The sequence below is a fragment of the Dreissena polymorpha genome, chromosome 2 (genome assembly GCF_020536995.1).
Source record: "Dreissena polymorpha isolate Duluth1 chromosome 2, UMN_Dpol_1.0, whole genome shotgun sequence".
Classification (NCBI taxonomy): domain Eukaryota; kingdom Metazoa; phylum Mollusca; class Bivalvia; order Myida; family Dreissenidae; genus Dreissena; species Dreissena polymorpha.
This window is the reverse complement of record NC_068356.1, coordinates 11,992,672-12,062,130: the sequence shown is the minus strand read 5'-3', so window position 1 is coordinate 12,062,130 and position 69,459 is coordinate 11,992,672. Positions and strand designations below refer to the sequence as shown.

General features: G+C 34.0%; 1 protein-coding gene across 2 annotated transcripts; it reads left to right on the top strand.

Annotated features, from left to right (window-relative positions):
* The first annotated feature begins 17,952 nt into the window (after positions 1 to 17,952).
* Positions 17,953 to 33,157, top strand: LOC127865876 (kyphoscoliosis peptidase-like). Of its 2 annotated transcripts, none has more exons than XM_052405906.1 (5): positions 17,953 to 18,102; positions 27,752 to 27,943; positions 28,055 to 28,170; positions 28,374 to 28,493; positions 31,746 to 33,157. In XM_052405906.1, the coding sequence occupies exons 2-5, from the start codon at positions 27,782 to 27,784 to the stop codon at positions 31,981 to 31,983; spliced, it is 636 nt and encodes a 211-aa protein (XP_052261866.1). In that variant the 5' UTR covers positions 17,953 to 18,102; positions 27,752 to 27,781; the 3' UTR covers positions 31,984 to 33,157. The 2 variants fall into 2 exon arrangements, with proteins under 2 accessions (XP_052261866.1, XP_052261865.1); XM_052405905.1 differs by lacking the exon at positions 31,746 to 33,157 and adding an exon at positions 28,585 to 30,914.
* The last annotated feature ends 36,302 nt before the right edge of the window (positions 33,158 to 69,459 follow it).

Here is a 69,459-nt window from a genome sequence, read left to right as displayed (position 1 = left end):
ACATGTCAATCTATTAATCGCTTTATGTCACTTTCGATGATGAAAAGAAGTAAGAGCATCTTTTTGTGACATACCGAAAGAGTCAATAGACTATGGTGCTATGGACTTTTTGTGCATAAGCTTAGTTATATCGGAATTGTAGACAACATATTATTTTGATTATCTGACTATCTCAACGCAGTGTGTTGTTATATCGGGTTGTGTTGCACATCAGATTCGTTATATTTTACTGCTTAATTTCCCCAAGGTTCCATAAAAGGACCCGTTCTCTTCCTTGCATATATAAACGACAAAATCGTGATATTCACTCTCCCGCAGAAATATTAAGATTGCTATGTTGCTTATATTCAGACTGCAAAGAACAATTTGACAGAATTTAGAAAAAAAGCGTGAGTCCTATGGTATATCTCTCTTTTGTGAGTTGGATGTGTTGCTGATATGGGGTAAACTACTAAAATTATAACTTCAACGTATAGGAGTGCCATAACTAGGAACAGTGTATAAGTGTATAAGTATAAGTACATTTGTATATACTTTAGATTCGTGAAAAGTTATAATACAAAACGTGTAACAGAATAATAAAGAAAGCGAAAAACAAAACAACTAGTCATTACTATATATATTACCTAACTGTTTGTTACTATATTACACAGGTTAAGCTTTATCTTATGAAACGTCGTTACTTTATTATTTATATTAGGTACATTCTTCTTCTACCATGTTGATTAATTTGTAACGTTTTACTTGAACAAATTATAGTCAGTTCAATAAAACTGCATTTAGATACTAGAATTAACCACTTTACATTACATTGTAAATCTAAAAGTGGTATTGCCAATACTGAACTGAGTAAATAAGTAGTTTATTATTGTATTATTAATGACAAATGACAGGCATAAATTCAGCCATGACAGCGTAGTTGTCACGCTGAGGTACGACGAGGCCGCTTTGCAGATGAAGACAAATACCAACAAAAGACCATATGTCAGATTAATGCCAGTTGCTAAATAATCAATTAAATGACGGCAACCTTTGGACCATTTCAGCATAAAACATTATATCATTATAGTAAGTCCCTTACATATACTCATGTTATTCATGGTGCCCATGAAAGCAAAGTTGGTTACCCCTTCAGTTGGCGGAAGCGTACTTTGAAAGTGCATGCTGCTTTTTATTATTATTATCGATTGCAAATATATACCGACACTTTGTTATGTTTGCAAAGTTTCAAAACAATTATGACCAATGCGTGCGCGTTGCATCTTTAAATTAAGCGGTATAAATGTTGCAAGTTGCTATTCAGTATAATATTGCAACTTCGTTTTGCCTTAATATAATACATCAAATATTAAAATACGATATATTTCGATGGTGAAGAAATACACTCATAATAAGGCATGTGAGGACACATACGATGTACATTCCCGTAGTATAATTTTTATCTACTTACACTAATGTGTGGTACTCCCGTAGTATTTTTTTATCTACTTACACTAATGTGTGGTTTGACAATGATAACAAACATTTCATGAGGTGAATATGCGAATAACAAGTTAACAAACACAATAGTTGAACTTTTGTTTGGAATTTAATTATTTAAAAACGTTAATTGCAAACTTTATTTCAAAGTCTAGCCTTGATGTCAATAGTATACTTGCAGTAATTGGTGAACTCATGTTCAACGTTATTTTAATTGAGAACTGTCAATGAAAACAAACTTAACCTTCTACTATTGCGTCGTTAGCACCCGTGAATACAAAAGATCGCCGCTATCTGTTGAGAACAAAAGAATGTTTCCCAGGCATATAAAATTAAACCCCGCTGTAGCAGCATGCACTATGAACGAGGTACGATGATACCAGTATGTGACCTACCTTAACACAAACTTTCAGCGCAATATTTTCATCCTATCTAAAGTTATTGAGTGCAACACTGACCTTGACCAAAGGGGACCAAAAGAAAACCTTATAAAAATAGTTGTTTCGCGCAAACACATTTATGGACCTTGTTTGATGACCTCAAATGAATTTCAACTTGCGTCTTACTTAACTGACTTTTCTCTAAGTAACACACGGGTATAAAATCACGTTTAAAGGCTAGTCAAAAGGTTATGGGTCATAGTAAGTGATTGCTTTAAAAACAACTGAAGCAATGTCTAGTTTTATTTTAATATCTGTAGTAGACATACAGATATAATGTTGCATGCAATTTCCGGACTTGTCTAAGAATGAAAGGGGAATAAATCTGCTAAATTACGGGTCAGAGTTATTAGCCTTTGTCAGAGCCCACAAATGATAACACAAAAGACATGCGTGAAGTTTCAAACTGTGATCAGACTTATAGAACTAGTAATTGATCTGACATAGTGACCCCAAACACATGTTAACTAATTAAAAACCTATAATTAAAACCTAAATCTAATCAAAGTACTGACAGTACTGGTGTGACGATGCTTTTGAACAGGATTGATATAAAAGCATCTATTTAAGTTTATCTACATCACCCCAATTGTGTATGTGGGTACGAACATTTTTGGTAGGAAAAAAATGGGTAGGAAAATTGTGGGTACAAAAATTACACCAAAACAAAATTGGGTACGGACAAAGATTTGGTTACGAAAAAAAAATTGGGTAGGAAAAAAATTGGGTACGAAAATATATTTGGGTACGAGCAAAAATTTGGGTACGAAAAAAATGGGTTCGAAAAAAATTGGGTACGAAAAATGTAGGGTACGAAAAAAAAATGGGGGTACGGGGAAGTAGTACCCATGGGAAACTTGATCCATTCAGCGAAACTGGGATGCGGGTTACACTCTCGATCAAATATAACAAGAAATATCTTTAAAAAGATATTTGACGTGTATTTTCTGTAACACTTGTCTTAAAAAAAAACGTTATGTTACAGTAAAACGTTTGTGGGTTATAACATAATGTTTCAGCATATAATTCAAAACTTGACATGCTCTTTAATTACACCATGCTCTTTAATTTCACATGTATATAATACCAAACTTTATATTTCGTTGTTTCCTTTCCTAAGTTAATGATGCTATGTGTACGGACGTGATTTCACATGCCCATGTGCATAAACATATATTTTTTCTCTTTTGATTATTATTTTTCTCTAATTCAATAAGCTTAGGTATGTTTGTTCGTTAAGTACGGCAATAATTTCATGATGATTCCCGAAAGTAGGTATGAGCACATAGTCGTAAGAGCACTTGAATACGTGAGTTCGCCCATGAACACATGGTAAGGTTAACTAAATCTCCGCGATATGACATAATATGTGTTTAAAACAGCAAACAATATCCAACAAACGAATGAATTATCAAACATAGTATGTGCACTGATGTGGCTCTGTAATTTCTGTTTGAAAAGTTTATAAAATATGCAAAATAAGAAAGCATGCATAAGAGCGAGTTTCATGGATGTCATATGGCTATTATACTATTTATATACCATAGTCGCTACAACGTTTACAAATGGCAGGTTCGAAATAATTCGTTTTCTTTACATTCATGATCGCGTTGAACGTTAATTATACACGTTTTAATTCGCAATTTATTTACTGAATCACGACAAATGTCAAATACAATACAGGAAATGCATAGTTGTTTCATTGATCTATAAACATATAATGGATTGAATATAACTGATTTAAAATTAACGTTTTCAAACTATTATTAAATCTTTTTCCCATAATATGCTGTCCTATTTATAGCTGAGCTTCATATACCTTTATCTATGATAATCAGCGAGGTATGCCGAGAAAAATCGAGCTATCTCAATCGGACTGGCTCGGTCTTTTACATAGGTCGCTATTGCGAAGAATTTTCATGGTATGATAACTTAGACGAGCTGCTTCGCAGCATCGTCAAAAACTATATTTTGATACAATCATTGTTTGCCATTGATCAAAAATCAAAGCAGACATTTTTCATCAATGCAGTGGGACCTGAAAACTTTTATTATTCAATATAAAACATACTATGTTAATATGTTCATGAGCAAGAACAAAAGTGATAGCATACAGCAGTAATGTCAAACATATTATACATGATATGCTAGTATATACAGTTTTTTTTTGCTTTGGTTGCCTGTGGTATATGTTGTTATTTTAAAATGTAATAATAAATACTTTAGATGAGTTGCTTAAAGTGGGGTAGAAGACAACTGGACTGGATTATGAAAGTTTATGTGTTTCAATTTTTGTTCACAAATATGAAGTGTATCGTTGTTGAGGGCTATTTCTTTTTCAACTTGGATCTTTAGTTTTAAATAATTTATAAAGCAGTTAAAGTAGATGTTTGTTTTTTGTATTTCATGCTGAATATGAAATATTTCATTAATATACTAATGTAGTTCACAGTATTATTTATTTCTTTTATTTTGGAGGTATTTACACCGAAACTAATATTTAAGAGGGACAGTTTAACTTTAAATTGTTGTTTCTCTAGAAATGTTGTCAATTGGTTCCATAGAGTTTGAATATGTTTACACTCCCAGAAAATGTGTTTTATTGTTTCAATGTGTTCGCTGCATATATCACATGAATTTGTGTTAGATAGGTTACACTTAAAAAGATATTTATTTGTAGCTATGATTCTATGGACGTATTTATATTGAAAATTTCTCAGTGTGCTATCAAAAGTTGCTTTATATGGCATGATTAATATGTGTTTCCAATTAAATTCTTGTTCTCGAAAGAGTTTTCTACAGGGGTTTTTAATTTGTAGTGTGTAGAATATTTTGTTCGTTTTGTTTTGTCTTGCAAGTATTTTTTCTACGAATGTTGTTTGAGTGCATGGTGTGTTATTTGTATTGGTTATAGATCTTATATGCATGTGTATGCTTTTGATTAGTGTGTAGTACATCAGGAAATTACTTGAAGGTATTCCGTATATGTAACATATTATCAAAAGAAAAGAAGTCCTTAATTATGTAGTCGTATAATTGGTCGACATATTTAATGCTTTGTTCAAACCAATGTTATAGAAAAACGTCTTATTGTTATAAGTTATGTCTTTATTGTTCCAAAAATTAGTTTTACTATTGGTTTGGGTTTCTAGATTATGAGTAACATTACTCCATGCTGATAGAACATAAGATAGAAATATGTTTTCGTTTGAAATTTCATATAAAATATTATTACTGATGTTACATTCAAAAAGTAAGGAATCACCATTTTTTTATAGAATTTTCTGGTAGAATAGTTTTCATTTACTCGTATTGGTACTATTTAGGTATCTTTTAACTAGGGATGGCAACGAATACCGATTTCGGTATTCGAATATTCGGTCACCCTTTCGAACGAATATTCGGATATTCGGTCAACATCTGTTGGGAAAAAAGTCAACTTTGTTTACCGTACCATTACTCCATGAATTCTACTTTCGTTTTTACCGGAAGCTCACCGGAAGTTCACCGGAAGTGACTAAATATTGACACAGCGTTGCCGTCGCTAATTCAAAGCTGATTTTGTTGATTCCTTTTTATTGTTAAAATTGAATGACAAAAACTGTTTTTAAACTATTAATATCGTACATCAACAATAGAACGAGAAACATAATATTACATGACGACACAATACTTACATGACAAAACAGTTAGATCTACATATAATTAAAGCTGAACTTAAACGAATTATGTACATAGCCACAACACACTTTGAACCTGTTTAACAGACTAAACAGTCAGTCTTTTAAAGTTGTCGCGTTTAAAAGACACTTGGATCGGCGACTTCTTATCAGATGATGTCGTGAAATACTTCCAAGCAGCGGAAGGCGTAGGTGGCATTTTGCTTGGACAGATATTTACTTTATGCGTGTAGCAATTATAATATTTTCAATTAAATGAGGGTGCAATACCAAAAACATTTCTTTAAGTATAATACCTGATTGAATATTGAGTAGTTAATTAATGTTTGGACCGTATGATACGCAAATACTCATTAGAGGTTGAGTAAATTATTTTCTAAAAGCTTTTTTGATTGGACAACGTGATTATAACCATACGATCTGTTTTGTTTTTCACATCAAGTCGGCTCTTTCTTTACTCATTTAATCTTTGATCATTTTAAAGCGGGTATATACGATTTTTTATATGTGTTTAATTGTAATATATTGAAACAATATGTTACAATAACACAACATAGGCAAAAAAAATTATACATTAAAGCCGAATTTCATAAAATGCAACAAAGACAAATAAGCGCCCCGAGCCGATAGTGACGTACATATTGTCCTACAATAACCGAAGCATTCGTCTTTGTATTAGGATCGGAGTTAGTGTTCGTGTGTCGTAGGAATAGATATCGTTGCAAGGATTCAAATAAACCGTTAAACTAAGTTTCGATTCAAATCGTACATGTATGGTATACATGCTGGCGAATTCGGCTGTACAGCCGTTTTCAATTTCAGAATTAAAAATCTGGCTTATTTCGCATTTTTCGACACATGATCTTCTTAACTTTTATTTTAATTTATATTGAACTATATATATATAATAAGTGTTTTACACAGTTTATATAAATTCATAAATATTTGACAAAATCGTATATACCCGCTTTAAATGTAATTCGAGTAATTAGATCAAGACGGGTCGGTGTTTTAATTGCCATACGGTCTTATTTGTTTTTTACACAAAGTTGGCTTTTCCTTTACTCATTTAATCTTTGATAATTTTAAATGTAATTCGAGTCATTGGATCAAGTGCAGGTCGGTGTTTTGATTGCCGACGCGATTTGCACCTATCATAATTTTAACACAAAGTGTCTGGCTTTGTTAGCGGGATTTATGACCGGTATACTGTCATCACCATAGCGACGCATTATCGCGCCAACCGGAATAAACATTATGACACGAGGAACAACTTTTTTGACAATGTTTGAGGCAAATTTTACGAATACAAAGTCTTTGAAATTACTCGATTTTTTATTTTTTCTTCCGAATATTCGATTCGGAAAACAGTATCCGAATATTCGGTCCAGGACCGAATATTCGGATATTCGGATATTCGTTGACATCCCTACTTTTAACCCAACTGCATTTGATTGCATTCAAGAAAGCCTCAATGTTCGTTAATTGGATACCACCATTTTTGAATTATCTGAGTTCGTTTGATTTTATCAGGTTTATCGTCCCGTATGAAATTAAATATTGTTGATTTTATAGCGTTAATAATATCGTTTTGTGGATTTGGGAGAACTGTTAGTACATAAATTAATTTAGGAAGTGCAAACGTTTTCAATTCTGTCAAATACTTTTTTTCTGATTAGTGTAAGTTAACGGTGTTGCCATGATTTTAAGCAGTTTTTAAAATTCTGTAATTTAGGCAGGATGTTCTTTAGGACCGTATCGTTTTCATTATTTGTAAATGTGATTCCTAACGTAGTGGCTTCATCTGATTTCCAATTACATTTCATTTCTTTTTAGCTCATCTATTTTTTGAAAAAAAAAATGAGCTATTGTCATCACCTTGGCGTCGGCGTCTGCATTCTAACTTGGTACACTTACTTACTATCATGAGGGGACTGGGCAGGCAAAGTTAGATAACTCTGGCGTGCATTTTGACAGAATTATGTGCCCCTTTTATACTAAAATTTTGGTTAAGTTTTGTGTTTAGGTCCATTTTATTCCATAAGTATCAAAGCTATTGCTTTCATACTTGCAACACTTACTAACTATCATAAGGGGACTGTGCAGGCAAAGTAATGTAACTCTGACTGGCATTTTGACAGAATTATGTGCCCTTTTTATACTTAGAAAACTGAAAATTTGGATAAGTTTTGTGTTTAGGTCCACTTTATTCCTACAGTATCAAAGCTATTGCTTTCATACTTGCAACACTTATTAACTATCATAAGGGGACTGTGTAGGCAAAGTTATGTAACTCTGACTGGCATTTGGACGGAATTATGGGCCCTTTTTTTCCTAAGAAATTGATTACCCCTAAAGTATCATAGATATTGCTTTCATACTTGGAACACTCGCAAACTATCATAAGGGTACAGTAAAAGGACAAGTTGCATAACTCTGGTTATTTTTTTTACGGAATTATGGCCTATTTTTGACTAAGTAACTTTGAATATATGGTTAAATTTTGTGTTTCGATCCACTTTACTTCTTAAGTATCAAGGCTATTGCTTTCAAACTTCAAATACTTTCATGCTATCATGAGGTTACTGTACCTGGCAAGTAGAATGTTACCTTGACCTTTGAATGACCTTGACTCTCAAGGTCAAATTATTAAATTTTGCTAAAATTGCCATAACTTTTTTATTTATGATTAGATTTGATTGATACTTTGACAAAACTACTCTTACCTGACATACCACAATAGACTCCACCCAAACCATCCCCCGTGCCCTTCACCCCCCCCCCGAACCCCCCCCCCTATTTTTTTTTTTTTTTTAAGGTCATCTCACAAATGACCACCACCACCCTCACACTTTACCCCACCCCCACCCACCCCACCCTCCCCCAATTTTTTTTTTAAACGGTTAAAAAACACAAATATTTATTTTTATTATTTTATGTTAGAAATACCGTCCAACCATCGCACCCAAGAATCCCCCCACCCCACTCCCCCCACCCGAATCCCCCCCCCTAATTATTTTTTTTAAGATCATCTCACAAATGACCACCACACCCTCACACTATACCCACCCCACCCCACCCCCCATTTTATTTTATTTTTGAAACGGTTAAAAACACAAATATTTATTTTTATTATTTTATGTTTGAAATACCGTCCAACCATCGTACCCAAGAACACACTATACACCCCTCTTCACTGCACCCCTCCCTCCTTTGTGATTGAAAATAAGAGTCCCTTCACCTTTAAAAAGAAAATAGATGAGCGGTCTGCACCCGCAAGGCGGTGCTCTTGTTTATAATAGACATTACTTTGTTTTAATTAACCTCCTCTTAGCACAGTACATTTACTTTTGTTTAGTTTAATACCCGATGTCATTCCGAAAAGGGTAAGTGACTCTATTAGGTTGTGGAAAGAGTCGTAATTGTCATTTAAAAAATAAGTTGCATCGTCAGCAAATAGGGACTGTTTGATTTCTTCGTCCGGTTCTAGCGATATGCCATTTATATGTTTATTTGATTTAATGTGATGTGATAGATACTCGACCTGAAAACTTAACACTTATTTTTTTGGCCTTAAAGCTGGTTATTTTTACTTGTTAACTCACAACAGTTTATCAGATAATGTTTAAACAATTTGATCATTGGCAAACAAAATATTAATGACAAGAAAATGCCATTAGCAAAAATGACACTCAGTATGAAAGCAATGTAAACTGCTTGTCAAAAAAACCACATACACTTTTTGATCGATGTAAAACGGAAAATTAATCCGACAGATACTTAATGTCAATGCTGTGTCATCTTTGGGAAAGCTGCGATTTGGAACGTCCACCTTTTAATATATATAGGTCTTGGTTCATCAATCTTGGGTGGTTTATACTTGTTAAATCTATTTTCATTTTGAAAACAGGAATATGTACTTGCCTATGTTTGCTTTTATATCATTATAAATTACGATGACTTTGAATTTGTATTTCTTTATTAAATATTCTTCAGATAGTTCAAGCTATATTACTCAAACGTGTGTTTGCCATGGAGTAATACCCTGGTGTGATGTTTGCATCCAAATATTTAAAATTTCGTCTAGAGAGTAATAAGATAAGGTCACTCAACATTCCATCTTGTTGAAATGAATGCTCATATCTCTTGTATACCCTTTGAATTGATGTCATGCAAAATAATTGAATGATGGAATATACAAAACTCAATCCTAAAAATATTTTCTTTTTTTTCTGAAAAAAATAATATCACGAGACGGATGGAAGAACAGACACGGTTGGACGGATAGTAAGACTGCTATATGCCCCTCCCCCACCCCCCATTAATGGAGGCAAAAACCCCTTTCATCTTCTTTCTTTTACTAATTAAAAAAAATCAAAAATTTGGTTTAAAAAAGGTTGGCCCCATTCCTGAACTTACGGATATTACAATATGAATACATCTGCATTGCTTATCACATTCAGCGTACACAATGATTGTAGAGCAGCGTGCCTTAAAGGACTTAGGTACATTTGAGAATATAATTGACCAGGCATTTGAAATACCAACAGTAATTATTCATTCTTGAACCTGTTTACAAAGTTCAGAAGACTTGTTTAACTACCACTAGGTAGAGCCTTTGTCAAGGGAGACAACTGTCACAAAAAGTGCGACTCACTTCAGGGCCTTGGAAGATACAGTACTTGGCAATTGCCAGCTGGTATATAATGTATATCTTTACAACCTGTTTATTTCTCTTAAATATTCTTAAATTAGTTCATTGACAGCTCTGTCTCACTCCTGCCAACATTTGGTTTACAATGTATACATTTTAAAATCAGCTTTATATTGATGGTAACGCTTGTATTTTAGGCAGCGTTTTTCATATTCTGGACATAATATACCCATTGTTTTGTGGCTTGGTATATACACCATTTAACATGTCCAGGCAAAGATATTGTCCACAAATAATGTGCATGTTAGCATTTCTTTTACGGAAAATCTCAAATTCGGTAACAACATTTTACAAACAAATCTGGCTGTATTCTTGGCTTCTTAAGCATATGTATCCACAGTATCATAAGAATGCAGTTCAATTGAATGAGTTTCATATCTTCAAAATTGCATACATATACGAATACATATGTTGTAAGGGGCATTTTTATGGCAAGTGATTTTAAAATTTACTGATTAGTGAATAATTTACAGTCTGGACAGATTAATAAGCGCGGTGTATTCATAAATTATTTTTTTGCCCAACACTGTAAACTTGATGTTTTGTAAAATAATTAATACTACTATGATTTAATTCTTGAATATCCTTTTGTTAAATTTATCTTCAATAAATAAAATTATAAAACAAGTCTTTATCTACAAAAAATATTCGTTTATGTTTTCTTCATTATATTATTGATTGCAAACAAGTGAGTGCGAATAATTCATACGAGCGTTATTGGGACTTTTAAGAGGTTCTTCGTCAATCGAAATGTAAACAAAGCTATTCAAGACATCAAAGATAAAACCAGTTCAATTTAATAAATTACGACTGAGTGTTTATATTAAGGCCACAATTTATATACCTAAGCAAAAGTCTCAAATATGATTATGATAAGTACCATGGAATGAAGAAAGTACGTATCGTAATCGATCTCTGTATGAACGATTTCAAATAAGTAGAAAAAATGACAGTTGCAACAATTTAAGTCCGTTATAAAATTATTTTTCTTAGTTCATTGATTCATAAACTGGTAGAGATTGTCAATGTATTATTTCAATAGTAATAAACCATGATTGTTTTGAAATGATAAATAATAATATAAACTGTTTCTGAATACATCGTTCCTCAATATGTTGACACGAAAATAAGTAAACACTTCATGTTTAATAGCCTCGAAAAATATGTTTTCTTAGGAGACCAAATAAGTAGTTCGTCGACTCCTTGCATATCGTACATTGTTGAAAGAAGAGTCATTTATAGGCAATACAGTCGTATCGTCATTTCGAGCTCGTAATATGTGAAATTTAATGAAAAATACCAACCAAATCCAATATGCAATTATGCAAAGATATCTGGGTGAACTGCTTTACAAATGCAGACACTCTTTTTACCAGCTGTTAACATATTTGCAGAAGAAAACGATATGACTTTCTTATATCAGAAAACAGATACCATTCATCAACATCTGATAAATTACATGTGTAATTATAAAAGAGTCGATAAAGAAAGACTTGCTCGCCAATATTAACTTGTTTTAAGGACTCACTACTGTGTTACGCATCTGTGTCGCCTATTTCATTTTCACAGAACCTGAAATCAGTTTGTACAAAAAAGCACTTCATGCCCCTTTTGTGAAAGATACTGAGTATTAATGCCATAATTCATACACAATGAATGCCAGAAAACATAAAGAAGATTATATCGATTTAAATCAGTCTATATAACCCCCCCCCCAAAAAAAAAAACAAAAAAAAAACACACACACACAAAACGCACACACACACACACACACACAAACATAAGGATCTTAATAATGCATATAAATTTAAAAAAAATATTTCAGCGTAGCATCATGGACTGTGGTACCATTAAATTAGAAGTTGCTATACAAGTATCTTAAAGTTGGCATAAACAACATGGACGTCACCAATAACATGCAAAACAGGCACAGATACGAAATTTACGAGAAAGCTGAATTTGACGGATTTATATTTATGAAAATAAAGATCTCGATGTTAGAGTACTTTTTTCATAACAACATATAAATCGACTTGCACATATGTATATGTAGACTAAATCGACGAGGGATTATACCAAAGACGACAATATTTCCCAGTAAATGATGATTAAATGAAAAAGTCTATTAAGTCATTCTTGCGTTTTAAACATATGTATAACTATATTAAATGCTCCCTAAATTTATTAAATCTATACATCGCTGTATACAACATAACAACATAACATAAGCAATATAATACACGCGTTGTTTTTTATATTAATAAAATCAGAATAAGAGCCGTATAAACATGAAAGCTTAGGACATTCCAGGAAAGAATTATGTTTAAATAACAAAGATCCCACATAAAAATAAATCTTTTATTTCAAACTTGTTAATACACAGCGTTAAATAGTAAGCTAACTTTTCTGCTTTCATATGATAAACATTCATGTGTTTTATGCATTTGCAATTATTGGCACGAATTGGAAAGTCAAGCATCTGTGCAGTCTGTTAAACAGTCCCTGACTTCGTTTCTTTATATAGAGGTTAAAAGGCTCGCGCTTGGTATGAGCTATCATGCGTCTTTAGAGACCAGACCAAAACTCTTACTTATTTTCCCCGTTCAATATAGTTTATTGTCCTCGGTGTATGGGAAACGGCAACACACTCCACACCGTGGAATGATTTTGAAGTGTTCTTATATTGCCGTGTAGAGACTACTGTGCTGCCCTTATGCTCCTCCTTTTTTTTAATATAGCCAAACAAAGGAAACTGTTAAGCCCACATTGCGAGCATATTATTGTAACTTATCAACATATATTTTTAGGAATTCAGTACATTTCAAAATATTTTTCCGAAGACATTTTGCTGTGATTAATTTTTCTAAGTTTTTTTTTCAAATTCCTTTTGAAAAACGCCCCTTAATTACCACGTGTTTTTTTTTTTGCTTCAACGCATCAACATGCTTTTGAGGAATTCGATAGAGTGCCTACCCAAGAGTATTTTTGTGCAAACTGTTGTATCAATCGAGCAAAATGAATACTGTCAAAGTTTTATTAACTGATAAGCTTGGGATCGCCATGGTATTATTAAAATCCTCTAAATGCTCCAATAAAAGCTATTTAATTAAAAAAATTCACGCCGGGTAACTGATGGCCGACGGCAGATAATAACTTGTGAAAGTTGATGCCCTCAATACGATAACTTCATGCTCATCTATTTCAAGCGAAATAGCGATCGATACTTCTTATATTATAATATATATATATATATGAATTCAAGGTACATGATTTGATATATGAGCACAATCTAATGTCAAATAACAAAATGCAATGCTGTGTGCTGTATTGATTTAAATCAATGATATTTTGCAATATTATTCGATCTAAAACATTTCAACCTAATACCTCTCAGCGAATTATGATCCCAGAGGCAGGATTTTAAAAATGTAGATTACCAATATATTATGTTTCCAATTATTACACATTTGGCCTATGCTTTCTGGGAAGAAGATTTTTTAAATTATTTATATAAAATAAATCATGTTCGCCCTAGGGCGTGACAATATTTTACTACAGATGGTATATTTGAACGAACGTCTTACATGACCAACACACGATGTTTCACAATAGCTCTAAAACCTTTGACAATTGCGGTTTCAGAGAAGAATATTCGTTATTAGCGTAGAAGTCTTTTTAAATCATTAGCCCACTGAGTCTGGTCAATGTTAACTCCAAGGACATGATTCAAAGAAACTGTGTGAAGGACATTTCTATCTGGTTCTTACGTGCCACCTTGTATTTGATAATATGTTCTAGCTATCTGCTATAAAATTACATATTACTCATGTGATCACAAAAGCCTGGCCAGTTAAGAACACAAGGGAATAATTTGTACAAACTTAGAACAGGTCCACTATAGGATTGACCACGCCAAATATTGAACCCCTGACCATTCTGGTTTCAGAGAAAAAAAAGTTATTTATATGATGCGCCATACACGTCTTTACAAGTCGATATAAGTCTTTATAAATCATGTAACCCCTGAAGCGTGGCAAATTTCGAACCCAATGGCATTAAAATAAATTTAGTAGATGACTGCTACGATTCCATGTTACACAACGATTATTCATTCCCTCACCCATCTGGTTTCAGAGGCATAGATTTATTATGCTTTGTTGCTATATCAATTTAAATAAATCGTGTGACTCTCGAGGCATGGCAAGTTTTTACCAAATGGGCACGATATATGACAACAACACGATTCTACATGCTTAATTCCAAACATCTTGGTCCTTGCGGAAAAGATTTTGTTAATGTTCATTCTTTACATATTAGTAAAGCAGTAATCCGAAAGAGTGGGTCGATCTTAAACAAAGGGTCGTAACTTGAACAATCTTTGCGGAGGTCAACCAAACGATGGAACACGCAAAATACCAAACCACTGTTCATGATATACATTTCAGGAAAACCATAAATCCTAATCGGCATGATTTCAACCAACTTAGGAGAGTACCGCTATACAATTTACCACACGAAATTTTGAACCCGTGATCCTTGGAGATTCAGAGGAGAATACGTTTTTACGTTTAAATTAAAAATATATAATTTTAGCTCTCGTTATCTACATATGCAGCTGACGAATTGACGAATTTTGAAAGAGGGTCACTTAAGGCTAATTCCTGGGAATGTTCATTAAAAATCTGCCCCGCTGTTCAAGAGAAGATGTCGTTTAGATGAAAAGTTGACTAACAACGGACGACGCACGAGGGACAAAAGGCGGTTCCAAAAGCACGTTGTGTACACGGGAGCGTAAATGGAGCAGTAATATAAATATGCTTGCATCAGATCTGAGCGTACGATGATCCTGTGATAGCATCCGTGCCCGCACCTTTCGGCATACAATTATCAGCCCCTCTTTCTATTAAACATAGTGGAGTTTGACAACAGTGCTTACACTTAGCGTAAACAAAAATGATAGCTATTATATTCGACAAAAACAGCTATTATTGTAGATATTTAAACAAATAAATGCCGAAAAATAAGCTTTGAATCTCGTTGATAGTTATGTGACTTGACATTGCAGTATTGTTTGGAAAATATGTCCATTGACGCAAAATTATTTAGATGTCATTTATCGGGATGAAACAAATGATTAATCGTCATTAATATGATGGATGATGGTACTTTGACGTTCTTATCACGTAGGAATGACATTGAAATATGAACAACGTATCATTTTAATCATTATTGTTGTCTTTTTAAAGCTATGAACACTTATAATTTTTAATGCATGCGTATGCTTGTGGTGCTTTAAGCTCTTTCATATTCAATTGATGATTTTTCAGGGTGTATTCTCGGCTTTACAAACATTCAGAAAAACAGTATACTTATCCAAATGGATAATTAGAATACAGTTCAATTGTGTGAGAACTATATCTTCATAAGGGCATTGACAAAATGGAGTTCTTCCAACGCTGGGTAGCCTGATTTATATCAGGAAACTAAAAATCACGAATATATTGCTGTGTTAATAATATTATGAAGGCGCTCGAGCTACCAAAACTCCTGTACAAAAGAAAGATTGCCCGCTGCACATTTTTCTATCATTTGTCTAATAGCTGTGACCAGCAATACCCATTAAGTCCAATTTACTCTAACCCGTGGTGAAAGACTAATCAAACCCAAACAGTTAGAAAATTTTAGCAGACTTAACACTGACCACGGACTTAGTCATGGAAGGCGTTGTAAAACAATTAAGGCTAGAAATGAGCAATAAAGCTTATCATGTAATGATATTTTTTCGGAAAATCGTTTAACACTGTAACACCATTGACAGCGATATTGTGCGTTCAGAGATTATTGAGAGCTTCAGTATAGCATTCCAGCAAAGTTACTTTTACACCTTCTTCCCGCTGCGTATATGCCAATAGATCCTGAGATGACTACTAGATATGACTGCATTATTGTTCTTATGTGTACGTTAATGATAAAAGGTTGTTATATGCGAAATTAAACCTTTTTCCTTGATACATGTTATATTCAAAGCCTGATCTCATGTATCGCAATGGTCAAACACATTTCAATATAATAGCATACTTTATCACATGCCATAACCTGTTTCTCATGTAATATAACCATTACCAATATGTGTATCTTACACATGTGTAACATACTTTTTAAGCGTTTTCATTGGCTTAGTTTTCGTTCGATTGACCAATCGCATTTTGTTATTTTGCTAAAATGACGTTGCAACGTCAAATGACGTCACGAAATGTAAACAACATTCGGGATTTATCATTATGTTTGCGTAAATATTTATTTGATTTGCTCATTTAAAAGCATGTGATAAAAAAGATCTGACACTCGTTGTCATTACATAAAAAAAGGCTCGCTTACTAACAAAGTTCCTGAACTCGTTTAATAAAATAGGGTATGATATGACAACTCGTGCCAGATCCTATGTATATATATATATATATATATATATATATATATATATATATATATATATATATATATAAAGATAATGTAAACATAATCCTTAGAATTCGTCACTGACAAGAATGCTTCCAACCACTCCGACGCCATATCATTGGATAAAGACAGTGTCCATCTATTATCGTTGACAGCGTGTAATCGTGATTTTTGTTTAACAATGAGTAATACTATAACCTAAGACCTTAATAACACGTTCATAAATTCATCTTCAAGAAAAAAAAATCAACGGTCCTTATCTTCAGGAATTATTTGTTTGAGTTTTTATCATAATATTTATAGGTGATAGTGAAATATTCACAAAAACGTTATCTAGCATTAACAAAATATTTGAACTGTAAACAAACCTATCAAAGGCCTAAAAGATTTAACAACTTCCTAGTATGTAAATGTGATTGAGTGACTTTACGTAGGCCAAATATTTAAATCCAAACACTTGTTCAAATATGAATATGTTCAGGACCATAGGATGAGGAAAGGGCGTATCTAAACCGATCTCTGTATGAACGATTGCAAATGAGTTGAGAAATTACATTACGGAATTTAAAGACAGTTATACAATTAATTTTCTTAGTTCATTGAACTATAAACGGGTAAAGTAAGTCCTTGTTATATTTCTATAGTTATAAATGATTCAGTATAAACCTGATTGTTTTAAAATGATAAATAAATATGCATAATAATATTTTTCATATCTAATTCCCAAATCTTTTTACAAGAAATTAAGTAAACAATGCACATGTAAAATTGTGTACGCATAATTATTATGTTCATTTGAATTAAATATATAGTTCATGTTTGGTATCTTTATGCAAGCTACTCCGTTAGCGCAGTGGTTGGTGCACCTACGCGACTCGGGGCGAATTCCCGTACCCAGAAGTATGTGAGTTTGGTTGGTGGACACCATACCGGACATGTAGGGTTTCCACCGGGTACATGCATCATAACGCAAGACCAAACCAACATTAAAATTATCTTTCAGTTAAAAAAAAATGGTACGAAATTGCAGCTTTAATTCAAAATTCGTCCTAATTTACCTGCGTCAAAAGTGAATTTGGTAGTAGTGCTGGGACACATTGGTCATCAGGAGCGGAAGGACTTACTACGTCCTACGCACTTGCATCGTCTATTTTATCGTCACAAAACCTCTGATCCGTCTGTATAAAATAGCACTTCAATCACATTTTTAATACGTATTTTTCGTTTTTATGCTCTATCGTCGTGCAAGAGACTGGCGACACCTGTGACAGTGTGCAGGATCACGTGACTTTGTGGGGTTCCAAATTAAACGTTAACGGATGTAAAAAGACCGGTTAGTGGTGCTTTTTTTTTCAAATAACTTTTTAATACGAATTTTCTTAAGAATTTCAACTAGTGCATAAAAGACAGATTTGTATGCTGCTTTTGTAAATGTGAAATACATCGGAATTACTTTATTTAATAAGCCTGTGTTCTTGTTAAAACAATTATTGGTACTGCACTGTTCTGCTTCACGCAAGGTGAAATTTTGTCACCGATTTCAGATGTTTTTCAACGATTTGTTCTAATACCTTAAGATATCGACACAAACTAAAGAAAAACATGTATTTTATGCACGTTATTTTTCAGTAACTAAATGATACAATTTCATTTCCCGGGTACATTGTCTTTTGTGTTCACGTGAGATGTTCAGAGTAATTTTAACAAGTTATGAAAGGGGGAAAACTACGATAAGGCTTTTAAGGACAGTAACTGCATTGTTTAGTGACTTTGTAGGTTATGATAATCGTTAGGCATCGAACCGTAGCCGCAGACTCGGCCTCGGCACTATTTTGATGAGTAATCGTTCAGCGAGAGTTAGTTTTTTCAGACCAAAAAAAAACACAAAAACATGTACACTCTTTTTCTGCTTAGCACATGGCATTCCCTTATTTGTTTCGTATATTTATGTTTTGAAGATGTACATTGTAGAAGTTAATCATGCATGTTGTGTTATATTGCTAATGGAGATAAATGCAATGTTATAGTTTGTTAAATATATATTAAATAGAAAATATATGTCTTCATTTATTACCTGAATCTGAGGTCTGTCGCGCCTGGTACCACTCAACATCTGCTCACTTTTGTTACTTACATGAACGTACTAATACATTTGATATCAAAACGCATCAATGCACATCACATCAATTCACATCATCACTAAGTATTCATATGTGTTAAATAAAAAGTTATGATCGGGAATTAAGTCAGTATATACCCATATGATACTTTTCACATGTATGTAAAACTTAGGAAATCATGATATCTACGGTGTGTACTTTAAAGGAGCCTTTTCATAAATTTTGGCATGTTTTGAAGTTTGTCATTAATTTCTTTATATTGATAAATGTAAACATTGGATCTAAAAAGCGCCAGTGAAAAATCAAGAAGAAAATTTAAAAAGAAAAAAAAGGTAACCCTCAGCAGGGCTCGAACCACTGAACCCTGGAGTAAAAAGTCTACCACTTAGACCACTCGGTCATCCTGCCAAATACTATCTTGAATGTATTTTATACTTTATATAAGCAATCCTCGTAGTTTCACAAAATACAACGACAACAACAGAATTGTCCAAATTATTAATTCGTTTCGCGTTGCAACGCTTTATAATTTTCAGGTTTTTAAATCGTCAAAAAATGCATATAATGGCTATTTAAGAGCATGGTTAATGTTCAGTATTACTGTTTCCTCACAAATATCATAACTAAAGCGAACATTGCGAATCTGAAACAACTTTTTTCAATTTTGTTAATTTACCCAAACGTGAAAAGGCCCATTTAACATTCATGTTGGTGTGGTTTTAAAATCAAATATGGTTTAGTAAAACATATCTTGACTTGATAATTTTGGTAACTGTCCAGACTAAATAAATTCGACAGAATCTCCCGAATGTGACACCGGAGCGGGAGACCTTAGTCGAATACACTATTCTTCTCTCGATAACTCTATTCTTCAGACGTGCACGCCTCACCATAAATTCATTTAGTTGCTGATAAAGTTAACTACACAATATACACGTTTAACGGACTAGGAATCAGTAATTATATTAAGGAAGCTAAATGAAACCGATTCTTTTTTTTACTTAATCTACATTACCACAGATTTTAACATTTTGTACGTGAATATATTTATTACAATTATCGCGTATTTAATTATATAGCTTTGACAGTGTTTGCAAAAAGCTGTCACACTTAAACATCCATCGGGACAATAGCACTTGACAAGTAATAGATTTCAAAGGAAATTATCAATTCATAATATGTGTTAACGTACCATTCAGTAATATGGCTGATCAAAGTCTTTGTACATATAGTTGTACATGTGATTCATTTTCCGGTGAATATCATATGATAATTACTGTATGCGTTCGTATTTATGACAACAACATCATTTCACATCTATGTTACTATAACAACTGCACTGTTTTATTTAAAATAAAAGAACAACGATAATCTGACTATCAAAACGTATTGAGGTAATTAATTAAAATGAATCCATTTAATTACACAATTATATCAATCTGTTTGATAGGGTTGGCTGTTCCAGTATATTACCGAACAAATATAAGAGAAATGAAGCTAAAATAACATTATCTTGAGAAAAATTAATGCTAAACTCCTTCAGTTTGTACGTAAGAAATGTTTCCAGTATCATGCTGTCTGTTATTCATTTGCATGATTTTTCCGGTCGAGTGCGCGGTTAACCGTGTTTTTTTTCAAGCAGTGTGAGAAATTAAAAAAACAACGAAAAATAATGTTATTAACATTTAATTTTGGTATGTAACTGTGCTAGCCTATAAGTTAAAGAATTTTCACAACATGGAGCAACAAAACTCGGACGATCTATCGCAATTCGTCACTAATAATGACTTTAATGTGCTGGACAATGAGACTCTCAGTCAAAATGGCGGATCGTGGTCAACGGCCGCAAGGGAGAAAAAGCGACATCGAGCGAACACAGGCAGCAACAGTGAGTACGAACTGTCTAAAACACTGTCGGACTACGAGAATCTCTCCCTTGATAATAAGCTATCTATGTTATTCCAGGAAATGAAAGGCGTATCTAGTAAAGTTGACAGTTGCCTGAACTTACAAATCAAAGTTAATTCAATAGAAACAACAATGTCTGACCATGAGCGGCGAATTAAGCTTCTTGAATATAAGTCAGTAGACCTCGAATCTAGATGCCGCCGAAATAACCTCCTTATAAGTGGCATCCCGGAAGAGAGGGACGAAAATTGCTTTCACAAAATATCGACTTTCCTAAGAGAGAAGCTCGAGATCGACCCATGTCCTCCTATCCCTCGATGTCACAGGCTAGGAAAATTCCGGCACGGCTCCTCAAGACCCATCATTATTTACTGCTTAGACTTTCGTGACACTGAATTCATCCTGTCGAACGCCAGAAAGCTCCGTGGCACACATTTCCACATAAACAGAGACTTCCCACGCGAGATTGTCGATGCACGTAAGATATTATGGCCCCAGTACAAGCGCTTACGGCAAGAACACCCGAACAGTAAGGTGAGCATCGTATACCCTGCCAAAATAATCCAAGATGGACGCGTTGTCGCCGATGCCTTTCCCAACTGGGATACTATCATGCAAGGCAGCCGTGTAACAAGTCACAAACTTTTATTTACAAACACACAGTATGCCTCAGCTAGCAATGTAAATAAACCAAATACACAGCCAGCAATATCACGAGTTCCTCGTGCCCAGTCCGTTAACTCAAACAAAGCTGTATCGCAGGATCGTAGCCAGCGAAATCAATCCCCTGTTCTTGAGCACAGGACCCCGCGGAAACAACAGTCGCCATCGCCTTCCAGGAGGAGGAATCCTCGCCCACACGCACCTCGTAGGGAAATCCCACACCGCCATCAGGAAACGGCCCAACAGATTAGCTCATCGCAGCCTCAACCGATGATACAGCGCCCCTGGGACACACCTGGATCCAGAAACACGCCTTACCCGGGGAGAGCTCGCTAGGCCCCCGGGGGAAGACAGTAAAATTAAGTTAGGTTGCTTAAACGTTAGTGGCCTAAAGAAAAGGCTACTTATACCTGAATTCCAAAACTTTATACAACATTATGATGTATTTTGTGCCTCTGAAACCCATGCAAACGAAACAGACATTCTGGATATCCCAAATTTTACATTCTTTCATAAGCACCGTTCTAAAGAATATAAGAGAAAATCTGGAGGCATTGGCGTTTATGTAAGAGATAGTATTTCCCAACATGTAAATGTTCTACCAAATTCCACAGATTATGTTCTATGGCTAAATATTGACAACACAATAACCGGTTTTGACCAAGACCTAATACTAGGCTCCATATATATACCCCCTGAAAATTCGCGTTTTTACTCTATTGATGAATTTAACATACTTGAGGACGAACTATCCTCATATTGTAATAACAATAAATATGTCTTTATAGCTGGAGATGCCAATAGTAGAGTAGGGACACTAAAAGACTTCATTCTTCCTGATCACCATACTAATGAACTTTTCGGAATAGACATAGAACTCGAAAACGACCTGTACAAGCATACTATACTTGAAAACCTCTCTATCCCTCTCATTAGAAATTCGCAAGACAAACGTACAAACACTCATGGTTTCTTACTACTCGATATGTGTAAAAACAATAATATGTTTATCATGAATGGCAGACTATTTAAAGATGAAATAACTGGTGCTTTTACTTTCAGGGACAAATCCGTCATTGATTATGTATTGGCAAGTGCCGAGTGCTTTAACTTCATCACAGATTTTGAAATTATAGAAACTGACCCTTTATTTTCAGATGGTCACAATGTGCTATCATGGGACATCTCTACTGTACAACCTGAAAGTAAAAAAACATTAAATAAACAAAATACTAACCGCCCTGCCTGGCAACAAGATCAAAAAGACCAATTTATAGTCAACATAAATAAACAACAATTAGAGGAATTACATCTCAGCCTTAATACATACCCACAGTCACAGGAAACATTGGACTATATCACACATGAATTGCAAACAATCTTCGAAAACGCCTGCTCAGAAACATTCACAAACCAAAAACCAAATTATAAAAGCAATTACCCCAACAATAAATCGTGGTTTGGCCCAAAATGTCACCAAGCAAGGAAACAATACCATGAAGCAAAATCAAAGTACAACTCTATTAAAAATCCAGATAATAAATTATCTTTGAAACATGCCAGCAATCATTATAAAAGGACAATCAAATTTTATGTAAATAGAGATAAATTATGCGCCAGTGCTAAATTACGTGCAATTAATGATAAAAACCCGAAAAAATATTGGAAGTTCCTTAGGAGTCTCAAACCAAAAACAAAAGAAACAAGCTCTCCACCAATAGAATCCTTTTACAAACACTTCAAAGAAATAAATACAAATGCAATCGAAGATAATCGTTTCAACAATGATATACAACATATACCTGACACAAATGATGTCTTAAATATGGAAATAAGCCAGGAAGAAATAAGCCGATGTATACTTAAACTACAAAACTCAAAAGCCCCTAGCCCTTCTGACCATATATTAAATGAATATATAAAATCAACAAAAGACCTCCTGCTCCCATTTTACATAAAATTGTTTAACTGTGTATTACAAACAGGGATTATCCCACTATCATGGCTCGAAGGCACTATCATCCCTATATTTAAAAACAAAGGGAGTCCAGGTGAACCAAGCAATTATAGGCCCATAACACTCCTTAGCTGTATGGGTAAACTATTTACCTCAGTCCTAAACCAAAGACTTAACACTTTTCTTGAATTAAACAATCTATAAGAAGAAAATCAAGCTGGCTTCCGTAAGGGTTACTCTTGTGCAGACCATATCTTTACCCTCCATGCATTAATAGAGATTCTTAAAAAACGCAAACAAAAACTCTTCTGCGCCTTCATCGATTTTTCTCAGGCATTCGATAAAGTTTGGAGAGCTGGTCTCTGGCACAAATTACTTGGCACACAAATTAATGGTAACTTTTTTCGAGTCCTTTTAAACATGTACAGAAACATAAAATCATGCATTTCCTTTAATGGAGAATGCTCCCAGTACTTCTTATCAGAAATAGGTGTCAGACAAGGAGAAAATCTATCCCCAGTCCTATTCTCACTTTTCTTAAATGACCTTCACTCATACCTGCATATAAATGGATCCGTTGGGGTTGAACTTATCAACCCAGATACTGCAATATCGTGGCTTAAGCTTCTGGTCCTGTTGTATGCAGATGACACCGTCATTGTCGCGAATAGTGCATCTGACCTGCAAAACAGTCTCAACACATTTCATAATTATTGCAAAAACTGGTACCTCAATGTAAATATTGCAAAAACAAAAGTTGTAATTTTCGGTGCAAGACAAACAAGAAACTTTAATTTTAAATGTGGCAATAATCAACTTGAAATTACAAGCACTTATCATTATCTTGGCGTTACCTTCTCAAGTAATGGTTCTTTTTTAAATGCGCGCAAACATGTTAAAGAACAAGCCTCAAAAGCCATGCACCTACTCTGGAATCGTGTTAACAATGCAAATCTACCCATTGACCTAGCTATTAAACTTTTGGATCATACTGTCCTACCTATTCTTACTTATGGCTCAGAAATATTTGGATATGAAAACCTAGAAATATTGGAACAAGTTCACAAAGATTTTATGAGAAAAATAACTAAAGCCCGTCGATCCACACCAATCAACTTTCTATATGGTGAACTAGGTCGCTATCCTTTAAGCATTAATGTAAACACAAAAATGATCTCTTTCTGGAATAGACTCATCACAGGCAAAGAAAGCAAAATATCTCTTCTTATTTATAAATACATGCTTTCACAACCAAATCTAAACTTCAAATGGATACATAAGATAAAAGAAATCCTAACATCTGTTGGAAGACCAGACATCTGGCAAAACCAAACACAAATTACACAAAACAACATCCACATACAAATCAAACAAACACTTATTGATCAATTTAAGCAATCGTGGAATGCTGAATTACAAATAAGCAACAAAGGGCGCATATACAGCAGTTTTAAAAGAAACCATGAGTTTGAGCCATACCTGATTAAAATTCACCCGGATGAGTCCCAAAATATCTTCAAATTCCGTACTGCCAATCACTTTCTTCCTGTAGAAACAGGCCGCTATGAAGGCACGCCATTCCATGCACGCCTTTGCAACCTATGTCACACAAACGAAATAGCTACTGAAAAACACTTTTTAATGACATGCCCTTATTTTTATAACGAACGGCATCGATATATGGGAAACCTAATAGAAAGGCACATGACGTTTAATGAAATCATTACGCCGACATCAATAGCAGAAATGAAACAGCTTTCGAGATTTACCAAAATAATAATGAAGAAATATACCAGGCATTAGACTAGGCTGTAAAGGTCGAACACTTATTTCTTAAACAACAACAACAAACGCCAATGCCTCAACTCTCACTTACTATGCTTTTTAACAATTCACTTCTATCGAACACCTATAACCCTTATGTATGTACTTTGTAATAGCATTTACTTCTCAACTCTAAAATGTCCTACCTTAATCTCTCGAGCAGTATCCAATTAACTGTGCACTTGAACTCTGTAGAACACACGCGCCTGCCATAACCGATAATCTTCACACGAGGCAATGTACAATTCTAACTGCACACGGTCTCAAACGAGGTCGCAAAGACCCGTATGTAAATAGCGCAGCGGCGTAGCCACCTGTCGCTTATATTATCATAGCACGATGTTTAACTGCGAGATGTATTTACTCTTATATACAATACATAGCATATCTATACTCATATTTGTTAAAAATAGCTTTTTCTTATAAAGAGTTTACTATGAAAACACAAAATTAAACGCCTGATAATTGTCTCGAGAGCAACCTACACTGTAACACTGATAAATATGTGCTTGATTAATGATCGCGAAAATCATTCCTTATCCTGATGCTTTTTGTCACTTGTAATTGTGCCATTATTATAATTATGATTATTATAATTATGACATTGATGTTGATTCTTCATCTTTTTCGTATTATTATTATTATTGTTATTATTATTATTATTATTATTATTATTATTATTATTATTATTATTATTATTATCATTCCTATTATTATTATTATTATATATATATATATATATTATTATTATTATTATTATTATTATTATTATTATTATTATCTCGCCGTTGTTGTGATGACTACTACATGTCTTACTATTATTACAAACGCTCTATTTGTAAACATGCTTATTCCATCTTTACCGTATTAAGAATTAATACTATAAAATATCAAAGCATCTATATATAAAAGCTGCAAATTGATTCACATTGTTTATATGACTTCCCCCATACAACAAAATGTACCACACTTGAACCGGAAACATGATATGTATTTTGTAACATGTATATTATATGTTCCCCATGTTGTATCTATGTATACCTGGGAGAAATAAAGTATTGTTCTGTTCTGTTCTGTTCTGTTATTTATATGTGACCAATTGTCTATGCAATTAAAAAACATATCTCATATACGCCCACTTAATAAATAATCACTTAAATTGGGAAGGTTTACGATGAAATGGATATGTATATCAAAATGTTTACAAATTCAACGTTTCGTTTTGTTTATTTCATAATGCACATTTTCACAATATGTGATAGAATGAGCATATACAGTTTATAAAACATAATAACAGAGTTACCCAAACCTAATGATTATTGGCACAGTTGATCAACAACAAAACACCTGAGGCTTAAACTGGTCGATGTTTGCTTGATAATTAATACAAAAGTGTTTCATGACTTCATAAGTACTCTTATTATGAAACATATAACTTGAATTAATTAGATCTACTTTTCAAAGTTATGATATGATACGTTACATAAATTATATGCCTATGTCTTTTTGTTACATGTTCTGCTCATTAATAATATTATTAATTAACATACATGTATGTCTGTTGTCACCACCATTGGCGGATTATTGGACAATTGTATTTTGGGCCGGCCATACCATATGTTAGGTTATGTTATGTTTGTGGTTAAATTACATTATAGTATGCAATAACACAAATAATACCCAACAAGAATTGAGAACGGCACAGGGTTTTATTTATTTATTTTTGTATTCATTTATATTCCGTTAACATTTCAATGAATTCTAGTAAGCAGCGAACTGTTTTACATTGATGACAATTGGCTGTATGCACACATACTATACCATACCGCAGTATCAACAACAATCTCAAAACATGCAGTTACATAACTGAGATCACCGATCTATAAAATTGGGATAAATATGAAAGCGCATAAATCTCATACTTAGCTAAATCTGTTTTTATCTGATTAAAAATAGTATGATTGAAATTCGATTTAAGTTGTTAAACCAACTTCCTGGTTAGGAATGTAATAGTTCGATTTCAAAGTATATTGTTCTTGTGTTCATGCCTGAGTTGTTTGTTCCATTGTTTATTTGGACAAGACAAACAGATATACACATGTGTAGATTGTTTAAAAAATCTCGGACGTTCGTATTTAGATAAGAGTGTTTATAGATATATTTGAAGGCATACAAGGTTTGTCTTGTCATTTTCTAATACTTATAAAACTACTGTATTGTTATTAGAAAATATCATATACAACGATAATAAAACGAAAGATTTGCATCAAATTAAAAAGGTGGATCAACGAAATTTCATTTAAAAAAAAATCCTAAAAATATACATGACTTTTTATTCTTGTATAACTTTATACTAAAACATATTAAATGGCATCAACTTGGTAAGTAACTATTTTTAAATCAGAAATCAAGAATCATGCTGAATATTTTTAACGAATTGTTCAACCCGTGCCAAAGTATGTACTGGATTTAAATATAAGGTAATTAACCATCAAAAATATATTTTTCAGGTTTGGGCGAACACTATATGCGTTTTAACAATGGGATGTATAAGCAGCAAACCACGCCAAACAGCGGTCGGACCACAGAAAACAGACGTTTCAAATGTTAAATCAGTAGAAAAAAACGTGAAAGTACCGGTAGTTGAATCGCCCCCAGAAGGGATACACGAGTTCGCAGACATTGATAAGCATGTCCAAAAGGCTAGTGACATTTCTGTTTAATAAATGTTACATATAAGCGTTGGAATTTCGTTAACAGAATCGCTTAATTAGATACAGGTATATTTATGCAATTACTTGCACACATTTCAGGCACCTTCAGCGCTAAAGGAATCCGTCGAATCTCTTGTGAATTACGTGATGACGAAAACTAAGAACCAACGACTTCAAGTGCGAGGGTTTTTTGTTTGGATTGCAGAGAATATAAGGTACAAAACCAAGATAAAATAAAAATCGAACCTTCTAAACTAATTTTATAATGGAACATTCACATCACTTTTCAGTGTTAAATAGGCATACTAAACATATATTAGGACAAGATTTGAATGTATGTCATGTAAACCTTTTTATGTACAAATCATGTCGGAAAAAGGCTGCGTTTGGTCTAAATAGCCTAGGTTTATAATTTTAGGTACGATATCGATGGTTTACTGGGCCGAAAGCCACGTGCACCGAATGACGTCACGTCCGTCATGAAAAATGGACTGAGCGTCTGTGAAGGTTATGCTAGTGTGATGGAAGCCCTCTGCAGGTACGTGTTACCGACGTATGAATATTTTTCGCTTGAAAGCAGTAACGATGTAAGTTCTTTTTTTCTTTTGACTGCTCATTAAATTATACAGGTCTGCAGGGATAGAGGTAAAGAAACTCTCTGGGTTTTCGAAGGGGTTTGGATACGACGCGGATAAGCCGTTTACAGAGTCAAGCCAAACCGACCACGCCTGGAACGCTGTACGTCTTAATGGGATGTGGTTCTTATTGGACTGCACATGGGGCGCTGGTCATACGGACGGGCAGAATTATATCAAAGCGTTCGAAGAGTTCTACTTTTTGACCGATCCTGCGCAATTTGTTAACAATCATTTTCCATACATGAATAATGATATGGCAGAAAGCATGAAATGGCAGCTATTGAAAAAGCCCATTACTCTTGGTGAGTTCAACAAAAACGCGCATCTCAAACCACACGCTTTTGCTCTGGGTGTGACCCCTGAAAGTCATAAGAGTGGAACGATAACAATGACCGATGAAATACAGCTTACATTTAGAAGCAAGAACAAGAGATTGGATTACAAGGCCAAACTTTCTCATTTGGATGGACAATCGTGGCGCGAAAAGGCCAATGCTACATTGGCCAGGAGTATTGGTGATTTGGGCGTAATAAGAGTCCATCCACCACTGACTGGAAAATACAGGCTTGACATTTTCGCAAAGGAAGGTTTAGGAGCCGGCGTAATGGCACAGATGGCAGTATACGTTCTGCACTGCAATTCTGTACGTGATGGTGATTTCCAATTTCCGATGGTTTACGCCTCCATTTATACGGATCAATGCGAGATTGTCCAGCCTCAGAACGCTAAACTTCCGGCAAACAGTGAAATTAAATTTGAGATAAGGGCTCCGGATTTGGATGGAATCAGTGTGAATCAGGATCCACTTCGGAAAAATGGGGGAATATTCAGTGGTGTAGTCAGAACTGGAGAAAAGGGCTTTGCATATGATGTTTATGTGATTTTAAAAACAGGCAACATGGAAGGAATGTTCCAGTATCACACTGTGTAAGCGTAAGAGCTGTTAAGGGAACTGAAGCACTTCGCGCTAAGCACAATATTAATACTGGAAAAAAACTTTAAGCTTTTAAGTCGCGATATGCTTTTTAAATCTTTGTTTGCTCTGTTTTAAATTAACGTTTTCTGTTTAAAATCACGATTGTTTGTCTTAATGATGGTATTGTTGCTTTGATATTTACATGGTACAGTATTTACCGGAAGTTCGTTTTAATTAACTGTTTTTTTTATGTGTTAATGACATATACCGGTACTTTTTACATGTATATAATGATATTGAATTTACATATTACTGAATTATTTCAATAATGTCTCATGCATTTCAAACAATCTGAGCTCCCCAATGATCGCTCTCGACTTCCGGACAGCAGCGAGAGCGAGTTTATCAAGTCTCCGCATATGGATGCAGTCGGTGGACTTATTAAGAAAATGCTGTTAACCAGTAAAGGAACACTGAGGATTAAAACAAAACTGGCAAAACTTTATTGATTTTCTAATGTTTATGGAACTGGACTTTGACTAGTATTCGGAACCAACGTTGTAAATCTTGAAAAGGACCGGTGTCGAGAGGTTGACAATTCCCACTTAACTGAGAAGTGCCCGACCGCCAGTCATTAAACATTCGAAAATCGCTCAATAACGAGGTTGTTTGATACCAAAGTTGTAAAAAGGGGCTATTATAAAGTAACGTGATCAAAACGATTCGCGAGATGCGCTTGAAAGAATATTCCCAGTTTTATGCACTGTAAGATTTTAAGACATGATCATCCCTTTGTTCTAAATTTATTAGACATATGTATAGATGGTAGAACGATATTCCTATATGTGTTATATTTTGAAGATTTCATGTGGTTGTAATACTGTTACATGATATGAATGTGCTTCATCCAGAGTATCAATGCATTTGTGAGTTTAAAAGAGCCTCCAAAACTGAAGCCCATTAAGTGCATTACTTGTCCATCGGACCGACGCGTAGGTGCTTTTCTGCGTATATTTGAATATTTGGTATTTCATATACATACCCATATAAAAGTTTACGTGTTCATGCGTATGACATTGCAAGCAATAACACTCAAGCGTCTTAATCAGGAATGATATTCTTGTTTTATCCGCTAACTAAAAAACAGAACATCTACTACAAACAATAAATATTTAAAATAGAGATCACCACCTTTGAAAGGTCTTTGCAAACTATTGATTTTCGAATACACAAATCGACATTTGGAACGAACGTTATGGTTTGAAAAGGAAATCGAAAAAAAAAATACAGAGAGCTGTCTTATAAAGCTTTCGATTAAATGGCAATATATATCATAACATCTAACAAACTGGAAGGCGTTTAAAAGTGTCTGTCAATTACGAAAAAAAAAATATATTGAAAAGTTGTGTAGGATCATCTTAAAGTTCTTAAAGTTATAAACCCATAATGGGAATATTAATAATAAATATGATAACCACAAGTAAAATAACATGTAAATGCAATTCGGCAATCATGTAGACAATGATGTGGTGTATCACAAATGCATAAACAAAAATGAAACAATAAGTAAAAATATATAGTTTATGCAAAGAAAAATGTACATGTGTAATGATATGTGTGATACGATTTTAATATAAAAAAGTAATATTTTAATATTGTATATTGTATTTAAGACCTTTTGACTTCATAATCTTGCATCAGCAATATGTCACTTTTTTGTAAAAATAAGGTAATTTTTGCATTTAGAATTTATGCTACGACCTTAAAAAACACACAAAACATTTCAAGCAATGACTAACGTGGTAATACATGTTTCGAAAATAAACTGTTGAAATAAGGTTTACATTATTTCTGAAATAAGTGTACATTATGTATTCAAATAATTATACAAAAATAACAGGATCAATCAGCATTTAGTAAACCACAATAAAATTTGATAACATTTTCGTTAAGTCTTTCAAACCATAAAATACTTAAGTATATATGGCACGTTGTACGGATAGGCTAAACTGCGTTTTACCGGCCAAACGAAATAGAGCTGTAACATAGTGTAGAATCGAAGCCAACCTTCATATCATATTATAGTCTTTTCATCGAAAGTCACGTAAACTGTGTTATTTGTTCCTTTTCGCTCAGTATATAATACCTTTACCACGCCCCTTCAACTTAGTTATATTGAATGACAAAGCAAACGTGTGTGAAGCTTGTATTTCAAACTCCACTGTGATGTTGGCAGGCAGAAGAGCGTTCCTCGGACGTATGATTTGGCACGGCTCGGTGGACGTGGATTCACACGCTCTCGGGAATTCAAAGTTGGGCTCCTTCACAAAATTGCATCGCAAATGGTACTTAGCAAGCTGTTTCAACATGCGACCCTCTTCGGAAGAAGGTTTGACGAACATGTCGAGAACAAAGTCCCCAGGCGTTGGAGCATAAACGTTGATTGTGTAGATTTTGGCAGTTTACCCATGTAGAATGTGTAATTTCCTGCTTAGGGTTTTCTTCTTATTCAGAGAGAATTGCACTCGTATCTAACATTTGGCGTTTGCATTAAAACAACATCGGTAGTTTAACTATCATTTCAAAAACACTATGTTTTTGACTGAAATAATAAGTGCCGGTCTTGAAGGCAACTGATTTAGTTTGAAACTGTTTGTTAAACGCTTTAAAGTGAATGGCGATTTCAGCAGTTACCACTTTTGACTGGTTTTCAAGCTATCGCCGATGCTAGTAAATGAGTTTGGCGGGGACTGTCAAAATGACAAAAATCGTTAAATGGTCTGGCATTGTAACAGCTGTAAAACATGTACATGTACCTGCAAATTCGAGACGCTCGTATACCCTGCACCGACGCTCACGCCGTTCTTCAGGATGAACGTGGCGTCATTGGAACGCGAGCATTACGTTATGTTATTACTTTCTATATCGTATCTGCAATGCAGACGAATCCTTCAAAAGTAAAAATGGCCCCTTTTAAACACCTGCATTATACAGCACAATACTCAATTTTTTAAAATAAATAAAGCATTCATTTACTTAATCATTTATGGGAGTGATGGAAATTATATTCATTTGTTTAATATGTTAAATCGTTGTAATTTTCAACAATACTTCGTATATAAAATCGTATCTATGTACTGGTATACATTTAAACTGTAATTTCATTTTAACGCAGTCAGTTGTTACAAGCCTTTTATTAATTGTAGGCATGCATAAATTCATTAAACTGTCAATATGTATATATGTATACGTTATTAAGAAATTTAATACTGTCAGCTTAGAGGAATGATTACCGCTTGGCTAATATTGAATGTATATATATATTAAATTAAATATATGATTGTTTCTATAAATATTGTGCCCACATTTAAAAGTAATGATCAAATGACCCAATAATTAGTACATAATGACGAACGGCTGGGTCTAGTTTACCAGACAACAAAAACGATTGCGTTTGCTAATATCAATTGATCAAATGAAAAAAACCAACCTATTTAGGTTTTATTTGTTTTAATACTTGAGACGCTTACATGATATGTTCAGATGTCCATATGGAAAAAAGCAGGAACTAATAGATAATGGTCTAGAGCGAAAGCTTTAAAATAATCGATCTTAATTTCATCTGAATTCCGTAGTTGTTTTTTTTTCAGCCAGATTCACAAATACAAAATAAGAACATTTTGTCGAACATGAAATGCTAATAAAAAAATAATTTTCTTTTTTGTTCGGTAATTTGTAAACTCTTAGTTTTAAGAATACTTGTCATTTCAGATTTTAATCTTTAAATTGATGTCCGTAACATTTTGCTCAAAAATACGACCCTATACTCGTTTATTCAATATATTTTATCAAATAGGTCATGTTGGTTCATTTTTATTTTCAAAAATTGCGTTTCAATATTTTAACATCTGTGCAATAACTGTCACACATAACACGCGTCACACGAAAATGGGTCTTATGCCTTTCATGTATGCGGCCAGCCAAGCTCGAGAATCGTCTGAGCAGTCCTGAAATCTGATAAAGAACTACCCTGTCCGTTAACGAGAACACGAAACATTGCCTGACTTTATAGCGGGCATCGTTAATTATGACCAGACAGTGCGGATGCTGGTCGCGTATGGCATAATCGGGAAGTCAACCTGGAAGAAACCGGAAGTGTTAACTTAAGAGCATGCTCGTCAATATCGTCCAACTGACTTATTGGCGCATAGGTTTCCAGCTTAGTACCTGCACAGTCCATGTGCAACTAATTTTACAAGGTGTACGATCTTATAATTGATAGTTTACTAAGGTTTCAAAGATGACACATTTTGACAAAGCAAATTGAATGCAGTGTTAAAAATAGAAGACCAAATAGTAAGCAGCAAAACCATGAATAGAACTATTCAGATATTTCGTTTGCAATTTAAGAATTAATCAACTAAATAAAAACAAGATAAGGACTTCACTACTTACTTATTTTTTCGTGCTCACCTGTTTAATTGTAATGCTTTTAATATGAACATGAACTCATATACATATCAATGAACAATGATTGGAAACATCAATAAGAGACTGAGGGGGATCTCGTGTTATCTCGCGGCCGTATGTTATTTGGTCACCTGTGATATCTGTACAACCACTATACTCAAATAAACATGATGCTATTACAGTAATAGTAAAATTGAAAACGCGTGAAACATAAAAGTTCGTTATTAATCACAGGTGTTTATTAATCACATATTTATTAATAAACAAAGATTCGAAACATCAATGTAAGACTGCTGGAGATCTCGTTTATTAAAATATTTTTGATGAACTGTATTCGTGAAATAAACATACGTTTTAGGACAATCGCGAATATAGAAGGATCATCGTTCTTATCGACAAGCTTCGTGTTAGCTAAATAAACCTTCATGAATTAATTATTTCATTTCCAAAATAGTTACATGTATTTTTTTAAACAAAAACATGTGTCGAAACTTTTGAAAAATAGTGCCAGTAAGACAGCTAAATATCGTATATTGACATAACACTTATGTCATTTGGGTATTCGATGTTTTAAAATAAAACTTATATTAAACATCCATTATGCATGAAAATGTTTTCTCATTCAAATATTAATAAAATAAAACCTATATGAACATGAACAAACACACATCATGGATATGAAACAATATGAAGTAACGAGCAAAACGCCGCAAAAAAATAACCCAAATGTAATGCGGCGTCAAAATGTGTTCGGCGTATAAAACAATGTTTCAATGCCAATGTTCGACCCACCTGTAATATTGGAGAATCATTACTTGTGCTACACCTATCAATGCGTATTTCGAATCTGAAAAGTCCCATGTAGGTCTGATAAAAATCATAGAAACGGTTATAGTTAGTTCACAGCTCACCACTTCATAGTGATCAAGCGAAACACGAATTTGTCTGTAAGTAGCTATGAACGAAAGCATACAAGAACAATGGACGGATTCGGGCAAAGTGGCGACAATTTGCTTCCCTAATCTTTTCTGGGAGCACAGTTATGTGTGCTAGTTTTTCTCTGTAAATTTGCACACCACCTTCCTCTACAACTATTCAGTACATTTTAAGTCAAACAAGTGATTTCACAGTATATGCGGAATGTCCAGAAGCATCATTTTGACTCATTATTTTAGTATATGAATTTCGAATAACACAAAATAAAGTTATAACTTCTTTATTTTACGTTTCCTTTGCAATAACAAATGACTAGCACATATGGACTAGGTTAAAATAAAATTTAAGTTGGAGAGAATGAGCCCCAACATCAAAGATATGCAAATCAGGAATGGTTAAGTGGCCTTCCTGATTTTAAGTAGCTGACAGTCTCTTGTTATAAGCAATAGTGAGCAAATCCGCAACATTAATCGCAATGTTATCCAAATCCGCAAAATTGTAATGTAATCAAAATCTGCAAAATTCCGCTATGGAAAGCAATGCCGCAAAGTGACTAACTATCCAGATAAAAGCCAAATAAGAGCTAAGAGTTACCTATATCCGAGCAAAACCCATCTCCACAAAAAACTAATTTTTTTTTTGTAATAAACTAAATTTTTGTTATAATCAGAAGGTAACCACCCAAGTATGGATCTATACTCAGCAATCCGAAGACAACCGGCCAAACAAAAGTAGCACCCTCAGAATTATTATAATATTGAAATTTTATAAACTAATTTTTTGTAATAATCAGAAAGTAACCACCTAAGTATGGATTTATACTCAGCAATCCGAAGACAACCGGCCACACAAAATTAGCACCCTCAGAATAATTACAATATTGAAATTTCCAAAAAATGTGCCTACCAAAGAAGACTGTCAGCTACTTGAATGTTTCCGCAAGAAATAAATTACATTAATAAATGTTTAATAAAACACACAACTGTTGTGAAGTGATAATACGAGTAGAGTAGGCATACACATGTTTACCTAAAAAATACACCTCTATGAACATTAATAGTGTGCGTATGGCCCGAGAACAAAAATCAGTTCATTTTCTGCAGCTTTTGCAGTTCCAATCCTCATGTACAAATCCTATGCAGCGTCTGTGAAACCATTGAACAGGACATTTTTTATTGCCACACTTAACAACAACATCTAAAAACGCTGTGTGGTTACAAAAACAATATAAGGGTATTTTAGTAGATTTTGTTTCCTCTGTAGCATTTTGGCATTTTGGCAATATTTGGAAAAGACTGAAAAGTACCATTTTCTATACACTCAACCAAATGTTTTCTCATTTCGGGAACTAAAAACCTTAAATTTAATTCAATGTTATATTTGTAAACGCATAATTATACTACAAAGGCAATAGCAAACACGCCGCATCGATATTTTTGAAGTCAGAATAATCATAAATTTGACACAACTGTATTTTATTTTAACATAAAAATTTAATGTCCGGTTTGATTTCCGACTATCTTAAACATGAATGGCATCAATACTGTCTCGATATGAAGCAATCCAATGATCGTAACCAGTGTGATGAATCTGAATGGAAGACCCTTCAATATTATTCAATTTTTTCGAAATAATCCAGTGTGTCAAATAGGATTTGAAATTAGCAACATTCAAATTAGACTGACGTCCATTTATGTCTTGAAACTGTTAATGTGAAATGTCAGAAACTGCGGTCATTTAACCATCCGAGGCTGTTTAATATCAAATTTTTATAACTGATGTCTAGGTTTTTTTTCCAATATTAATTTTTTCCTTCACTTTCCTAATCTCTTGTCGCGTCCAATGGCATGTAATTGTCATCATCGTCGGATGTTATTCTTTTCTTAGATTTGCTTGTTCGATGAAGGTGAGCCATAATTTATGTGCAATAAATCGCAATTGACTTAATTTCTTGATTTCAGGAAAAAGGCGGGTCTTAAACATGAGCCAACCAAACATTTAAATATCAATAGCATTGCTTTAAGATTCAGGGCAGTGGTTCACTTCAATGTTATGGGTTGAATAATCAATTTTGATCGGTTCGGAAAATACACAAATTAGGATTAGATTTGAATGAAACGAAATATTAACCGGTTCTTATAAATATTAATAAATCATTTGGTAAATACAAATGTTATGGAAATTCCAAGTATTGTAAGATTAAATTAATTCTATATACTTGCATTTACTACAATTTATCATTCCAAAATACATTCAACAATTTAGAAACTTCACGACTCATTTTTTCACAATTCTGAAGAATTCGCGACTCATTTTTTTTCACAAATTAGCGGCCAAAGGACTACTTGCTATACAACCAGTATCATACGAAGATGGATGTTATTAAATTGTGGTTCCCTCTTTGAACTTATGTTGTCTGTCGACTTTTGGAATAATGTGTCAGTGATAAATGTATATGTATTGCTTCAAGTGCACGTGCTTTTTAAGAAATAAAAGATGAAAATGTGTCTTATATATATTTTTTCTGTGTCTTTAATGTATTTTATTTATATGAGGCTACGTGCTTTTTTTTTGAAGAAATTAAATATTCAAATGCGTCTTATTTATGTTTTATCCATGTCTTAAATGTGTCTCATTTATATATGACTACATGATATACTGCCAGTGTCATGCGAAACTGGATCTTATTTCTTAATATCCACCTTCACACTTTATTAACAACGTCTTTAATTAGGCCTTCTGTATTTAAAGAACAGATTACTGTGAACTTAATAAAAATGTGCAGCAGCAGGTTGCTAATACACAGTGTAGACTTCTCCTGTTTTATTATTGTTATTGTTATTTACCTGATTGGAATAAATGAAGTGCATTGGTCTGCTAGCGTTATGTTAAAGGTCATTTAATGTGAAAAGCTGGGTTTCTGACATAATTTCAATCGTTTTGCTTCTATACCCAATTTCATGAAAAAATGAATACATTGGCGCGATGGAACATGATTTATAAATCAAGCTGACAAAAAAGTATACGTTTTTAAATTATCTAATTATATTCGCATTTCTCGCTTATTCAACGTTCAATGGCAAGCGCACTTAACACAATTATACATAACGTGTATCATAATATTTCTTTTTATAAATTATGTACACATATAATATGGTATACATTGTTTAGTTTTTTTAGTTTTTTTTAAATCAACCAGAAAGAAATAATAAAAAAGTTATTAAAGGAAAGCCGTCCACAAATCTGTTGTCTACTGACAAATACTTACATGACGTTCGAGATATTAGATGTACAAATTGACGCATGTGTACAGTAAAATATAACTAAAATCACAATAATTTCATTTTCCCGATAACTTTGATAACTAATTTATTGCAAAAAAGGTTCAGTTCCCCTTTTTTGAACTGACTTCCTTTTAAGCACATTTTGGGACCTGACTTCCAAATTATCAGAGATGCAACGGGATCGGCAAATGAAATAATCGTGATTTTAGTTGTATTTTGCTGTACACGCCGGTCAATACTGTGTATTATAATAAAAAAGTGTATGTGTACATCCAATATCTCGAATGTCATGAAAACGAAGCCATTTGGAAGTTATGTTCAACTAAATCCACTTAAACTCGGTAAGCTGCCGGATACACATGACCCCTGAACATATGAAGACTTATTTTATTTCCTTTAATATTTGTGAATGTATTATTGGCACACAGGAACAGGCAGGATTCAGGAAAGGCAAGTCCTGCATCGACCACATCTTCGTCCTGAGGCAGATCCTTGAGCAGTCCCATGAATGAAATGGATCCCTCTACGTGGTTTTTGTGGACTTTGAGAAAGCCTTCGACAGCCTGAACCGAGACTCCCTCTGGAAGATTCTGCGACATTATGGCATACCTCAGAAACTTATCAACGTCATCCATCAGGCTCCTGTACGAAAAAAGTGCAGAGTCGTCCACAACAACCTGCTCACTGAACCATTCAAGGTGGAAACTGGAGTAAAGCAAGAATGAATCCTCTCGCTGCTCCTCTTTTCAATGGCAATTGACTGGATCATGCGCTGCACCACAGAGGGAAGGAGACAAGAAATACAGTGGTTGCTGATCTCGCTGCTAGATGACCTGGATTACGCCGACGATATCGGGCTACTAGCAGGAACCAGGACATCCAGCAGAAGACACAACAGTTGGCACTGTCAGCAAGCACAGTAGGTCTCAGGGTCAACATTGGAAAGACAAAGGTCATGAGGAAGAACACCAGAGTGGGCGCCCAATCACCATCAACGACATGCCTCTGCAATAAGTGGACGAGTTCATTTACCTGGGCAGCAAGGTCACCACAGATGGAGACTGTGCAAGGGAGATCAACAAGAGAATCAGCAAAGCAAGCCAAGCCTTCGCAATGCTGAAACCCATCTCGAGGACAAGACTTAGCACGCACACAAAGCTCTTCTTCTTCAAGTGCAACTTGCTGAGCGTCCTTGAATATGAGTCAGAGTGAGGGAAGACCACTGCTACCATCGAGCGCAAACTCGAAGCTTTCCAGAACAAGTGCCTGCGACGGATCATAAAAGTCGTCTGACCAAATATGATCACGAACATGGCACTGCGTGGAAGAGCGGGCGAAAACAGCATCGCTGAGACTTTCGCTTTGAGGAGATGGAAATGGCAATGCCACCGCTGCAGAATGCCATCCGACTCGCTACCCAGGGTGGCACTGAGATGGACTCCACAGGGGAAAAGAAACCTAGACAACCGAAAAAGACGTGGCGCCGAACCGTGGAGCAAGAGCTCAAGAACAGAGCCTCACTCTGCAGACAGCACCTGTAACAGCAGCTGACAGACCAAAATGGCACTCCCTTGCTTTCGCCTAAAGCACCAGACGGCGCAGAGAGGACTAGGTGAGTGATTGGCACATAAAAAACTAGCCATGGGCTATAATTGTACATAATCTTTCTGAGATGACGTACACAATCATACATGTTACTAACTCATTCTCTGGACATAACTTCTTCTACCGTGTGTTTCCATGTATAACCTTAACGTAATCTATGCTAGGCATTTGTTTTTTTACACGTAAATATTTCGAATTCCAAACCAATTTAATTGCTATAAACATGTTCTCTTTATAACGACGACCATTGCAACTGCATAACCACTTTTCATTTGAATAAATGTGAATTTAAACATATGATAAATTGTGTGGTTATACAGAAAAAAACACCAAATACCATTCAGTTGGCGTTTCTCTAGTGTGACATTATGGATGACTTAGTTGTTGCTATTAGCAAACATCCCCTTCATTTCTACATCCGTTATCTTTTTGTGTTTACAAAAAAACAAACGCCTTGTAAGGCGCTTAAGCCAATGGGAAAAAACCAAAGCTATCAAAGTGCCATGGTTATTTGAACTTTCCCTGTTCCCTACTCGTAAGTGAAAAGAGAATGTCAAAATACACAATACACATATTTGTAGGAATAATATGATATGAAATAACGTTTTCAATGCATAAACGGGTACTTTCTTGCTCAACACATTCACCTCTACAAATGAGTAGAACATGGTGAAAATGAGGACACCTTATATAAATTACATCCTCATATGGTAATGACTGTGGGTTTAATATGTGTAGACAGTTGCATCGTCCGACATTTAGCAATGTACGTTTCTTTTAGCATCATTTTGTTCGCAGCTAAGTAGTCAATATTTGTCTTATCTTCACACATATCTACACAAATATAATTTTTCCAATTATAATTAGATAAGATTGCATGCGTGCATCCAGTACGTCCAATCGATAAAAAACCATATCATTTTAATGTAAATATATTTATTTTAGCTCGATTGTATCGAAGGCACGAGGGTTTATAGAGCCACTCGTGAGGGCAATTTATAGGTAGAACAAGTAATTTGTATCTTAAGAAAATGGAATTCCGATCGTTAGGCGGACACCTTATCCACTACGCCACATTGACGTTTCAAACCTTCTTCAGTGACCGTTCGGCTTTTAAAAATGAAATCATGTTTACATTGTTGGGAAACAAAGTTCTATCGTTGGTTTCGTATTTGTTACGGTTTTGGTCACATCAGCCCGTAGAGTCGTCGCCGTCATAACTGGATTTATCAACAAATTACTCATATATATGAGAAAAAAGGTTAACGAAATATGAGAAAATCAGAAAGTATGTATGTTATTACAATTGTATTTTAAAATAAGGTTTAGAACCCATACCTGGTCTAATTTTTACTGTAATGATTGTTGTAGCAGAGAGAAACAAACTCACTTATTAGCGATGCTGTCATGTGCGAACACGTTTTGTAAAACATCTTTGAAATGCCCTTAAGGAAATGCAATGATGATTATTTGAAAATTTATGAACGTAATTTGGAAAATCTGTGTGATCAGTATTTACTTGAAGATGACTTAGCTAAGTGTTTGTTTGGATCAATGGATCTACGAAACGGAAAATAAAATATAAGTGGTAATTTACATCGCATCATTTTATCAAGACGAATTGCGATATTCCGAAAAACTTCGACCTTCATCAAACGGCACTATATATGCATTTGTCAATGTCTTTACAAACTATCAGAAAGAATATAATTTGCCTTGATATTCATTTCTCATGTTTACTTAACACTCGAATGTTTTTGATTAACTTGGCGAGATTATCTCCTTTTAAAAAGATTTTACCTCAATCTGCCCTTTAAATGTATCTTTGGTGGGGTATAGTGACTATTACAAAGATAAGATTTGAAGGGTAAAAAGGCGTTAGCATATTGTAATAAATAAATTACTAAAGTAATATTTGACATGTAACCGATCCATATACAATGCCGTAAATGTAGCATTGGTGTGCTTAAAATCTATGACAAGGCAGTGATACAAATAGATGCAACCAATTTCAAAATATACATTACTTTGTAATTAGCATCTTCAAATATCAGATGCCACTCATGTGTTGTTTATATAGATTTTATTTTTACATTGACAGTAAAAAAATAGCTATCGATTCCAAAATATTTTTATATGTTTGACGCATACATATTTATGCCCCACTTCGAACAAGATGCGGTATATTGTTTTGCACATGTCGGTCCGTCTGTCCGTTGGTCTGTCGGTCCGTCGGTCCGTCCACCAGATGGTTTCCGGATGATAACTCAAGAACGCTTAGGCCTAGGATCATGAAACTTCATAGGTAAATTGATCATGAATGGCAGATGACCCCTATTGATTTTCAGGTCACTAGGTCAAAGGTCATGGTCACAGTGACTCTAGATAGTAAAATGGTTTCCGGATGATAACTCAAGAATGCTTATGCCTAGGATCATAAAACTTCATAGGTACATTGATCATGACTGGCAGATGACCCTTTTGATTTTCAGGTCGCGAGGTCAAAGTTCAAGTTCACAGTGACTCGAAACAGTAAAATGGTTTCCGGATGATAACTCAAGAATGATTTGGCCTAGGATTATAAAACTTCATAGGTACATTGATCATAACTGGCAGATGACCCCTATTAATTGTCAGGTCACTAGGTCAAAGGTCAAGGTCACAGTGATTCGAAACAGTAAAATGGTTACGGATGATAACTTAAGAATGCTTGGGCCTAGGATCATGAAACTTCATAGGTACATTGATCATGACTGGCAGATGACCCCATTGATTTTCAGGTCACTAGGTCAACGGTCAAGGTCACAGTGACTCGAAACAGTAAAATAGTTTCCGGATGATAACTCAAGAATGCTTAAGCTTAGGATCATGAAACTTCATACATTGATCATGATTGGCAGATGACCCCTAATGATTTTCAGGTCACTAGATCAAAGGTCAAGGTCACAGCGACTCGTAACAGTAAAATGGTTTCAGGATGATAACTCAAAACGCTTATGCCTAGGATCATGAAACTTCATAGGTACATTGATCATGACTGGCAGATGAGCCCTATTGATTTTCAGGTCACTAGGTCAAAGGTCAAGGTCACAGTGACTCGAAACAGTAAAATGGTTTCAGGATGATAACTAAAAAACGCTTATGCCTAGAATCATGAAACTTCATAGGTACATTGATCATGACTGGCAGATAAGCCCTATTGATTTTCAGGTCACTATGTCAAAGGTCAAGGTCACAGTGACTCGAAACAGTAAAATGGTTTCCGGATGATAACTCAAGAATGCTTACGCGATCATGAAACTTCATCGGTATATTGATCATCACTGGCCGATGACCCCTATTGATTTTCAGGTCACTATGCTGAAACTGCTAACAAAATGCAATGAGTGTGTCATGTGTTTTTGTCGATATTTTTATCCGCATTTTATACTTGTTCAAATCACAAAAAGATTTTTCCTCTGGACCTATTGTTTCTTCGACTTTATTTGTTTACGAACATCATTGTTTATGTCAATGTGTTTAAGGGCTTTTTTACCGAAAAGTAAATGTATAAACAGGTCATCATGAACATTTCTTGAACTTTTCAATTTACACCATTTATAAACGAATTCTTTATTATGACTTGCGCGGATCTTTAATGCAATTTATGCATTTTTTGTTTGGATACTATGCGTTCTCATACACGCACTGCATATCAAAATCTAATAGCAATAGAGCAATGTATAGGTGGTTTGATAGAAAACAAACATGTACATGTCTTATAATTTTTTTTCGCTTTTTATTAAAACAAACGATACAACATTGGACGGAGTATCAATTCGTCTGAAAGATTAATAGCCCAAGATTGTGAGGCATATTGTTCAGTCACTAGGACTTCATAGCACTGCCTTCAGCAGGTACAAGTAAGGTATGATGACATAAAGGGCGTTTTTAATTGGGCCGTGCTCTCTGAAAGGGGAGTTTTATGCATCGGCGTTAATGTTGTCCCAGATTAGCCTGTGCAGTCCGCACAAGCTTATCAGGGACGACACTTTCCGCATTTATGATATTTTTCGTGTTAAGAAAGTCTCTTTTTAGCAAAAATTTGGTTTAGACGGAAACTGTCGTCCCTGATTAGCCTGCACATGCTAATCTGGGCCGACACTTTACGCACATGCGTTAAACCCCATTTTCACGGAGCACGGCCAAATTTGTTTGCGGGCATAAACACTCATACATAGCACGATCGTCAAAGAAGTTATAAACTTTTTATGTTTTGCAATTATCAAATGTAGTAATGTCTGATTAAATATTTTACATTATACATGTACTTACTATACCATGAAATTAAATTAACAAATGGTAATGATCGTCACGGTAGCAATTTTTGTTACACATGTCGAAAACATAGCAACGCCTCCATTGTTGTTGCCCGCTACAGTTGTCGGGGCGACTGTCGTTCCGGCCACAGGCATGTCACCGAAGACACAATCCTTGTTTGCTAGGCAACACCAGTCCGCTTCTGTATTATTGGCAATATTGCAGGAGCGGCATCCAAACTCGAAGTTCGTATCGTTGAATCGAGTGACCTGTGCACATAAATGTTGGTTATTGTATTAAACGTCAAAAAGAAAGAACTTAATCATACAGATGCATTTTAATACAATATTTAAAATGGACCAGGTTAACATGTCACATGTTTAAACAAGAAACCATGCACTCATTTAAAAAGCGGAACAAAACTGATGACTTAGAAAAAACAACTTTTATTTATGGGTAATTATAAAACGTAAAACAATCAATCTAGTCCTATCAATTAATGTATCTTTTACTGTAAAAGGTTTCCACACACACATATATATATATATATATATATATATATATATATATATATATATATATATATATATATATATATATATATATATATATATATATATATATATATATATATATATATATATATATATGTGTGTGTGTGTGTGTGGGTGTGTGTGTGTGTGTGTGTGTGTGTGTGTGTGTGTGTGTGTTCTATAGCCAAGACAAGCGTCTTTAGTTTTGTCTTTAAGCAATACGTTGCTTAGGATTATACATATTTATAAGTTCTTTTTTTTGTTGCATGTATCACGATTAGAATTACATAGTATCTTCCTGTCGAATCTGTTACTGTACAGTTACCTGTTCCAATAATGCACGTGGCATTGCCATTGCAGGTGCCATTGTTGCAAGTGTACGGCTGAAAAATCTGCAATGAAATACAATTATCGAATGGCGCATCGGCAGTCTGAACATGACTCACTATGAACAGATAATATATTATTTATATTTTGGATAAATATTTGTGTCGATATGTATTGACTTGAATATAAAACACACTTTATTTTCGATATTGGTGTGACACTTGAATTAAATGCCTTATTTATTTTTCAAACTATTATTGGCCTTTAATTTCCACCAACATAAATGTTTTTTCAATAAGCCGTACAAAATCACCACGTTCTAGTGGGTGGCAGGAAAGGGAAAATATATTAACTTATATGTTAGAATTTAATTGTAATTTCAATTTTCAACGATTAAATTACAACTTACAGGATCAATAGTGTTTACAGTAAAACGTTTGCGTCAACACATTACACTGGTTTTAGAGACTTGATTACTTAATTATAAATATGCTTAAGATATTCGTTCCAAGAATACAAAACTGTATATGTTGATATGTATTGAGGTATGCATCAGATATTAGGCATCGAAGCATTTAAAAAAGAAAATTTAATATATTGTTATATTATAAACATTTAAAAAACTTAACTTAATTACTACTATTTATTGCCTTAGAAAGTGCATACAGATTATTTGCATGACCAAAATACAAGAAAAAAACTAAGAAATATCATTTTTACGTTGACGCATTAGGAACAATTATAAAAACTTGCGATACGCCAGATTCAATGTTTATGTACAATCCATTTCTAACGTTTATTAAGTGTATCAATTGTTAAGTTGTTACCTTCATTATAGTAGTCGTTCCAGGATCAGAACCAGTTGTAAGAGCCCCAGTAGCTATATTTTATAACAAAGTCGCATTAATCTCTTTATTATGCATTTTGATAGTTAAACAAATCACAAAAAGATTCAGCATATATATGATATACATAGAAATGGATCAAAACAGTTCATTTTATCAACCAGTAAGCATTCGGTACCCGTGAACTAATTTTAAAACAAATTTGCAAATTATATTTCCGAAAAACATCTTACTAGCGAGTTTGAAAGATGTGTATATTAATGTTTCGAAATTTAAATAATTCTTAAACGTTTACTTTACAGGGAAAGAAATCTAAACTTTATCAGATCGCTCATGATAAGAAATAATTATTCATATCAACTGATACATTTCAATCGAAGATATGCAATATTTTTAAGGCTTATTTCACGTTATCATAAAGGATATAACAAGCTTTCACGAAATTCCATATTGCCGGTTTGTAATATTGTCAAATTTAATAAAAACCAGCACAATTTTTTATGTTAATAAAGCACGTTGACTTGCGCCGACAGTCGTACAATAATATTAAAATCATTTACGTTTTACGCAAATATAATCTGTGCAAGTTGAAACGTGACATCCACATTATTTCAAAATAATTAATTGGATGCGTTACCATTACTAAAATATACTTTTATCGACATTGTAGCTGTAACTTGCGTTCCGACCGTTGTCGATGCCGTTGTTGTTGTTTCTGGTGTTTTTAGTGATGTATCTGTTACTGATGTTGATGCTTTGGTGGTTGTTTGGGTGGTCGTTGTTGCCACGGTGGTTGCTATTCCTTCTGAAGTACTCATTGTGGCTGCTGTTGTTGTTACAATCGGTGTTGTTGACGCCGTATCTGTTGTAGACAACGTTGTTGATGCATAAACAAATCTGAACATCAACAGCAAGCTCAGCACCACTGCAGTGAAGCAATTTGAAAATAAATGTTTGCTGTCTCAGTTATTTAAAAGAAGGGCATGTTCGTAGTTCATGTTTGTTTCATTTGACTTAATTTTATTTAATATTTTATTTACCGTATTGTTTACTAAGGAGCACGGTATCCAGATACCTACTCTGTCGTGTTGATTGAAAAGTACCGTTTCTCAAAATTATTTCTAGACTACGATATTTTTTATCAACATTGTTTGCGCGTTATGGGAGATTCTTGTAATTTAATTTAATTTTTAAGAAACATTTACTTTTTTTACATCATTATTATTTATTTCGAGATTTAGTAACTATTTAGAAGAATCTTTAATAAATGCTTAAAACGTTTTTTTTCGCAATATTATGCGACGTAAATGTCATACCAAAATACAAACGATAAGAGTAATAATGACATAAATACTTTAACAGTTTTAGTTTATTTCATACACATACAATAAAACGAATAATATATCTAAAATCTTACTTTGTATAGTGTAATTGGATATATTTATTTGCGTGCAAGAAAATTACACACAGACAAAAATAGTGTACGGTACATATACATTAATGTAATAAGTTTTACCTGGTAAAACAGCGTTTTACCTGGTAAAACAGCGCTTTCGAATTTCATGTCATCCGTTCAGTTCGCCCTGTTTGCAAATAAAATGTTTTATTTTTTTTTATTTGGTATTATTATGTGATAAGGAAGTCACGTGTTGAAGGTTTGTTAAAGTTACAATGGATCGACCATGCAACAAACACGAAACAATCCTTATTCAATATTTGCACATGCCTTTCACGGATACTTGATGATGCTCAATAGTTATTTATTTTGAATCAAATATAGTCAACAACAAAAACTAAAAAGTGCATCTCAAGATTTTTATTATAATTTATAGTGCCTAAAGATGTATCTGAAAGTGCCCCGACAATAAAATGAATTGTATTTTGATGTTGCAAAAGAGACCCCTTCGGAGATCATATGATATATTGTGTTTATTTATTATATTTAGTTAACTTTTCAAGGATTACTGTGATTAACATTTTAAAGCAGAACCTTTCTATAATGTTTCAATGTTTTTTGCGACATATTCATTGAGTTTACTTTGTATGTTTCCGCTTACAATAAGGTACCTTGAGAATGTAACAATCTCAATCGTCATACACTGTCCACAACATTGTTATGACGACGACTTTCAACTAAAAAATGAATCAATAAACTGCAAGTGTGAATTATTGTGAAGAAGTGTCATTAAATTTTAATTGTTTCACAAAAAAATCAGAAACGACACATTTATGCAGCCTTTCGACGATGAAATGTATAACTTAGTCGAGGCTTACACGTGTTAGTTTAAATTATCTATGCGTGGTTTTGAACAAATTTCAAGTTGATTGCGTAAGTTGTTTAAGCAATTGCAAACCAATAATATTTAATTGTATTTCCTAGTTTTATTGTCTATTGTCACTAAAATACTAACATTTCTTCTGAATGTTCTCCTTTAATCGTTCTTCGCAAAATTAACCAAGTAACCTAAATCATAGATTTGATGAACACATGAATTTATGATAACAACTTCCAAGGGTTTATGTTCTCCAAGTTCTTTATGTTGAATGAAACAGGCATGCATGCTTGACATCACATTTGCTATTAGTTTCAGGAACAAATGAATGGCCACACAGTAGACGAACAATAATCCAAGAACTGAGGGAGTTTGTGTGGAGCTATGAGCGTTTTAGCAAACATTCGAATTTGTTTATTGCCGATTAAGCGCAACGAAATGTTATACGTTTTATTCTTTAAGTTATAATATACATGTTTGCTGATATATAAGAAAAGACCCTTGTGTTGTGGCGCCGTCAATAACAACAATAAAGTGGTGACTGGCAAATAAAACTTTATTCGGAGCATAATTTTGTCCAACATGGCTTCATTTTCACACAACCTAGAGCGAAACAACGAGCACATGCACAAGGTCCAATGTCATGGATTCGATCCCCAGAGTGGGAGCGATCTTAACGATCTTGTTCTTCCCTCGAAACGGAGTCGATAGTATTCCTATAAGCCGTATGCTTTCGTTGCAATCGAGTTTAAATACATAAATTTAAAAAAAGTTCATTTAAAGGCTACGGTGACGACATTGCGACACCAAGATGGCAACAATGCGATAGTACGAATGCGACAATGCGAGAACGCGATAGTACGATGGCGACAGTGCGACAATACGATGACGACAGTGCGACAATACGATGGCGACAATGCGATAGTACGATGGCGAGAATGCGAGAACGTGATAGTACGACTACGACAATGCGACAGTGCGATGACGACAGTGCGACAATGCGATGTCGACAGTGCGATTTATTATCGCCCTCTGGATTTAAATGACTAACCACGATGGCACTAACGGTATTCCGTATGCCGTATTCCGTATGATTTACACCACTTGTCTATTGTGTTTCCGTAATATACAGGACTAACGTTCTCATAAGCCGGTGTTACCATATGCTATATCAGTGTTGCTAGATTGTAACCACAATGCTTAATATTTTGTTAATATCACTTTTCATACAAAAATGATGTAACGTGGAATTATCTAAACTATGCATTGCTCATTTGTATTATTATACCGATACTCTTTGTATTCTCTAAAATGTCGAACATTTTTGTGTATAATTTTTGTGAGTTTGTATATTTCGATACCATATAGGAGCAAGGCAAGCTGAAACATATCATTTCACATGCTCCATACAGCAAATATTCAAATGACACAATACTCTGTTTGGCGTATCAGTTCGGTATTGGAACATGTCGCAACACACACACACATACACACTACGGTATTTCTTTATTACGCGATTAAGAAAGCATTGTTCGTTCGTTATCACAGGTGTGCATGTCACATGAAAACGTACATGAAAGCACTACAGCCATATGTTTCTTAACGAACTGCTATGAAGACGTTTTAAAATCATGAAATGGTTGTACAAGCTTGCACAATCACGGCGATAAATAGAGTCTTTATCTTTAAAACAGAAGAGAATTTAATTTGAGTTGCACTTCTGATAAGATTGCGGTATGAGTAGATAACGGTGGTCTCTAAGGATCGATTTCATCACTGTGAGGGTCCCACATGTCAATTGATGGCTTTTAAGATTATTTTCGTAATGTATTGATTTATGATTTGACGATATTGCTTTTGGAAATCTGTATCGCATTATATGGACTACTTTTAATATAGAAAGAAATCCCTTTCGTTGACGCATATACGCGGATGTTGTAGAATGTTTTAAACTTTCAAGAACATGATCGTGACAGTCTATTGACACAATGATTTATTACATTTTATAAGAGCAATCTTTTTATCTGTTAAAATGACTTAAGCGTTATAATAATTTGTTACCAATGCGGCAATATTATATGTTTAAAAATAATTGTCATATATTACAAAAATATTATAAATATTTTATTAAAACAAGCGAAATAGCGCCGTTCATAAGAAAAACGTAACTGCAATCGGTTCATTCAGCAATAATCATCAGTAAAATAATAAATCGTTAAAAAAGCTTTTCGTGTATAATTTGCAACAATAATTACATCACTTATACTGCTTTACTCCCGAACATCCTAGGTGTGGAACGCAAGATTTTGCTCTAAAACATCCCCGGTTCGAATACCACGGAAGCCAATATTTTATTTATGCAAAAGGAAAGTAACAGATTGGTCTCGACGTGTTTGTGTAATATGAAATGTCGTTCCAATATTTGTTTTTACTGGCCAATGTTTACAATACGCTTAATAAAGTCTGTTGCCGATCGGTAAACGAACGAGATATGAAATCAAAGTTCTACATTACAATTAAAATATTACTTTGAAAAACGTAAATCATTGATACGACTCAGTAAGCTGGTCCCCTCCCCCCCCCCCCAAACAAAAAAAAAACAAAAAACAAAACGATGTTGCTCTTCAGCCAGTCGTTGTTTTAATTGAATATTTAATGTATTGAAATGTGCTAAAGTGAATGGAATCCCTAAATTTCAATGTTTTAAGCAATCTACTATTTATCAAAACAACCTCTATGCATTAATTCTTATGCAGCCTTACATCATTGATTAAAGAAGTACCAACCAACTCACGCTAGTTTAACTGTTTTCACAGTCATGACTACGTCGGTATTTTTTTCCCATGTTTATAATCATAACAATCAAATAACTGTTCTTTGAGTATGATCGGGTAAATTTTGGATCAACTAACACTGTAAACTGGTTTTAACTTATGATTCTTTAATTTCTATTAGTTGGCAATACACTCCGTTCCAAAAACGTGTAAGATGAGATTATGAGTTCGTCTGGTTTTGTAAAATTCAACTGCCTTTTATTTACATTAATATGAAGAATTCGTGCATATTTATATTGGAACATTTCAGAGATATCATCAATATTGTCATTGCTTATTCCATTAAAACATATTTCCTCGACAACTATCGTCATTTCCCATATAGTATATGAATTCCCCGATGTTTTCTTAGGGGGAAAATTATTATAAACGCGCCACAAACACTCAAAATCAACGTTTACTTCGTAAAATATTTCGAAAAATAAAGTTGACATACAAAAAATCAGTGGTCTTTATAGCAATAGCCATAATTCCAACGCAAGTTGTGATCTGGTAACATAGATATAACGAGATGCCCGAAGCCAATCTCGTGTTCGCTAAATGTTCGGATATTGTCGCGGGAAAAATCACATGGAATATATTGTCACACAAACAAATAAAAACGAGCATTTTGTACCTCGTTAAATGTTTGTTACCATACATCGTCACACGTCAAAAAACACCACTCGACGTCCAGCAGGGCGTTACTCAATGATAACTTAACACATGAACAAGTTGTTGGTATAACAAAAAGGTTTAATGCAAACTTAAAACTCAATTTACTTACGATTGTTACCTTGTGTGTTTAAAAAAAATGCTGGTCAAGTACGAGCTCGGTATGTAATGGTTTAACAAGCATCACAATATCTTTTCATGCTTATAAGGGCTACAAGGTTTCATATAACAAGAAATTGTACTGCAGAGATATATTGTCTTTATCCACGGAATTTCCGTCTTCTATTAAATCTATTATTATGGTATAAAGATTCATTTGATTACATTCAATACTACAGTTTTGCTCCACACAAGAAACATACAATAAAAAAGACATGAACTATAGCATAAAGTTAAGAGAATTGTGTGTAATGTACTCTGCACTTTCTCTCAATGTCCTATATCAAAATACCGGTGAACAGGTTTTGTGGATTGTGGATTTAATGCTAAAAAAATACGCTCTGCACTAAACAAATTCACTAATAGGTAATAACTGTAACAATTCTGATCAGAAGGATGATTCTTTTTATCTGCTCTTCCTCTTAAAGATATCTATCAGTATCAGTATATTGAGTTATGAATTAAACAATAAACGGACTATACAAAAACATGAAAATGACAATAATTCCAAAAATACTGATAACATAGTTCTTCTTCTTTTACTCTTCACTTCCTCTTGATGTTCGCTATCACTTTACCAAGTTCCATAATTGTATGATGTTTCATTTTTATCTCTTTATTGCTACCTAGGTTATGCACTCAACAAGAAACGGGCTATGAAGGTTTCATTTAATCTCTTCACTACTTCTCAAAGCTAGACTGAACAAAATCGGGACATAATGATAGACGGAAGGACAGAAAGAAGGAAGTTTCATTGAATCCCTTAAACACTTCCCACAAGTTACGCTCCGAACAAAAATCGAGACAGAATGATAGACAGAAGGGCAGATAGAAGGATTGACGATGAGATTACTATAGTAATCATTTGGGGGGGGGGGGGAACAAAACAAGAGGGTAAAAGGCTCACTTAATAACTGAATGTTCTAAAATAATTTCAGCTGCTTTTGCGATGTTTTCACAATGTTAATACATGTACTCAGCAAAGAAATGTTAGCAAAGTTTTGCCTACCCCTGGACGCTATGTTTTGCAAAACAGTTAATCTTGGATGAAACATCCATAGAACTATTGTTCTGGACAAGAAACACAATAGTTTGTCACAGTAGTGCCAAATCCCCGCGGAAATGTGTATGCTTGTATGACAACATTTGTTTTAGAGAGTAGAATAATATTTGTAAAACATGGCACCTGAAAAGCTAAAATATTTACTATGAAATTAAATGAAAAGAATAAAATATAAATAAATAACATATTAAAAAAAACAAAAACGAAGATAATTAAAAAACTACGACCGAAAGAATAATGGTTAATGTTCACTGCACTTCTCCTAATTGCCATCTTCTTATACTTCTAGTTTCTAGTAAATCAATTCAGTACATTCACAGTTATGCTCCGGACAAAAAAATAAAATTTAATAAAGGGAGATAATTCAAAAACTAAGGTAGATAGAGTTATGGTTCTTAATCACTGCACTTCTCCCTCTTGCTATCTGTTTGAATTTTAAGTTTCAAGTAAATGCCTTCAGTAAATTTAGAGTTATACTCCGGACAAACATTAACTTTAAAATTAAATAAAGGGAGATTATTAAAAAGACTAAGGTAGATAAGAGTTATGATTACGGTTACTGCACTCCTCCTACTTGTCATCTGTTTATATTTCAAGTTTTAGTTAAATCCCTTCAGAAGATTTAGAGTTATGATCCTAACAAACATTTACTTTGAAATTAAATCAAGGGAGACAATTTAAACACTAAAGTACATAGAGTTATGGTTCTTAGTTACTGCACTTCACCTACTTGCCATCTGTTTATATTTTTAGTTTCAAGTAAATCCCTTCAGTAGATTACGAGTTATGCTCCGGACAAAGTTTAAGACGGATCTACAGGACCAATTACTATGTCCCCTCCGAAATTTTTTTCAGCGGGGATAACAAATTATGCAATTATCTTATAAGGAAAACTGCCCTGCTCCCTGAGGGCCTTGTTTTTCAACCAACTTGAATCACATTCAATTTTGGTCAAGGTATTCTTGAACTAAGCAAATGTTCTGAGCAAGTTTTATGAAGATTGAACTAAAAATAAGGACCCAACAATGTTAACATGATTCCACAGATTCCATATAAGAAACATTGCCCCACCCCCTAGTGGCCATGCTTTCAATGCACTGGAATCAGTTTCAAACTAGGCTGAGAAATTATAACATCATACAAGTTTCATTAATACTTTCAAACAAATTTGAGTGCTAGTGTCAAGAAGGTTTCTCTTCATCAATGAAAGGAAAACTGCCCGGGTGAGCAGGTTTTTCAACGGACCAGAACCATATTCAAACTCGATCAAATTATCATTAAAAAATGTTTTGAGCTAGATTTATGTCATATTGAGGGTTTTAATAAATATGTGAATTTCAATGTAAACAAAGTTTCAATATAGTCTTATATGGAAAACTGACTCAGCCCTTATCAATGTTTTTAAACATAGGGCCACTTTTCGAACTCAAAGATTTCATCCGGTCTGACTTAATTCAATGACAATGTTAACCAGCTTTTTCTTTAATATAACCTAGTGACCTATTTTCTGACCTCACATTTTTATGTTAAGAGCTCAAGTATCGTGAAGATTTGACAAACTAGAGGCCATCTAGTGTTCACAACATAATTTTTGACTGCATGCATCATGCGGTGTGAGCTAAAAATTGAGAACGTTGACGCGCTGATAGTAGTATTTCACTTACTTGTGTGCAGCATTCCGTCTAAACTTTTGGCTAACAAATAGATAGAGGAGGTGATTCGTGTATATCTCCTGATTGTGATGTGCGATAATTAAACTTTACAATTCTACATTTTAGTGTGACATATGTCATTTTGAAATTATATGCCATCAACGTGCCAAATTTGTATTTTATCTTTATACCAATAATTATAACATAGTTAATACAATATTTAACTTTTTATCAATAAAACAAAACAATAAATAGCTTATCAGTGAATATATTTTATATTAAACTACATGTATGTTCAAATACATGTATGTTAAAATAGATATTCCATAGCAACATGTTCATTGACATTCAAAACAAAAAACATTTTCAATGAAAACTCTCAATGCAGTTAAATGGTTGAAATCGCACAGATAATATTGTCATCAATGTTTTGATTTCACAAAAGTACCTCACATGAATAATTCTAATAAGAACAATCAAAACTATTTTGAACAAGAGGTAGAATCATTCTTTGACTATAACATGATTATTGTATAATGCTTTCACTCACAGCAAACAGCCTAAACCAATACCAATCCTGTCATACACCATTAACAAAAATTAATAAATATCAACCTTTGTGTGACAAATTGACTATTACAAATTGAAATTCCTTTTTCAACATGTATTGGTTGTGTACCATTTAAACCCTAATCAAACTGTAAGCCACAGAACTTTAACTATAAATTCTTTAAGCAATAACTAAATAACTATCACATACAATGCACTCATTTATTTGAATTCTCTGTTCTGAATGCAATATAGTTTCTTATCTAAACAAGACGGGTAAAGTTTTAACTACTGGTGTTGAAAAGAGAGATTAAAATACAAACGTCTTAAGATGGAAAACGTGTTTAACCATGCCATGAATATCTTATTTCGTCTGACAAAACACTTCAGAAGATAACTATAAATTGATATTTAGTTGTGTTTTCAAATTTAAAAATGTTGTAGGTTCCCGTCGTTTGAGGACTAGGGGCCCAACATTGTCCCCAGTATCCTCATTGTGCTTGATATGACTGCCGTTGCAGATAGGGAACGGAAGTAAAGTGAGCGTAGTAATTACCTTACTGGCTAGAAGAATATATTAACAAACAAGCAAAGCAAATTCTGTGAATTTATATCCCCCCCCCCCGCAAATAAAGTTTGTTCATGGATAGGAGCAAGACCCATGATAAAAGGTATAATCCTAAAAAAAAAATAAGTGTTGGGCAATGGTTTTAATGCAAAAAAATTGTCATTGATATCTATACACCCATGTCGTTTCATGTTCAAATCTTATATAGCCCTGGAAAGTTTGTGACAGACGGACGGATGGACGGAATTTTATTCCCAGGTTGAAGCAATTAAGTAGAGGACCACAATACGATGTAATATACAAACTATTTAACATTTTAGTCTTGTGGTTTCAATAAGACAAACTTTCAGGAAAAGTTATGTTTGTAAAAACTATACATGAAATAGAAATGTGAGACTTAGTCACTTTTGAACATATCACTATGAACAAACTTAGTAAAGAACTTCAATACAAAGTTAGGCAGCAAACATAAAACTTATTTTTACAAGATTTGTTTGTGAAAGATTCTGTTCCCCCATATATTTGACCTTTGACCTTGAAGGATGACCTTGAACTTTCACCACTCAAAATGTGCAGCTCCATGAGATACACATGCATGCCTAATATGAAACTGATATCTTCAATATTGCAAAAGTTATGGCCAATGTAAAAGTTCGACGCAAACAAACCAGCAAACAAACCAACAAACAAAAAGGTTAAAACAATATGTCCCCCAGTATAGACTGGGGGACATAAAAAAATCATAAATTTATATCATACAATTTTTATTAACCAAGTGGCCCCCAGGGTTTGGCAAGTTTTTACCCGAGTGACTTGATTTGTACAAATTTGGAACATGTCCACTACATGATGTTACTACCAAATATCGTTGCCCTTAGCTTTGTAGTTCGGCAGATTTAAAAATGGCACTATCTTCATTTTTTTTAACAAAATAGGCACATGATCAATATGTAATGTTGTGTTCCTAACATCAAAAGTAAATAATTTTTGGGTTTAGATATTGTTTAAGGATTTTTTATAAAAATTGTACTTGTAACAGTAACATGTAACTCATGTGGATCAGAAGCATAGCCAGTTGTGACCCCTGGGGCATTATTTGAACAAAAAATTTAGAGGACCACTCCAAGATGTTGTATATCGAATAACAAAGCTTGGCAGAGTGACTTGTGGCCTCGAGGGCGTGGCCAGTTTTGACCCCCGGTTCATGATTTTATCAAACTGTGTAAAAGACCATCTTACTGTTACAAAGGAAAAGCTTTCTGAAGCTTTCTTTTTTAATCTATTGTATGCTCTCTTGACCTACAGATGCAGAGGGCTGTAACATTCCACTTGACAGCTTCCACAATGGCGATTAAAACTTTGCTTTTGGCAAACAGTTTATCAAAAAGACTGTGTTGATTATTGATACTATATAATGTAACTTTTCAGCATAGTAATCTGGCAATGATTGTTTGCATTTGGATAGTATTGATATTGTCAGCCTTTATTGTCCCATGACATATCAAAACAGATTTATATTCACACTTTATTTCAGACAAACAATCATGCCATGTAGGCATGAGAGAGACAAACTTGGTGACTCCAAAGTAAGTAAGGATGACCATATTGTGTCAGCTGGTAGCCCTGCAGGGCTTTTATTTCATAACGAAGGATCATTCCTGTGGTTTTTTGTTAAATCTGCCCAGTGGTTTAGGAGATGTTGTTTAAACTCGTAAACTCGTAAATTACGAGTCTACATAGTTTTGAACTGCAGTTTTAAAATGTTACCTATTGCAGACCCTGATTCTGACCTGATGCAAGCCCTGATTGTTTCATTATTCAAGATGGACAGAAGACGTTAAATAACATTTTTCTAGCTTTAAGGTTTCAAATAACACAGATCAAAACAAACAACCTCTGAAACATTTTACTTAAATCTTTAAAATAACTAAACAAAATTTACCAACAGTGGACTCACCTATTGGATCGCAAACAGCGACAGAAGGAGACTTTATCCCCCAGATCCTCAATATCCACCATGTTGACGACCATGGAACTCTCCTTCAATATACGCAGGTTCACGCCCAAGTCACTTGGGGGAACCTTTCCCCTACGGAAAGTCTGGTATGTGACGTAGGCCAGCACAGCGATTGTATCCATCACAGGTACAAAGCGAAGCCATTTGGTCCCTGCAAGAAGATAACACACAATTTTCATTTTTAGTAGGAATACAAAGTAGTGTGTACATAACAATAGGGTTCAAATAGTAAACCATTTTGCCCAGTAGATTGTAAACATTTTGAAAACATGGTCTGAGAAGACAAATTATGTGTTCATACTTTAGGGAGCAAAAGAAAACTAAGGGAACCTCCATAAAGCCGGATTGGTATGACACTAATAACGGTACACATCCAAGTTGGAGAAAAGTATGAAAGATTGACAGTTTTTATGAAAAAAGGATAAATATTATTTGAAGATAAATCCACCATCTTGTTTGATAGAAGCAATCAAAACAGTTTGCCAGAGGACCACTTAATAAACACATGTGTAAAATTATTGTGTTGTGTTGTTTCCTGGTATTTTTGTGAAATGGAGCAGATTTTGGTTGAATGCTTTTTGCAAAATATCCCCTAAAAACACTTGCATAAATTTGTTTGTGAAAAAAACACTGATATAGTTCTGGTTTTTTTAACCTATGGCAGCCATACTTTGCAGTGATCAATATAAACATTATGAACAATCCAAGGAAAATCGGTGTACATTTTCATCATGATTGACCCACAACTTAAGATAATATGTCAACAAAACAAAACTTCAATGCTCATTATACTTTTTTATGTTTAGTCCTAACAACCACATAATAGAATAGAGATGAAACGTTGCAGAAAGTTGACATAGGACTATCTTATGACCATTTGTGTGAAATAATAAACACATATAACCAAAAGCTCAGAAAACAAGACCGTTTGAACAACATTGACCTTGAACCAAAATGGCCTAAACTGCGACCGATAGCTAAGTACATAGAAGGGAATAATCATTGTACGTCAGAATTATGGGCCTTTGTCGGTGACATAGTCTTACGTGCAATTCTATCCAATAATTGATTGTGGATAAATGTGTTTGGTAGTTTTATTATTTAAGACAAAAATGCATGTATTTTTTGTTGTGGGGTTAGATGTTTGTTATTTGGGATTTATCGAAAAGACATTAATGAAACAAATAAAATAGCTAGGTACGAGCTTAAACTTTTAGTAGCAAATACTAGATCTATCTATTATGATATTGACGTTGAGGTCTATGTGGTATTGTACATGAAGGTCTTGTCCAATCGAATAATCAAATGTTATCTTTTTACATATTCGCATTGAGTAAAATGAGCCGCATCTTACCAAAATGGATCTTATGCCATTTGCAGCCAGCCAAACGCCAGAAAAGCCATTTTTCCAGCCTATAACACTAGTACTTGTCAGCTTCAATGGAGGTAATCACATCATCATAATATGTCAAGTAAAATAAAAGAGAATTTTAATCACATAATTAATTTAATTTGTCATTTTATTTGTAGTGTATATTTTGCACGGAATCCAGAAACCTTGGATATCTCTAAGCTGGGTATATAAACTTTATTTACCAATAGCAAAATAATGACACAGAAGAGATGAGAAAAAATGGATTGTAAGAGGCCATTTATAACATCACAACATATGTTACAGTACTAAAACCCTATGGTTACTGGCATATTCTAACAAAAGGGATTCACTTGCTTCAGTTATTCAGTCATCACCAGTAAAACACCCTGAAATTTGGAATAATCGAACACGCTCTCACGACTCTTGATTTGTAAGTACAGTTGTACGTTACTTTTAGTATTAGACACTACTAACACATTGTGTATAGGTTTTTGTCAAAATGTGCATGGCATCTGGGAGGGGGGGTATGCTGCAAACAAACCATCATTCGATATGACAGCAATTTGTCAATCCACAATAAATTGCCTTTTAGTTTATGTGTTTGCTTTTTAGTAATTGTAGTCAAATTCAACTGTATTTGTGATCCAAAGTTAGTGGAACATAATGTCATACCCAGAATATTTTGTAGATAAAGATTGAACAGTTATTAATGACCTTTGACTTTTAGACCGTTAGGATTTGACATTTATAGGGTTTAAGCGCCCAATACCAATTTTCTTAACACTGTCAAATGTGGCAAGTACATTGTGGTCATCTTGGAGGACGTCTAAAATCAATCTTCCGGGTTGTAAATGGTCTCTTGAGCAAACATTTGCCAAAGTTCCAATACAAACAAAAAATTTAACAATATGGGAAAGGATAAATGCAAATATGTAAAAAAAATACAGAACAACTGATATGAAAACACAGAAATTTACTCCTACACATATGTGACAGGTATATATTGACCACAAATTGTTTAGTGTTCTTGCCTGAAGCATCATTCCAAATAAATTTTAAAAGCTTCATAATCTTCGAATTCGTATTTCCCATTAATTCTTTAAAAACACAATTCAACATAAAATAAAAACATAATGATACTAAATGCAGGTTTTCTCATATACATAAACTACTGAAGAGGCTGATGGACCTGTAAATAACTTTTAAAAACACAAACATACTGTTAGTTTATGTTACTAAATTGCCGGCCAAAGATCAACATTAAACTTTCTTTTAGCATTTAATCCCTATTTAAAACCAAAGCACTTTTCTTATTCTAAGTCTTTAATAATCTGACTCATGTTAATTAAGTGAAATATGTATATGTACTATATTGCTGATAATTGCATAATGTATGCAAAGTTTTCTTCTTCAAAATGATTAATAACAGCATTATAATGTATGTGCATGTTTATATTTATACATTTGCCTAAAACTGGTAATGTGGGTGAAATTTCTTTGCTTAAAAAATGTTTACACCTAGTGTGGATTCTACACCACACATAGTGGAGATATTTAATAACTCTAACCCGATACTTGAGGTTCGGCTATTTTCACAATATTTTATTTATGTTCCAGGCTTTTGTTAACAAACAAATCTGCGCGACCTTATCCTAAAATCTGCATGTAAACGTACCTCTTGTCAGTATCAAACAAATCTTGTCAATAAAATATCTCTTAGTTTTGAAAAAAAATCATTTGAAGCCAAACTCTATTTAAAATCAATCTTGAAATGAAATTCCTCAATCAGCTTTTTTAAGAAGTGTTGTGTTGCAGGTTCTTTGGTCAGACATTACATAATAATATTGCTAAAATTTTGGTTTTGCACACCACCTATTCATTGTGATAATCTTTGTGTTCAGATTCTAACATTATTTCAAGTTTTAAAGTAATATTCATTAAAAATTACTGTTTTTGTATCTTATTGTATCTTATTGATTACAAAAGATATAACATAAGTGATATTTGCTTTTGATGGTACATCATATATTTTTTTTATTAATGTTTGATTTAATTATCTTAGTGGAGTTTTTGAAATCGTCAAAAGATGCATATAATGAATATTTGAGAGCATGGTAAATGTTCAGTATAACTATTTCGTCACACGTATCATAACTACAATGAATATTTGCAAATCTGAAACAATTTGTTTAAATTTTGTAAATTTACCAAAATATGAAAAGGAAATAACACACTACAAGCGCTGGACTAATCGAGGTACGAAATAAATACCACTTCCGTTGATAAATATATGGGATTATTGCTCCTACCCTAATTATCGAACGCGTCTCACCATAAACTAAGATAACAAGATGTTCTCAATTTATGGTTATTAAAACGACTTTTCATACTTCCCGATTTAAAATCTATGTTTACTTTTTGATAGCATGGCAAAACCAATACTATGTTACGGCTAATAGATATAGGGCAATGATTATGCATATACTATTGAAACTTTCCTAATTAACTTTGTAAACGAGATTTGCATGTCAGGAAAAATATGAATACAGGTATCGCCCTTGGCTTTAATATATAACAGCCAAGGTGCTCCAACCACAAATTAAATAAGGGAGATGGAAGGCAGTTTCATGTTGCAATCAACTTGAAAATATGTATATATGATTGTGAACATCGTACCTTTTCTGATGTCTTACATATGCAGTTGTCCGTAGAGAATTTCTACATAACTGGTATACGGGTGGAAATACTATACATTACTTTTATAATCTGATGAGCACAACATGATACAATATTCAAATTATGTAAGCTTGTGTTCCATCTTATAAATAACAGTTAACACATTTATATATTTAGATGATGTGTCCGCAACTGCAAACATGTGTTTTTTGTGAGTGAAATACTGTGTGTTTGGACCACAGGTCTTTATTTACTTAATAAACTGATTTGAAATGAAAAAAACAACATATTTATTCATAGTACATAGTAATCATAAGAATACATTTCAATTGTGTAAGATCTATATCTTCAAAATGACAAACATATTGGAAAACGTGTATTCTTAGAGATTTGTTTGTGGCAATTGATTTAATAATTTTCTGATTAGTGAAGAATTTATAATCAGGAATGATTAACAAGCGCGGTGCTTTCATTGACAGGATTCTATACAAATAATTGTGCACAATGAATAATACTATGATATAATTCTTTAATATCAGATTATAAATTTATCTTCAAAAAATAAATTAACAAACCCGCTTTTGGCTACATAAAATATTGCGTTTTCGTCATTATACTATTTATTGCGATAGGTGAGTGCGTATAATTCATAAGAGTGTTATTTGGCATTTAGAGGTTCTTTGAAAAGTTTACAAAGCTATTCAAGACAACAAAAAAACGACTTCAGTATAATTTATTGTTATTGAGTGCTTACATTAAGGACATATTTATATACCTAAACAATAGTCTCAAAGATGTTTATGATTAGGGTCATGGGACGAAGAAAGGGCGTATCCAAAACGATATATGTATGAACAATTTGAAATAACTTGAAAAATGACATTAACAACTAGTTAAGTCAATTATAAAATTCGTTTTCTAAGTTCATTGAACTATGAACATGTCGAATCAGTAAATGTAATATTTCTATAGTAATAAATATTCAGTATAAACCAGGATTGTTTTAAAATGATAAATAATAATATGTTTGAATATATCTTTCCTAAGTAGGTTAACACGAAAAGAAGTTTACACTTCACATGTATAATGGCCACGCAAAAATGATATTCCTTTTAAGGACTACATGTATGTAAAATATATCCTCGACTCTTTGCATAGCGTACAGCGTTTCAACTAACGTCTTTTATAGGGAATGCAAACAAATCATAATTTCCAGTCAGTAAGAGGTTTAAATAGCCACGCAAAACTTACGTTCCGTTTAAGGACTATGTAAAATAGTTCGTCGACTCTTTTCATAGCGTAAAGCGTTTCAAGTAACGTCTTTTTTTTAGAGAATGCAAACAAATCGTAATTTCTAGTCAGTAATATTTTACGTTTATTTTAAAATATCGACCACATCGCAATAATGCAAACACACTTTAAGGAACTGTTTTACAAAAACAAATTCAGACACTCTTTTTTAAATACGGTTTGCATGTTTATAAAAAATTAACCAATAAGACATTCTCGTTTGTATCAACAAAGTTTAATGATTCATTACTTCCTACGCATCTGTATCGCTTGTTTCATCTTCATACAACCTGATATCAGTTTGTACATAATAGCACTTCATGCACCTTTCTGAAACATAATACGTGTTAATAACAGAAACCATACATAAAAAGAAGATTATATTTTTAAGTTAGAGCAGTCTATATAATCCCCTATGATATAAAGAGCATAATATTCCAAATGATTTTAAAAAGTATGCCAACGTAGCATCATGGGCTGTCGTACTAGTAAAGTAAATATTGCTACACAAGTATCGGACATTTGGTTAAATAAACATGAACAACATCACGATCATGCAAAGCAGGCACATAAACGAATTTTTACGAGCAAGCAGAAGTTAAAAGATGCGGGCTACGAGAAAAGTCTGCAGAAAAGCAGCGATAACAAATCGGACAGTTCGAAAGCATGGGTCGCAAATAATAAGCACGAAAACAATCAACATATATCAGAAGATGTGAACGATGGGGACAGTCTGGCAATAAGCAGAGCTAGCGAATCAGGCAGTTTGAAAGCAAGGATCGCCAATAAAAAGCTCGAATACAATAAACATATATCAGGAGTGGTAGGCAATGCGAACAGTCGGCCGATAAGAAGTGCTAGTGAATCAGTCAGTTCGGAAGCAAGTATTTCAAATAATAGGCACGAAAACAATGAATATATATCAGAAGATGTGGGTGATGAGAACAGCCGGACGATAGCCAGTGCTAGCGAACCGGACAGTTCGAAAGCAAAGATTTCAAGTAATAGGCACGAAAACAATGAATATATATCAGAAGATGTGATTGATGAGAACAGGCTGACGATAAACAGTGCTAGCGAATCGAACAGTTCGAAAGCAAAGATCGCCAATAAAAAGCACGAATACAATGAACATATCTCAGAAGATGGTTACATACTATCAATAAGCAGCCGTAACAATTCGAGTAGTTCGAAAGCAAGGATATCCAATAATAAGAACACAAGCGATGAACATATATCAGAACAAAAAGGGAAATACGTGTTTGAAGACATTGATCATCACACTAAAAAGGTCAGAATGTTCATGTAATTAACGTTCATATTAAAATCAAACAAGTTACAAACCGAAAGTTCTTGAAGTCGTCAACACACTTTTATATTTACCGGCCCTTAAAAAAGATATTCCGCTGTGGTACTTGTGAAATACATGTTGTTCAAAACAAAGGACCTCAGACAGCTTTTTTAAAGCTTTGTCGTCCGGATCGCAAAAAATCTAATGTAAATCCTTTAAAGTAATCATTTTGAATATTAATTGTATAACAAAGGTGGCATTAAGTTATGTACCATCTATTTACATTTAATTTGTATAACGCATTAGTAAGTGTACGCCAAGGGAATCACGATGTAAAATAAAGTGTTATTTTTATTCAAATGAGGTCGATCAAAGTTCTGAACACCCACAGTAAGAGGGTAATAATGACACACGAATAAAACTGCCGATTATACTGGTACGTTTCGTGGTTAAACCAACACACGGATTAAGGTAAGGTCTACAATGTACACGTCAAATATATAGACAGAGACGAAACACTTAATGTTTTTCCCGAATGTTTTTTTTCACTGTGTAAAACTTAATTGGCAAACAAGTTAAGGTAACAATGGTGTTCGTTAATAGTTTAAGAAACCATCTCAATATCTGTATTACATTCAATAACCAATAAATCTATATATTGGTAGGTATGTGTAACTAAGTAATAGACACTGACAGTGTGCACTTATACCGTAATAAATTTTGCTTTTAAAAACTGTTGATCTTGGTTGTTTTCTTTAAATAACCTTACATGTCTATTTTCCAGTTTATGAAACAATCAAACGAAGGTAACATGAGACCATGGGATGATGGTCGTTTGGAAATATATGATATTGTTCTAAATATATTACTTTTCTCACTAAATATATTACTTTTCTCAGATGATATGGTCATTGTAGGCAAACCACATGAAGAAATTCAATATATTTTGAAAACTTATTCAAGTATTACTTATTGCAAGAGATGTCGTTTGAAAGTTTAAGCTGACTAGATGAAAATCGTGGTGTTCCGTGAAAGGGCATGCTGTTACACAACGAAAAGTGGACCTACAAAGGCAACTAATAACAAACTGTTACTGATGTCAACTGTCCATGTGTTAAATATATAGGTAGATTAAATTTAAACCAAACACATTTAATAGGTAAAGCTAAACAATTTAAATTCAAAAATCCTATCACCTTTTTTTTATTCATTTGTTGGGTATATTTTAAATTTCTTAGCAGAAGTTGTTGTACTAAAGTTTTGTAAGCGGCCACTCAAAGTAAGATTGAATTTTATTAATTAATGTGTTTATGTAGAGGATGGAAGACATACACTTTAAAAACACACACACACACACGCGCGCGCGCGCGCGCACGCACGCACGCACGCACGCACGCACACACACACACACACACACGCACACGCACACGCACACACACACACATTCACACACACACACACGCACGCACGCACGCACGCACACACACACACACACACGCACACGCACACGCACACACACACACATTCACACACACACACACACGCACGCACGCACGCACGCACGCACGCACGCACACACACACACACACACACGCACACGCACACGCACACGCACACGCACACACACACACACACACATATATAAAGTCATCAGATTTTTTTTAATTCTAAAGGGTATTTCAAATCTGTTATTAAGACAAACTCGACTTACGAGAGGTATTTACTCTCTCTCTCTCTCTCTCTCTCTCGCTTAAATAAAATAAATCTGATTTAAGTTGTAAACCCAACTCTCTGGTAAGGAATAACACATATCAATTTCAAACTGTATTGTTCTTTGTTCCTGCCTGAGTTATTAGTTTAATTGTTTATTAAGACCAGACATTCTGATATACACATGTGCGGATTGTTTTGTAAGTTTGAATTTAGAGAAGATAGTATGTTTTAAAGATATATATTAAGGAATACGAGGTTTGTGTTGTCATTTGCTGATACTAAAAATAACGCTAAAAGAATAAATGATGTACATCAAATAAATAAGGTGTTCAGTTGGAAAATATTTCCTTAAAATATATACGATTTTTGTATCTGTTATATAACTTTTTAGTTTATAAACACGTTCTAAATTGCATTAAACTACAGTATAACAATTAAGTCTTTTGAATCATCAACAAGAATCATGCTGTACTTTTTAAACAAATATTCGAACACAAACAAAATATCAATATGTATTTAAATTACAATAATACAATATATAGGCTAATCTTAAGCAATAAAAACCCATACATTTCTCTAGGCTTAGGCGACAATAATATGCTACTTAAAAATGGGATGTACAAGTAGCAAAGTAACCCAAACAACGGTCGAATCGCCGAAAACAGACGTTCCAAATAGTAAAGTACCGGTAGTGGAGAAATTAGTTGAGTCACCATTTAAAGAGATATACGAGTTCGGAGACATTGACAAGCATGCTCAAAAGGCTAGTGTAATTTATATTTCGCAAATTTAACATGTAAACGTTGGAATTACTCAAAAATGTTTACATTTTACATTATTCCGTTTTAAACGGCATATGAGTAGAACCGGCTGTATTTATTACATCACCTCCTTACGCTTTCAGGCACCTACGTTGCTAAAAGAATCAGTCGAATCTCTTGTTAACTACATGATGTCCAAAACTAAGAATCAACGACTTCTTGTGCGAGGTTTTTTTATTTGGATAGCAGAGAATATAAGGTACGGAACCACGATAAAGAAGACGTCGAACATTATAGACTCACATTTGTAATGTTAACATTCACATTAGTTAATTGTGTGTAAAAAAATGCCTATTAAGCTGATATTAGGCCGCTCATGTAAAGCGTTGTATTTAGCAATTATTTCAGAAAGAAGCTCATTGTTTTATAATCGTAGGTATGATGTCGATGGTTTAATGGGACGAAAGTCACGTGCATCAAATGACGTCACGTCCGTTATGAAAAATGGACTGAGCGTCTGTGAAGGTTATGCCAGCGTGATGGAAGCCCTCTGCAGGTACGTGTTACCGACATATGAATATTTTTTGCTTGAAAGCAGTAACGATGTAAGTTCTTTTTTTACTTTTGACTGCACATAAAATTATATAGGTCTGCAGGAATAGAGGTAAAGAAACTCTCTGGGTTTTCGAAGGGGTTTGGATACGACGCGGAAAAGCCGTTTAAAGAGTCAAGCGAAACCGACCACGCCTGGAACGCTGTACGTCTTGATGGGAAGTGGTTCTTGTTGGACAGCACATGGGGCGCTGGTCATACGGACGGGGACAAATTTGTCAAAAAATTTAACGAGTTTTACTTTTTGACCGACCCTGCGCACTTTGCTTATGACCATTTTCCATACATGGATAATAATATGGTAGAAAGTATGAAATGGCAGCTATTGAAAAAGCCCGTAACTCTGGATGAGTTCAACAAGAACGCGCAGCTTAAATCACACGCCTTTGCTCTGGGTGTGGTCCCTGAAAGTCACAAGAGTGGAACGATAACAATGACCGATGAAATACAGCTTAAATTTAGAAGCAAGAACAAGAGATTGCATTACAGTGCCAGCCTTTGGCATTTGGATGGAAACTGGTGGCGCGAAAAGGCCAATGCTACATTTGCCAGGAGTATTGGAGATTTGGGCTTAATAAGAGTCCATCCACCACTGACTGGAAAATACAGGCTTGACATTTTCGCAACGGAAGGTTCAGGAACAGGCGAAATGCCACAGGTGGCAGAGTACGCTATTCGCTGCAATTCAGTACGGGATGGCGATTTCCAATTTCCGATAGTTTACTCCTCCATTTATACGGATCAATGCGAGATTGTCCACCCACAGAACGCTAAACTTCCGGCAAACAGTGAAATTAAATTTGAGATAAGGGCTCCGGATTTGGATGGAATCAGTGTGAATCAGGATCCACTTCGGAAAAATGGGGGAATATTCAGTGGTGTAGTCAGAACTGGAGAAAAGGGCTTTGCATATGATGTTTATGTGATTTTAAAAACAGGCAACATGGAAGGAATGTTCCAGTATCACACTGAGTAAGCGTAAGAGCTGTTAAGGGAACTGAAGCACTTCGCGCTAAGCACAATATTAATACTGAAAAAAAACTTTAAGCTTTTAAGTCGCGATATGCTTTTTAAACCTTTGTTTGCTCTGTTTTAAATTAACGTTTTCTGTTTAAAATCACGATTGTTTGTCTTAATGATGGTATTGTTGCTTTGATATTTACAAAGTACAGTATTTACCGTTTTAATTTACTGTTCTTTGTTGTGTTAATGACATATATTTTTACATGTATATAATGATATTGAATTTACATATTACATGTAAATTATAAGAATTACGTCTGATGCATTTCAACCAATCCGAGATCCCCAATGATCGCTCGCGACTTCCGGACAGCAGCGAGAGCGAGTTTATCAAGTCTCTACATATGGATGCAATGCATGCCAATATTAAAAATACTGTAAACTAGGAAAGGAACTTTTATGATTTTCTACTGTATATGGAAATGCTGGACATTTAACTTAACTACAGGTTAAGTCTTCAATTACAGCTACATATTTGTCAATTTGAAGTCTTATATTTGAGAGAAACGAAGTATCAAACAACGTTGTAAATCTTTGTAAAGGATCGGTGTCGAGAGGTTTACAATTCCCACTCAACTGAGAAGTGCCCGACCACCAGTCATTAAACATTCGAAAATCGCTCAATAACGAGGTTGTTTGATACCAAATTTGTAAAAAAAAAAAGGCTATTATAAAGTGAAGTGATCAAAACGGTTCGCGAGATGCGCTTGAAAGAATTTTCCCAGTTTTATGCAGTGTAAGATTTTAAGACATAATCGTTATTTTGTTTTAAATTTATTAGACATGTGTATAGATGTTAGAACGATATTCCTATGTATGTTATATTTTGAAGATGTCATGTGGTTGTAATAGTGTTACATAATATGATTGTGCTTCATCCAGAGTATCAATGTATGTGTGTGTTTAAAAGAACCTCCAAAACTGAAGCTCATTAATTTCATTACTTGACCATCGGGCTCAGAGATTATAAAATACTGTGCGGAAGGAATACTTCAGACCGACGCATAGGTGATTTTCTACGCATTTGAATAATTGGTATTTCATATACATACCCATAACACATTTTACGTGTTCATGCGTATGGCATCGCAAACAATAACATTCAAGAGTCTTAATCAGGAATGAAATTCTTGTTTTATCC

Excerpts from the sequence above, each read along its gene's own strand:
- LOC127865876 (XM_052405905.1), top strand. The coding sequence starts at position 27,782 with ATGGGATGTATAAGCAGCAAACCACGCCAAACAGCGGTCGGACCACAG. Across the intron at positions 27,944-28,054 it reads TTGATAAGCATGTCCAAAAG|GCACCTTCAGCGCTAAAGGA; the intron begins GCTAGTGACATT and ends CACACATTTCAG. Across the intron at positions 28,171-28,373 it reads TGGATTGCAGAGAATATAAG|GTACGATATCGATGGTTTAC; the intron begins GTACAAAACCAA and ends TTATAATTTTAG.